Raw genomic sequence first — 60,948 nt, forward strand, 5'->3', positions numbered from 1 at the left:
TGTTTACCGTTGAAAATTTCTTCCTGATGAGGGGCACAACCTCAGGAGCAAAAACTTCAGTTTGTGAAAACATCAATTATCCCTTAATTCTGGGATAGACGGGCTGTTCAGAATACCTTGTGTGTTCTATACTACTAGTTTATCTCGGATTCCGGACTGTATGTTCTGGATCTCGAGATGGGGAGGACCTGGTAGATATGTTGTACGTAAAAATTCTCTGGACATGATCATTCCTTAACAAACATAAATGACTTGCTATTAAAGGTAAACCATCCATAAATTGGCAATTAGGTTAAATTAGAATTGGCTTTTTAAGATGTTCTGTACAGTTTCAAATGCTTAAAACTAGTTTCCAACTGTGCTTCTTTTTAATCCTGATTCTTTGAATTGTTAATGCAGAATGTTTGTGAGCACTGTGAAACGATTGCGTGTGTTAAAGAGTTCCGAGCTTTCTGCACTCTCCCGTGAGTAATTTGCTAGTCACCCTCAACGTCTATCTTTTCAGTTTCTCTGTACATCTAGCTTTTATTCAACCACTCTTGGAGTATAGTTCAGACGGGGATGCAGGACAGTTCACCCGTGCTATTTCTGGTGTTCTTGCCCTTTATATATGTCTTTTCCCGCAGTTGGCAGCAGCAAACAGAACAAAATGCCGCCGGCACGTGGAGTAAGGTGAAGAAAAGATGGAAGGCTTTCCGCTCGAGTTGGGTTCTCTGGATTTGACAATTCTGTTTTTGGGATTAACTGGGTATGTTGTGGGTGTAACAGTATGGAAGGTTTTAGTTTTCTTCTTCGTTTTTGCTCTGGGGCTTGTAGAAAATGAAACCCGCTAAAAGCCTTTGTTGGTATTTATGTCACTCCTTGGATTGTGGAAATCATATATAAATATTACAATATCCATTCTAGTTGACAAATACTAATCTTTGTGTTATATACAAAATGGGTTTAGGATTTCTGTGTTCTAATACAAAATCATCCAGGAGTCGGGAATTCGCATAAAAAATTACATTCCGGCCATCATGTTTGATTGAAAAATGGCACGATGGTCTCTTGGTTTTGACAAAGATAGGTAGGATTTCCAGATATATACAGACTTGGCGCAAATAGCTGGGTTGAGACAATCACAGAACATTGTGCGGTCTTTCAATCAATCCAAGGACAGTGGCTTCATGTAGATGGATGTTGATTTTAAGGATTTGAGTGCGCCACTAGGTAAATTGATCACAAGTCAAGCGAAACTAGATTGCTACTTGCAAGGATTTTCAAGCAAGACCGTTTGTGTTTTCTCTATCTTTAGATGTGATTCTTCGTTTCTCTGAAGAATGTTTGCTGATCCACCGAGATTTTACTGGGTGCCACCGTTAATCCAAGCTCATTATTAGCCACTTCATACCCGAGGAAGATTCTTTCTGGGTTCTGGTTTTTGCTTTCTTTCTACTAATTCGGTAGTAAATGAGATCAAAATTGGCAGTAGCAATCTGTGTTACCCAAAATTGTGGTTTTTGTTTTAATTTTAACATTCTTAAATTAAAAAGATGCTCTCGAACAAGGGTACCAATGATCTTCAGAGAAATAAAGTCGAGTGTTGTATAATTTTCATAACCAAATGATAGCATTTCAGTTTGGGAACCATCGTATCTTCTTTCCCAGTGAGAAGCCTTCACTTAGTAAAGTTCCATCGAGAACAAAATCTATTGCCATTTCGGTGCCAGTGGGCAGCAGTGGCTGTGTTGAGTACAGGTGTAAATGGGATTCTTTTTCAATTCGATCAAGCTTCCGTGGACCTTCAAGTCTTCTAAGCTTTGTTCTTTGGTCAAGCGGGTCCAGGGAGAGGAAGAAAGCAGAATAAGGTCGACTAAGTCTTTCATGGTTCCAGCCTTTTTTATGATAATTCCCCCTAAAAGCTAGTCAACTTTTGGATCATTAAAGCCAAGTCTACCGCCACTTTGCAACTAAAAAGCGAGGCAGGTCCCATTTCCTGTTCGTGAAAGCTTTTTAATATTCAAGACTAGCTTTCAATTGCCGGGATAAAGTGAAAGTTCCTACCAAAAACGTGAAGGTGCAGGAGAGAAGAGGAGGAGCCATGCTCCGGTACCGTCGAGTCTCTGTCAGCCTCACCTTTCCGATGGAAAGGTACCTAACTTTGGGCTTTTGGAGTTTCGGTTCATCACGAAACGAACTTCAACAGGTTCGCGTACCAGAGGGGGTGACCCGTGTGCCTCATTGGTCTCCATCGCCCCTAATCGTTTTCTACTGTTATGTCTTTAAATCTACCCAGAAAATGCTCTCTGCTTTTTCTCGTTAAAGGGGTCGTAAATGCTTATGGGTAGTGCGATTTCAGCCCCCCTCCTCTGGGGATGTCTCTAATGGCAGATTATCAAGCTTTCTGCATTTATTTACATAGTGTTTTTCTTTCTTTTTTTTGTTTTTGTGCAGGGTCGATGTCCAGACAGATACTAGACATACGGCCCGCAGACGACGATACCAATGAAGAAGAGCGAAATGTCGATCGGCACGTCGCTCTCTAAACGAAAAGAGATGTGCTAACTGTACAGACGAGAATCAGAAGTCAGAAGATATCTGCGGGTTAACGACGAAAGATTGCAAGAAAGAGATACAAGACAGTAGCCCTCCATTAAAGGACCTCATGATACTACTGTATTGGAAGGAGGAAGTAGGAAGCTTGTGTAAATATAGAGAATCAAAAAATGTTGTCGAGTGTGAGGACTTAAGATCTCAACTGTGCTGACTCCTTGTCAGCAACAGATTAGATTCCCTCCATTAATGCATTATTTCTCAATGGAACAGTGAGCTTTATATGTCTACTTATCTGAGTCTTTCACTCCAGACTAGCCCAGAATAATGCAGGAAGTAAGCTAATAGTTATACTAGCTTGAGGGAGCAGAATAATGCAGGAAGTGGGCTTGGCCCAATTAATATGGCTTTGGCTCTTTCTATGTAAAACCCGTGATCGATAGACGAGCTCCATGGGCCTGGATCGATAGACAAGCTCCATGGGCCTGCATCTAAACTAGATGTGTTCCTCAAACCCTAAACCCCAAAAAGTGACGGAAATTTTTTGGCTTAAATTCCAATCTTCTTCACATGTTACAGGAAACCAACAAGACTTTTGATTATTCTAATATGAATATCTCCTTAAATATAGATATAATTGATATCTCCATATAAAAAACTCAGATTGAGAATTGATTGAATATTTTAAAAAATAGACTTACTTATATTTATTTTGATATATAATTCTCCATATAATGTAATTTTTTATGGCATAAAACGACTCGAAAGTTGAAGCTTTCTGGTGCTGCACGAAACTTTTTTACTGCTTGAACTTTGCTGCTTTAGTTGTCAATTTCTCTTTCCAAAAAAAATCTTATATCAATGATTTTTTTTGAGTTGTAAACTAGACTTAAATATCTTTCTAAAGGTATATTATTTGATATATGAAACATATTTTAAGAGAGTAAAAAATCCAATGAAAAACATGAATTGAGAAGGAAGATTAAAGGAAAAAAGAAAAACTCTTCTTGTTTTTTTTTTTTTCTTCTTCCCCATCTTCTCTATCTTCGTCTCATTTTCCATCTTTGATCTTTCCCCACTCTAATACCATTGAAACTTAGGATACCATAATATATAATCACCATAGAAGAGGATTAAAGAGTGAGAAGAAGAAGAAGAGTGATCGAGAAAAGGTTTTAGGAGGAGAAGAGGAATAGTGAAGAATTTGGAGAAAATAGGAGGAAAAATAGGGTAATAGACTTAGTCCAAACCCTCCCCCTTTAAGCTCTATTTATAAATAATTAAAGTATAATATTATAATTATACCCTTCACCCTAATAAGAATAAAGAAGAGATATAAAATATAAACTAATTATATCAAAGACAATCTAATTACATCATATCTTCCAACATAGTTGTGGTTAGGTATTTACAATGACTATAATGCCTTTAATGCTACATGCTTCAAAAGAAAAAAGATATTAGAGGACATACACTAGCTTGTATAATTATAATTCTATGTCATATTTATAGAAGTTCTTCTCATTTACTAGCCATACCACCCCTACACATGTGGGTATCTTTTAACAATCCCCTTCAAGCTAGTGTTTGTAACTTCACTTTACAAATAATCTTCCTAACAAAACTTATGTGCTTGAACAAAAATTCTAATCTTGTGTGGTTTGAAAAATAACTTTTGATTGTTTACCGTTGATTCATTTGTTCTTGTTCACATCACGCTTACAGTCTTCATCTTGCTCTCATCTTATTCTCCCTTTTGCTTAAATCTTTTAGTTACATAAAATTTTATTACCACAACACGTAGAATTCTTCATAGTAGATTATACTTATTTTTCTTCTCAAAAGTGGAATTGGGAAGGAGGTGCAATCACTGCAACACTCAACTTTTAATCTGGATTCTTACATGTAAAGAAAACAAGAAGAGGACATAGATCTATTCAATAGTGGAATGAATGTGACTAGACTTGATTCAGCTTGTAGAATCCTTCATGCTAGATTTTGTTACCTACCTCATCATTCAAACTTCTCCTTCTATTCTTCCCCTCAAGCTCGGAGGTAATGATAATAGTTGTAGTAATTATCTCCTCCATCAAGTTGTTTCAAGTATAAGTACTCAATTGGACACATAATCTCAAAAATAAAAAAAAAACATGGGTGATAAAATAAGAGTCGAAACCAACCTCAAAGAATTTTGAACAAAATATTGATAATAATCACTAAACAAGGTGATGTCTATCACTCAAAGGACGATGATAAAAACCCACTTTGGGGCTACCAGTAAAAAAGTCTCACTAGACTTAAAAACACCCATATATAAAAAGAGGACCAACCAAAACAAAACACCTAGGAGTTGGCCTAAGAGGATCAACGAGAGTTAAAAAATTATGGTAGGAGAGAGGCAACCGAGTAAAAGGGTAATGGGGGATTAAAGGAAGAGAAAATAACCACCACCGTAATAATACGGAGATTATTACAATAGTATTGAAATAACAGAAACTTTCCAAACATAAACTTCTCATATAAAGCAATTACTTTTTACCACAACTCTACCAATTTGGAAAGAAAATATTCAAGGGATAAATTATGGAATAAGGGAGATTTTGGACAATAATATTTGGAATCTAGAATTAGGAAATAAAACTTTCTCATTCAAAAAATTTAGACTAAAAAGGACACTAATATAATGTAAGATCAAAGAAAAGAAACTTTAAAAGAAGGAAAAATACTCAAGTTGGTAATTTTTTTAGTAGAGTTTTAAAACAAATAGGAAACTTAATCAACATTAGTAACTCAAAAAGTGAAGGAAATAAATCGGCTTAAATTTGGATATTCACATGTGACAGGCTGCCATCTTGATGTTTGATTCTTCCAATGTGGTTATCTTTCTCATGGAAGACGAGATTGAGAAACAGTTTATTAGGAGAGAAAGTACTCTCACATTATTTTTTTATATATAATTCTAAATTTTAATTCTCAGTAATATTGGCACAAACTATTCAAAAAGTATAGGCTTTCTGCTATACACGAAACTTTTTGGTCAGTTGACCTTTTCTGCTTCAGATGTAGATTTCTATTTGTAAATTTTTTTTATTGAAACAATTATTTTTTGTATGGAAACTAGACTTAAATATCTTTCTAACAATATTTAATTTTTTATATGAAACCTATGGTAAGAGGGTAAAAAATACAATGAAAATCAGGAATTGGAAAAGAAGGCTAAACAAAAAAACAAAAAAACTCTTGTTTTTTCTTTTTCTCCTTCTTCTTTTCCCTGCCTTTCTTCTCCGTCTTCTTCTCCTTTTCCATGTCATATCTTTATTCGTTCTGATACCATGTTGATTTCTAGGGCCAACACATAAGCACAAGAGATCTCAAGGGTAGGAGAGAAAAAAGACGAAAAGATAGAGAAGTGTGAGGACAAATTTGAAAGAAGAGGAAGATGATCGAATGCTCTACCTCATGCCTTGAGGTTGTATTTATAGTTGTAGGGAGGTGTTTACAATGACTACAATGCACTTAAGGCTATATGCTTCAAAAGTAAAAAGACATAAGAGTCCACATACTCCACCGATACACATGTGGGTGTCTTTTAATACTTACCATAAATAAGTTTGACAAACATAAAGTAGCTATCTCATTTTCACGCAAAGAATTACCCACTAAATTCAAGGTTGTGTTCTCTTTCTTTTGGCTTTGTTTCTTTTTAAATGGAAGGCTAACTAGCATACTTTTAGTTTGAAGTAAGTTAGGCCTTATGCTAAGGTTCTAGGAAAGATTGCTCACTCAATCTAGCAGTGTGACACGAAGTATGCTTCCCTTGCACATAGTACTCATCAACGGGTTGAATCTTTTCAATTCTTGTAGTTATAATTCCTCTGGATATCTATATTCTAATTCTTGTGTCAAATTCATCTTTTCATTTTAGAGGGGCTGGTGAGAATGAGATAAACTTATAAAATCCAGGTCAATGTTTCAAAATCTGTTGATTGCATTAGTCAATGTTTCAAAAGCTTTCTGGTGCTGCACGAAACTTTTTTACTGCTTGAACTTTGCTGCTTTAGTTGTCGATTTCTCTTTCCAAAAATAATCTTATATCAATGATTTTTTTTGAGTTGTAAACTAGACTTAAATATCTTTCTAAAGGTATATTATTTGATATATGAAACATATTTTAAGAGAGTAAAAAATCCAATTAAAAACATGAATTGAGAAGGAAGATTAAAGGAAAAAAGAGAAACTCTTCTTGTTTTTTTTTTTTTTTTCTTCTTCCCCGTCTTCTCTATCTTCCTCTCATTTACCATCTCAGATCTTTCCCCACTCTAATACCATTAAAACTTAGGATACCATAATATATAATCACCATAGAAGAGGATTAAAGAGTGAGAAGAAGAAGAAGAGTGACCGAGAAAAGGTTTTAGGAGGAGAAGAGGAATAGTGAAGAATTTGGAGAAAATAGGAGGAAAAATAGGGTAATAGACTTAGTCCAAACCCTCCCCCTTTAAGTTGTATTTATAAATAATTAAAGTATAATATTATAATTATACCCTTCACCCTAATAAGAATAAAGAAGAGATATAAAATATAAACTAATTATATCAAAGACAATCTAATTACATCATATCTTCCAACATAGTTGTGGTTAGGTATTTACAATGACTATAATGCCCTTAATGCTACATGCTTCAAAAGAAAAAAGATATTAGAGGATATACACTAGCTTATATAATTATAATTCTATGTCATATTTATAGAAGTTCTTCTCATTTACTAGCCATACCACCCCTACACATGTGGGTATCTTTTAACAATCCCCCTCAAGCTAGTGTTTTTAACTTCACTTTACAAATAATCTTCCTAACAAAACTTATGTGCTTGAACAAAAATTCTAATCTTGTGTGGTTTGAAAAATAATTTTTGATTATTTTGCTTTGATTCATCTTGTTCTTGTTCACATCACACTTACAGTCTTCATCTTGCTCTCATCTTATTCTCCCTCTTGCTTAAATCTTTTAGTTACATAAAATTTTATTACCACAACACGTAGAATTCTTCATAGCAGATTATACTTATTTTTCTTCTCAAAAGTGGAATTGGGAAGGAGGTGCAATCACTACAACACTCAACTTTTAATTTGGATTCTTACACGTAAAGAAAACAAGAAGAGGATATAGATTTATTCAATAGTGTAATGAATGTGATTAGACTTATTCAGCTTGTAGAATCTTTCCTGCTAGATTTTGTCACCTACCTCATCATTCAAACTTCTCCTTCTATTATTCCCCTCAAGCTAGCTCGGAGGTAATGATAATAGTTGTAGTAATTATCTCCTCCATCAAGCTGTTTCAAGTATAAGTATTCAATTGGACACATAATCTCAAAAATAAAAAAAAAACACGGGTGATAAAATAAGAGTCGAAACCAACCTCAAAGAATTTTGAACAAAATATTGATAATAATCACTAAACAAGGTGATATCTATCACTCAAAGGACGATGATAAAAACCCACTTTGGGGCTACCAGTAAAAAAGTCTCACTCGACTTAAAAACACCCATATATAAAAAGAGGACCAACCAAAACAAGACACCTAGGAGTTAGCCTAAGAGGATCAACGAGAGTTAAAAAATTATGGTAGGAGAGAGGCAACCGAGTAAAAGGGTAATGGGAGATTAAAGGAAGAGAAAATAACCACCACCGTAATAATACGGAGATTATTACAATAGTATTGAAATAACTGAAACTTTTTAACCAAGTATGACCCACGTGGGAGAAAAAAAATTCTCTATGGACATGATGATTGAGGAATTTTTTTTAAAAATCTCCAAAAAAGAGAGTTTTTTTATGGAACATAATAACAGAAACTTTCCAAACATAAACTTCTCATATAAAGCAATTACTTTTTACCACAATTCTACCAATTTGGAAAGAAAATATTCAAGGGATAAATTATGGAATAAGGGAGATTTTGGACGATAATATTTGGAATCTAGAATTAGGAAATAAAACTTTCTCATTCAAAAAATTTAGACTACAAAGGACACTAATATAATGTAAGATCAAAGAAAAGAAACTTTAAAAGAAGGAAAGATACTCAAGTTGGTAATTTTTTTAGTAGAGTTTGAAAACAAATAGGAAACTTAATCAACATTAGTAACTCAAAAAGTGAAGGAAATAAATCGGCTTAAATTTGGATATTCACATGTAACAGGCTGCCATCTTGATGTTTGATTCTTCCAATGTGGTTATCTTTCTCATGGAAGACGAGATTGAGAAACAGTTTATTAGGAGAGAAAGTACTCTCACATTATTTTTTTATATATAATTCTAAATTTTAATTCTCAGTAATATTGGCACAAACTGTTCAAAAAGTATAGGCTTTCTGCTATACACAAAACTTTTTTGTCAGTTGACCTTTTCTGCTTCAGATGTAGATTTCTATTTGTAAATTTTTTTTATTGAAACAATTATTTTTGAGATGGAAACTACACTTAAATATCTTTCTAACAATATTTAATTTTTTATATGAAACCTATGGTAAGAGGGTAAAAAATACAATGAAAATCAGGAATTGGAAAAGAAGACTAAACAGAAAAAAAAAACTCTTGTTTTTTCTTTTTCTCCTTCTTCTTTTCCCTGCCTTTCTTCTCCGTCTTCTTCTCCTTTTCCATGTCATATCTTTGTTCGTTCTGATACCATGTTGATTTTTAGGGCTAACACATAAGCATAAAAAATCTCAAGGATAGGAGAGAAGAGATGAACTCTAGCTGTTAGAAGAAAAGAGAGAAAAAAGACGAAAAGATAGAGAAGTGTGAGGACAAATTTGAAAGAAGAGGAAGATGATCGAATGCTCTACCCCATGCCTTGAGGTTGTATTTATAGTTGTAGGAAGGTGTTTACAATGACTACAATGCACTTAAGGCTACATGCTTCAAAAGTAAAAAGACATAAGAGGCTACATACTCCACCCATATACATGTGGGTGTCTTTTAATACTTACCATAAATATGTTTGACAAACATAAAGTAACTATCTCATTTTCACGCAAAGAATTACCCATTAAATTCAATGTTGTGTTCTCTTTCTTTTGGCTTTGTTTCTTTTTAAATGGAAGACTAACTAGCATATTTTTAGTTTGAAGTAAGTAAGGCCTTATGCTAAGGTTCTAGGAAAGATTGCTCGCTCAATCTAGCAGTGTGACACGAAGTATGCTTCCCTAGCACATAGTACTCATCAACGGGTTGAATCTTTTCAATTCTTGTAGTTATAATTCCTCTGGAATATCTATATTCTAATTCTTGTGTCAAATTCATCTTTTGATTTTAGAGGGGCTGGTGAGAATGAGATAAACTTATAAAATCCAGGTCAATGTTTCAAAATCTGTTGATTGCATTAGTCATTGTTTTGAAACTCAATCTAGTGGTTCGTTTGGTCAAGCCACCAGGTAAGTTTAAGCATTTATCACTCAACAATGAATTCATCCTTTCAAGTATTGTTTTTAGTCATGGAATCAAATTTCCATTTTAAACAATTATGTGCCCATTAGTTTCAACCAAGCTTGGTTTCACCTAATCTTTTTAAAAAAAAATACTACATTCCCCTTCTTCTGGAAGTTCAAATTTTGATTTTGAGAAATCGAACCCGCTCTCAAAACCACCATTATCCGAACAGACAGTTCAGGATATTACGAAAAATTATCATGAATCTGACCAGAAACTAGATCGCAGAAAAGGCAATAAATTATACCAAAGCCTAGAAATATGATTTGGGGGGGTTTCTCGACACAGTAGGAGATATATCCAAAAAATGTAATTAAAGGAATATGCAATTCGCTGATACATGAATCGCGTTAACAAAAAAAAAAAAAAAACAAATTCAGTGGAAAATATAGGTGATAGCCAGAGCGATAAGCAGGAGGAAATAAGCAATTCCTTGATCTATCGTTTTACCTGCATACCAAGAAAGTCGAAGTAAATTAGTTCTCGTAGACCAATTCGAAAAACAAAGGAAAATGCAGAAAGAAGAAGAAAAAAAAAAAAGGAAATATTAAATATGATTACGCGCTGTTTAGAAGTTCATTAACAAGTTTTGCAATTTCCAACACCCCAAATCATTTGATTCTTCCTTCCCTTTACATACTAGAGACCTAAATCCATTCCGAATCCTGTTTCTTGTAATTATCCTATCTCGCTTTACAAAAAATCTTTACCTTCGTATTGACTTGAAACAAGAGAAGTCAGGGGACAAAAAATGACGCGGCAATTAAATTTGTGATTCTCGTCATTCAAGAACACTATCCGTCGATTTAACTTTAAAAGTTTGTGTAATTTTAATTTGACGAAATTCGAAGTTCGCACAAAAGAAGAAGGCGGAGAAAGAAAGGGCGCAAATTGATACATACTGTCGCTGGTCGGGGGAGGGGAAGGCGCCATCATGTCTTGACCATTTCCTAGATGAAGAATTGACAACAACAAGAAGATGAGGAGGGCTTGCACTCGCAAGGAACTCATTCTTTCGGCGATCCGCAGCAAATCGAAGAAGAGAGCCGGATGAAGATTTTAATTGTCCTGAGCAGCGAGCAGTTGAGAAGAACTTGAGACCGCGAAAAAATGAATTGGTTTCAGAAATTTATAGATACGAGCGAAAGGAGAGAGCCTCGTCTTCCTGGAAGAAGAGAGGAGAGGGAGGACGAAACACGTTCCACGGGCGGCTGCAGTGGACTTTGACTGAACAGCTTCCGCTTTGACGAGATTTTTCGGTTGTGACGGTTGCGATGGTGCCACGTGGCGGTTCAAGCTGTCTTCTCTGACAAGATTTACTGCACGTGCGCTGACGCAATCGGCGTACAGAGGAACAGCGTTTTTTCGGTCAAAAGCGTCACCGCGTATCCTCCTATTTCGTTTTTATTTTTTATAAAATAACTAAATTACAAACATCATTCGAACGAGGAACCTCTGGTCTATCCGTAAATCTCTGGTACTTCATCCTTGATTCTTCTTCTTCCTCCTCACCCGCATCCATGTTTTTTATGTCCCTCTGTTGTTTTCAGCTGCATCCACTCTTGGTCTGACCTCCTTATAATCTTTCAAACCTCTCCATTATTTCTCAAGGAATAACTACTTGCCGATTCTTCCCTAGTAGACCGAACTGTTTTGATCCGATAACGTTTATCACTCCCTTTACTGTCCCTTAAATTATATGCTGCAATCCAAGGGAAGAATGGAAAGGCTCGTCCCTTCTCGTACTTCACCACCATTTTCACAGGATTCCTGACGACACCTATGAGAAAAGCTTCTGGTTCTTACAACAGTGACGTTTTTTACGATTTTCAAATGCAACCCATTTAAGAAATTCCTGGGTTTTGAAGTACGAAATTTTTCTAAAGGATTTTTCCAAAACCATCTGAGAGAGAGCAACACAAAGCAGTCAGGCAGTCTAGAAACCCTTCGGATGAATAAGAAAAGCGTGGCATTTTTGCAGTACATGATGCACAACAAGTAAGGAAAACAGTTAAAGCTATAAAAGAAAGAAGACGGAGCTTGAATTCAAATGACTCGTCGGAAGGAAAATAAGCAAGGAAGCTCTACAGAGAAGTACTTCCCTAATGCCAAGATACTTCCAATAACGCAAGCGAAACATGTCATAGGAAGTAGGAAGTTTCGCCCTTCCGCTTTTAACGGGCCAGCGGCAGCGGACCGGTTTAATTTGAACGCTAACTCAACCGGGTCAATTTTGTCATGCATCACGAGCCTCCAACCGGTCCAATGGTCCAAGATTCCAAGTCCCTCTGTCCAAATAAAATCCTTGTAGAACCCGAAAGTAGGGTTCCTCCGACGGTGTATCTCACTCTCCGCTTCTTCATCTTTCTCTCAAGCTATTATCATTCAGTGCATGATCCTTTGAGGTGAGTCTATCTACCTCATCTATTCGAGTGACTTCTTTCTTTATCCTTTTTCGTTCTGTTGTTCGTTTTTCATCTTCCTTCTTGTATTTTGTTCCTTTCTACGACCTGTATTTTATGTTTTTGTGTTTCTCTTCTTCGTTTTCATTACAGAAATAGGTTTAATTTCATCGTTCTCAGACCAGTGTTTTTTTTTTTTTTTTGAACTATGAAATGTAATTAGGGAAAAGAAAGAGACGATTGGGGTTCTGTTATCTTTAATCTAGTTGTTTGCCCTGTGTGATTGGGAAGCTTGGTTTCTTGGATTGCGCAAAATCGATTTTTGATCTTTTGGTTTTTGGCTTTATTTTGTACTTTTTTTTTCTGAAATACCAAAATTTTAAGATTCTAAAATACGTTCCTTGACAGACGGGTGTTGCGGGCAAACTGAAGACGCCATACGTGGAGAGGATTTTGTGGTTCCACTCGGTGGAGGAGACGGTCGACACTCTCGTTAAGCTATAAAGCTTACCCCAAAGCACTTCTCTTTCCTGTTTGTTTGGCTATGGGAACTCCAGAGACTTCCCGCGAGCCCTGCCCCGATCGTATTCTTGATGACCTCGGCGGTGCTTTTGGCATGGGTGCTGTCGGTGGGTCGGCTTTTCACTTCATCAAGGGCGTGTATAATTCTCCTCGTGGAGAGCGCCTTCTTGGCGGATCCCAGGCTGTTCGTATGAACGCGCCCCGTGTTGGTGGGTCATTTGCTGTTTGGGGGGGTTTATTCTCCGTTTTCGACTGTTCCATGGTATACGTCCGTCAGAAGGAAGATCCCTGGAATTCCATTATTGCCGGGGCTGCCACTGGTGGCTTCTTGCAGATGCGGCAAGGGGTTGGCCCTGCGGCAAGGTCAGCGGCATTTGGTGGAATTCTCCTTGCCCTCATTGAGGGAGCTGGGATCATGTTGAACAAAATGCTCAGTGTGCCGCAGAATTTCCCAATGGAGGAGCCCATTCCTAACATGGCTGGTGGGCCTGGTTTCCCAATGGGACAGCCTTTTCCAGCTTCCTCTCATGTACCAGATTCTACTGGAGAATCATCTTCAAGTACCTCATGGTTTGGAGGGTTTTTTGGTGGTGATAAGAAGAAAGAAACACCTAGTGCAAGTGGGAGTAAGACTGAGATTTTGGAGAGCTTTGATACCCCAAGTACCCCAATCCCTACCTTTGAGTACAAGTAAATTTAGGAGAGGTAGGAGGATATTCTTTTTGTCTTTTATTTTATCTTTTTATATGGGTGCTTGATTATCATCAGGTTCCTTCTTTGTTTCTTGAGAAATATGGTTTACATGTCAGTTCATCTGTTATTTTTAATCAGTTGTTCTTGTCTTGCTTCTTCCTTTTCTTCAAGTATGGGTGCTTGTGTCTATGCACCTGTGATCTATATGACTTTGACAGTTGCTACCGTGTCTGCATCCAATTGACTTTTGCTGCATTGAAACCTTGAACGAGTTTCATGTGTATCTATGGTGCATTTTTGTTTTTGAATATTATGAATACCTCAACAGTTCTTTGTTTTGAATGTTTCATCTGGTTTGCCATTTACATGAAATTTGTTGTGACCGCCTGAAATCACCAGTGGATATGAAAATTCTGGCACATATAACTTTGTGTCAGTGAATTTGGCACAAATTTCTTATGTTCTTTGAGTTTGGGATATTCACCGGGAAGTAGTGGCATGGAAACATAGTAGTCAAAGATAAATTTTTACTGATTTAGAATTTGGATGAAATACTGCTGTATTTTCTGATTATTGCCAGTGCCGAGGTAAATTTATTTTTTGATTGGTTCTATTAATAAACATCTGAAAGCATATACCAGACTAAAAGTCAGGTCTTCATAATAGGAGTGTGGAGTTGGCCCTTGATTGAAGTCTTGAATCAGTTTATAATTGAGTGGATCTCATTGCTAGCATTTTCTACTCGAAGTTGAAACATGTCAAACAGGATGAGCTCGAAGTTGAAATGATTTTTAAGTAGAGTTAAAATTTGTTTAGTCTACCTGTTCTTTTTAGAAAGAAAAGCAAAAAGAAAAAAAAACAGGATGAGCCCTACCTTGCTTGTTGATCATGTTAATGACGAATTCGTCTCTTGTAACATGTCCTGGAGGATTTTTTTGAACTTAAGAAATTCCCAAACTTGAAATTTTTTTAAAAAATGATGATAAATGTAAACATATGGCTTTTGCACATAAACTGTATTTAAGTGAAACATGGATGAATTGTAATTTAATGCTTTTTTGAGAAAGAACTTTAATTTATAGATTTTGTGAGAAATTTTTTAATTTAAAGATTTTTTTGATAGATAGCTTTAATATGAAGATATTTTTGAGAAAGAATTTTAATTTAAAAATAGTGACCAGCTTTCTGTTTGAGAATAATAAAATTGTTATATATGAAGCTTGTTTCAAAATGAAAATTCAAAGCTTGTTGTGATCATCCCCATTCTTGCTTTGCAGCTTGCTGCTGGCCTTTGAGCCTTTTAATGAAATCTCTTTTTCTCAAAAAAAAAAAAAAAAAAAAAAACTGTTAGACAATCCCTTTCGGTTCCTCCACCTCTAAGTTAGTTATGACAGATTCCTTGGGACCTCCCTAGGCGACCTGCGTCTGAAGGGTAGTGGGAAGTCATTTGCTATCATGAGGGGAGTATTTTCCTAGCTTTCTCTGCCCCCCTAAGCTGTTGTAATGCAGCTGAAAGAGAAACCAGGGCTATACAAATGGAGTGAAGCTATTTCTCCTGCAGTGAAATGCTTCCTTTAGTTACGGAGGGTCCACAAATGTGAAACTCACTGCCTCTATGGATACTTGCTTATATGTGTGGAAATCTCAGACCATTGTAATCAATTGAGAATCGTATTGCTGCACATCTCTAGAGAAGATGATTGCATTTTAAACAATCTTGCATTTCATACAATCACACAATCTTATGGAGAGTTTCTGCGGCAACCATTTCATGATCCTTTGGGGAGGAAGGAAATCAAATGTTTAGGGGAAAAGTTGGATGTCCTGAGGGAATTTTCGAAAGCAGTGATCAGTTCATTCTCTTGTGGCTTGCCAGCAAAAGGAGCTCAGCCAATTCCTTAGTGTTTTCATTAGGGAGAATTGGAGCTTGTTCTCTTGGAGGAGTTCGCAAAACTGTTCCATGGACTCCATCAAATTAACTTTTGATGGTTATTCCCTTGGTAGGTCCGGTCCGCTTGGATACGGTGGAGTTTTCCATTTCTAGGCCCCTCAAGGAAAATTCTTCTCTCTTATGCAGGCCCCATACTACATGGTGGCTGAAATTTCTGGAGCACTTCTTGGCCTCAGAATTGCATCTAGAATGCTCATTTTCTCCCAATTGTAGAGCGGGGCCCCCTTGGTATTTCTGACTCTACGAATGCAGAGTTACAGGCTTTCCTCTCCGGTCTTCGTGTTTTCAAAGAAAGATGCAGTGGGCCCCTCCCAAGTTGAAGGGGATTCTAAAGTGGTGATTGGATGGTGTGAGAGAGTGTCTTCTCCTCCGTGGAGACATTGGGATACATTTAAGGAAATTTTAGATATTACCTCAATTGTTTCTTGTTGTTGGACCCATATTCCGAGATCCGCAAATTCAGCGGCGGATGTATTTGCTAGGCAGGGAGCTACCCTACAATCACTGGTTGTAAGGGAAATGCTCCCTTAAACTTTGTAATTTTCTTCTGTTTTATTAATACATCTTTTTCAAAAAAAAAAAAAAAGCTGATGCAAAAAAATGCAACCTCCCCCCCCCCCCCCCCCCCCCCTCCTCTTCCCTTGTTGGCGGCTAATAATGGATTAAATCAATTTCTTGGCTACCTCCATACACATTGTTTAGCTTCACACCACGCAGTCAAGAAACATGGCTGCTTCCTCTCTGGCTAAAAAGGGAATCCACTTCTCTGAATTCTCTCTCTTTTATAGCCTCCCTCCTTATTTAGTCTTCTTTGGCTTGAGGCTCCATACCTTGTGTCACAAAAAAATTCTCATCATTCACAAAAAAAAAGAAAAGGGTCCTGCAGGATCTGGTGGTCTTTCAGGATAGTGGAGGCAGTATCCTGCTTTCACCGACTCCTTTACAGCAGAAACCCGTGGTGGTCTCAATGGCATTTGCCTTTCAGGGACTCTTGCTCAATCATTAGCTGGTGCAGCAATGAATCTGAACCCCCTTGGTGTTTCCTCTCTCACCTTGAGGAACTTTCAGACTTAAATCAATGAGTCTCTTGACCTCTTGGATCCAGGGTCCTAGGTTTGCCAATTTGGATGCGATAAGTTAGCTAAGGAGGAGGCTGCCCTTAATGACTTAATTGTATTTGGACAAGATTAATTTTACACGGTTCCTGGTTTTGTATTGATTTGCTTTCTTCTCTCTATTTGGTTATTTTCACCTGACATGTGGGGCATCTTCGCTCCCTTTTCTCTGAGTTCTCTCCAAAGAAAAAAAAGATTCGTGCAAAGGTCTGCTCCTCTATGACATCTTCTCTTTAGCTGCTTAAAGATGACTATGTCACTTTTTACCAATTTTTTGATTAAGAAATAGAGGCCAAACTGACTTTTCAATGAAAGAAGGATTACAAAGTACAAAATGGGTGTGAGTAGGAACAGCTGTGGCCTCATTGTACAAGGATAAGAGTGCTAACAAATTTGCTGATGGGTATACCATCTTTATCTATATACCAACTAAGCATTAGCAAAACTCACTCCGGGGCCAAAGGATCACTAGGACATCACAAAGTTCAACAATCTGAGTAGGGCCTCTCAAGATATTCTAAGTATGAAGCAGCTTTATTTCTGTGATATTGCTGAAATGCTCTTTTTAAAATAAATAAGGTCTGAGGCAGCTTTGTGGGTATTAAGTTCTACAGGTGTTGGCAACATTGCTCTATGGAAACTGGATTGCAGAGGAGTGGATTGTAAGCGTGGTACTGGGGTAGTGGTGATGGTGATCTTTCTATGATTACTGGGGACACTCACAATTGTCATTGGGATCACTGGTAGTACGATTATGGCTTATAAGGGATATTGAAATCAAGGGATTGGCCAACTTTATGTATTGGTTTTTTTATATGAAAAATGATAAATCATGAATACTTCATTTAAGAATGTGAAATTAAAAAAACATGTGCAGTCATAACCATCTTGAGTGAGGATGTGCAGGATGGGATAACCAGTAAAAGGGACTTCTGGCTGTGTTGGAAAAGACACGGGCATCATGAAATGAACTGAAGGTTTGGCTGGTATTGTGGATTTTGCTTTTCGTCTTGAGAAAAATCCCCTACTGTAGTATGTGTTATGAACAAACTCCTGATGGACATCTTTAATTTTCTACCTGATGATTACCAAGATTAGATACAACGGTTTCTCTAGAGCACATTGCATATATTGATTTAGGTAGTTGAAATTATTCCAAAAACGTTTTTTTACTATGTAGTTGTTACTGAATACTCAGATTCATGACCTGAGGGGTTATTTTAGGAGATTTCTAATTTCCTGGCATCATCCTTATAATCATTTTCAGAGGCTTGAACTAGTCCCAACTATTGTTGGTTCAGGTAAGTGGATACTTCATTCGTACTTTTCAATGTGATGTGCTTTAACCTTCTTTTAAGCTAGTATATCAGTGATTTTAACAGTATGGTGCTTTATCCTGCATCCCTCAATGGCTCTAGTCCCTTGGCATAACCCGTTATGGCTTTAACCTGGCTTAGCCGTGCATCGACAATGGTCACACACTTCAAAGGGTGATCAACTGTGTCAAAACCTGTAAGCTGTGTGGATACTTCAAAAAGTTTGTAGGTCATGTCCTTCACTGTTTTTTCGCTAGGAGCTTTTGGAGTGCTTTCTTACTCTATTTGTGTCTCCAACTATGCTTCCTCATGACCCTTCCTAATCTTCTTATGCAAGCAAGTGTTGTAGCATGGGGAAAATGACAATTTCTAGCTTGTATCCTTTGTGGCTATCACATGAAATATTTACTGGAGACACTTTTGAGGTTCCAAAGTCTGTCAGGGCAGTCATCAAACTGAACATGCACTGCATCCTCTTCTGGGCTGATAAATTCCCTGAATTCCTCGAATATGTGACTTGGGCTTTTGGCTTAATGGTCACATGGGGGTGTCTAGTGTTAGGTCTTGGGTTCAAGCTTCACTGGGGATAAGGGGTGTGCCTGCTTGTGTAATCAACACAAAAAGAAAAAGAAAAAATCCTGAATTCTCTAATATTTCTGGTTCCCTAATCAGAAGAAATTGGAAGATGGTGGGTAATACTGTCCCCCATGACATCAAGTCCAGTTACTTGGCTCCACCCTGTGGTTGGTTGATTGAAACTAAACTTTCATGGTCGTTCACTGGGTAATCTGGGTCCTGCTACCAGTGGAGGTGTCATCTGGGATGACTTGGGAATTATTCTTCTTGCATAATTTGCTGCCCTTTGGTTTGTGCGAGTCCACTGTCACTCAGATGATGGCCCTCCTCTCAGGGCTGCATCTATTTGGGGGTATTTTTTTCTTGTGGTTGAGGGCACCTTAGCTGCTACTAATTGGGTTGTGTGAAGAACCTCTTATCCTGGGTGGTTTTCCAAGGCATTTTGATGAGATTGCAGATATTTTGAGCGTTCTATCCATTTTATGGCAGCATAAACCAGGTGTACCAACAGTGTTGCCTCCAGCTGGAGTGAGCTGATAACATCTTACATTCCTTTTACCTTTCCGTGGCTTTTGCCATTGTTCATTTATTGTTCTTCCTCCATGTTTTTGGTGTGTTCTATTTGTATGTCCATCGTGGTTTGCTTCCTCCATGTATTGTAAGTTGCTAAACTTCATCTTCTGTCCCTGTGGCAGCTTTTCTAATTAGAATTTTCTTTGTCACTATTGTTGAAAAAAAGGAAAAGGTTATTACATCTGTATTTATCCAGCAGATTGCATAACAGACTTTCTACATATTTCTGTGCTCGTCTCTGATGTCAAGCCTGGGAAATTAAATACATCGTTTTTCAGTGGTTGTCGATTAATACTTTGTTAAGATTTTATTTCTCATTCCTGCATTTTCGGGTAATGTGAAATAATGACTCTAGTATTTGCTTGCCTTGCCCGCTCAGGAGGTGATCTGCTCATGTGTGTGTTTTGCTTATACTGAATAATCCTGTATATTGAAAACTTCTTTTGGCTTTTTGGCTGTTCGATTTGATACTGAATTTGCTTGTGTCAATATTCTATGAATAAAAGACTCAAGTGATCTTTTTCTTACTCTTATTTAGGTTTTGAAGAGATGGAACGGGACGGTAATGCAATTTTGATCTTATATTTGGCTTGATTGTTTTAATTTTCTTCATAGAATTGTATTCAGCACCCGAAGAACTTCATGGGTAACTCAACTAATTGAGTTCTCCAGTAAGTTGAGGTACTTGAGGGCTTATGTCATGCTTGTATGCTTATGATGTTTATGTATACATAAAATGATGACAATGAAATGAAGAAAAAGAGTTACATTTTGATTTTTTGTATTTTACTTTTTTTGGCAGCTTTCCATAAAAGCTCTTGAGTTATCGATGGCTTCTGTTATTGGTAAATAACTGTGGGTTGAAGTTGGGGTTTACATTTCTAAGGTTTGTGTGACTAATTTGGTCCGTTGTAATCGCATGTGGACTTGAAGGAGAGCTGTGTAAGAGGGAATGTTTGGGTGTACTGTAACAGACTCACAGTTGCATTATTATGAAGTTCACTACAAAAATAGTGTTTGAGATCTTAGTGGATCAAGTAGGAAGAGGGAGGTTAGCTGCACGAAGGGACCCTCGTCGGACAAATTCATTGCTGTTTGGAGTTCCAATGACAAGATATTTCTGGTTCTGTTAGTTTTTGACAGTGTCTTCTCATGCAAAAGATGAATTTTGCTTAGGACTCATGCCGACGTAACCAATTGAGGTCTGTAATCCCTTTTTTTTTTTTATCTTTTTATTATAGGAGAAATTGAGGACAAAATACAAATATACCTTTCAGTTTTGTTTATATCTTTGATATGAGAATTGCAGTATCATATATGCTTCCACATGTTTAATGGGCACAATACCTTAAAACAAATTATGCAGACTGAAAAAGAAGTTTAATATAATTATGTTTGTGGAAGTGAAGATTAATGCTATAAATCCGACTAAAGATAGGTCTCACCCTTCATTTATTTTTGTGTTGCTTGAGTGAATTCAAAAGTTGAAGTCAGAGTGAACTTTAAAAATAGAAAAGACGAATCTGACTGTTCAACCTGACCGAAAACATCTCGCCAGGAGGGATGCTGAGAAAGCAAACAGAAGACAAAAAATACCAAGGTGAGGACCGATAGTGGGTGAGAGAAGCGTTTCAGGAGTGTACTAGCAGGTCATGCAAGAGGCACACGGCTGGGCTCAGATTTTCTTGTAGCAGATCCGCAACTTTCACAAGCTCTAATAGCTCTCCGTCCTTGCCTCAATCATGTCTTTTGGTTAACTCGCTAACTGAGGTTGGTCTAGCATTTTTAAACTTGATTCAGGTAATTCTAATCGAGTTTTCAGTACCTTGCTTATCTTCCCGGTAGACGGGACGGGAATGCTTCTACCCGAATATATGTCTCATTGTGAGCCAAATTGCGAAACTTAGATGGCTCGAACCACTGACGATGAGCAGCAAGCACCGGGAGGACCTCCATTACAAGAGTGAACGTGTGGGGAAGAATCTGACTGAAGCACAGAAAATCAGGACGACATTTCGGACCCTAGGTGACATCGCATTTGTGTAGTGGTATTTCAACTTTTTACAAGGTGAGTTTCCAAGAAACTGCATTTGCTCACTAGGTTTGAGCAGCATAATGCAGCTTCACTACTACTATAAAAAACCTTCTTTTTGAATAGTTATTGCTTTATCTGGTAATGATGTCTATCATTTTCATTTGAAAAATCAGCCTCGAAGAATTTTGGTTCAGACACATATTCGTACATGATATAATGAAGAGAACCTTCTTCTGAAGAAAAGGATGGGGATGTCTCATCGACTCCTTTAAAAATGAGCTCGCATAATCTTGTCGGATACTCCACACATAACATTAATCACTTTCTTCCCTGCTGGTAAAACAGTAAGAGACTGCGGCCACGAGAAAAAGAAAAAAAGAAGAAGCTCTCCACAGTAACTGAAGTCTACCATATAAACGGATTCATTAACAAAAAACCTCAATCCGTGGTCCATCAGAGTTGAATCCAAGATCTTCCCCACCTCTCTGCCCCATGTAGTCAACTGGTGCAAACGATCCTAGAGAACCCATAGGATTGGGGGAAGATAGAACCATATGAAGCATTTCCATAAGGCTGAGGAGCTGAAACGAGTGAGTTTAATAAAGGACATAAGGGGATCTCCAAGGCGGTTAAATCCTTTTTCTGTCCACACAGTATTGTCTACACCAGTCATCATCATCACATATCCAAAAGTTGGTCATAACAGGGCGCTTTCCATAAAAGGGCCCAAGCGTAGTAATTATAAGTTGGAAACTTTACAGTACAAGTCAAATGTAGCCACTCGATAGAATATGAAGCACTCATTGTAGATGCTGGAAAGAAGATTTACAGTCTGATATAAATTGAATAAATCTCTCTCAAGTAGTCCTAGTTAGAGAAAAACATTTTTTTTTTCTAAGGATGCAATCTTAATATTTTGATGTCTCTAAACTGGGTACAATTCTAGAACAATGGCTATGTAATGATTAGAGAACCAAAAGATAAACAAAGAAAAGACGATTAACACTGTTATACACATTCACCAGCCAATTCGAACAAAAGAACAAACAGATGCTTCCAACTTATTGAGCAATCACATGAACATCACAACTACATTTTGTGACAAATACCATGGAAACTGAGACATGACAGCCGATGAGAGCTTTTAGCTCTACTCTTGTCATAATGACCAGTCATAATGATCATAACACATAAGACATATAAATGGTACCAACCAGAATGGGAAGGACGTCTTTCAATTGTTTCTCCAGGTCCTTTTAGGCTTCAGTTTTACATTTTAACATGCCTTCTATAAATGTGAAAAGAATCATATACATTATTGATCATTCAACAACAACAACAAAAAAAATCACAGTATTTTGCCTTCATTTGTGTAACAAGCTGCATCTAAACTAGAATGTGGAGAAGAACAAGAATATGTCATTTAGCAGCCATATTGTTATTGACAACGAAAATAAAAGCAACAACAGTGAATTAAACTAGATCAGTTGAAAGGAGTGGGTAAATATACAAAGACTACAAAACCAGTTATTGATCAAGTTTGATATCCCAATGCTGATTACCGAGATGGATAAAACTGAGGACCATGTAGAGCGACTTAAGGTAATGTTTGCTATAGAATCTCCAAAGAAGTTTTTATGGTAAAAACATTGTACTGTAAATGAATTATCAATTTTGCATGGTCCAGGAAAATGAAAGATCATTGGTGCACAGGACACAAAACCAACAAATAACACAGACAATTACTGTTTAGTCATAACCATCCTCGCACCAGGTTGAATCAAACTGAATTAAAACAAAAGAAAAGAATTTGTAATCAGTACTAATCTTGTTTTAAAAGAAAAAAGAAAAAGAAAGAGAAGGGGTACCACAAACTGAAAGACCGAGAAATTTCAATAAGAAGTAAATGCATGGTACTGAATACACTCAAATGCCCCAGTACAAAGGTATAATCATGTTCGTTGACTTAAGAGATGCAATAGTAGAACACCATAAGTTGCGTGATGGTCCATATCTATCCAAGCAGTAAACATTCCCCATCCGTTCAGAACCGAAGCTCATATCCATCAGTAGGTATTAAATCAACAGATTCTTCTTTCCAAGCAGTAAACCCTAATGCAGTATGAAAATTATATGGCAAAACTTTCATCACTTCTATGTGACCAGTAGCAGAGGTAGATACAGCAAAAGAAAAAAAGAAAGAAAAAAGGCTACAAGTAAAAAACATAACAAGGTGAAACCAGAGTTAGCAAAGACGAGTGAGATCCCTCTGTGGGACTGAAGCACAAAAACATAATAACGCTTGAAATGTGCATAAAGATCAGTTTGAGGTTAGTGAACATGTGGCAAAAGTCATAAGCGTTGAAAGAAATTAAAATAATTTATCAATGTAAGAAGACGTTAATCATCTCTGGCTTCAAAAAAAAAAAAAAACACTACAAAACTACATTAAGAAAACACAGTCCAAGCTAAAATGTTTACATTAATAAGAAAGAAAAGTAAAAAAAATAAAGGTCTAGAGGTTATTACAAGAGCATCCATGGCTAAAATGAGAAGAACAGGATCATTATGAAATGGAATTAGTAGCATATTAGACCTGCTTCCACCGGGCTAAGAATTTGTGCATGGCTTGCAAAACACCTATTCCATGGTTTAAACGAAAAGAAAATCCATTGGTCGGGGTACAAGGTGAAGAGTTGAACATTCCCAGAAAATACAACGCAGATAAGAAGGCAGCCAAATCAACTGACCTAAACTTTCAAATACTAGAACGCCTTTAACAACCATTCAGGGAAGGAGAAAACGTTTCATCAATCAAAGGAGCTTCAACACAAATACCGACGAATGCAGGCCTACAATCGAGTTAAGATTTCCCAGCTCCATCCAAAAATACATTCATATTAATAGAGATGAAACCAAAATTGAAAATTTCTTACACCAAGTTGTTTCTCCATTCCCTCAATGACATTCTCAAATAGACATCAGAATTGAAAACAGGAAAAAATTTAAAAAGAAAAAAAGGAAGAAAAAGCGTAGGAATCCACCGTATTAGCTTCTTGTAAAGGAACAAAAAATCCTCTTAGGGCCAATAGACGACTTTGTCGCGTCTTAGGATCTCCGATTACGTATGAATATGCTGCTACTGCCTGGCTTAACCCTGTCTGCCGTATATATACAGAGTATACGAGGTAGGTAGGGGTTGTCTCCGCATAGGCTCTTCAAGCCGCTACGCTGCATGAGATTGTCTCCGCACATCGACGGAGCCACCAGAGCCGATGGCGGAACCACCAAACTTGGCCGAGGATCGGCGAAATCAAACCGTCGTCCCCCGTCGCCATTGGCATGTACCCCAGCATCCTATCCTCCAGTATTTTCTCTTTTCTCATTCGATCTTCCCGCTCGCCGTTTCCTGTTTCCGAGAGGGAGAACCAGACAGGGTGACCATTTTAAAGGGAAGAAAGAGTTAAACTGGGCCCAAATAATGGACTTAATTACGCAAACACCAGGCCCTTCAAAATTCTGCCTTTCGGTTATGTCCTTGGGTACAAACGTACTTTTTCGGGCATTAATTAGAACCGTCGATCATGTGATGTCTCGTAGAGGAGATTTATGGGGATGGGCTGATGGTGACAACTCTACCGACGTTCTTCTTCTTCCTCGTTTCTTGCTATCAAAATATCCAAGGCGCATTTTCTTCTCTCTTTACTCCTTAAAAGTCACTGTATGTACAGGAAAGGAACTACTTATTAAACATGCAAGCTCATTGAATCTTTGGTTCATTAACTGAGGCTTTCACGACTTACAATGGCGCTCTCAAGGAAGTAAATGCCGTTGCAAGTATTTAAAGAAAAAAACCAGCAAAGCAGCCGAATGGGCAAATCGATACACTATAAGATTCCTGGCCTTTGAAGACGATACGAAAGCATCTTTGGATTCGTCGAGCAGATTTCCTTTTTCACATTTCAGCTGAATTACCCATCGTAAATCTTCTGTTTGCTAATCTTCCATTGATCGTGATTACGCAAACAAAGCTATAAAAAAATATTAAAAAATTCAAAGGCAAGTTCTGCTGCAGTATAGAAAGAGGCCTTTTTCTTTTCTGATTTGATGTATCCCCAGGTTTCACGGGATATAATCTATATATAAAATTTTGTCGTCTCCGTGTATCGGGAAAGAAATATCGAACAGATTTTGTTGCTTACGCAGAATCTAAACAGGGGTTCTGATCGCAATCCGACGAACATTCCTGGGATCGCAATCAGGTAGTATAGTGATATTGGGGACGAAGGGGCGCTTTTATTCAACCACTTCGAGCCTGGAGTTGGTTGTGCGTTCACAAGTTGCCATGCAGAGTCAACTGGAAATTCATTTCCATGTGGACTTAAGAGACCTCCTTCGCTGGCCACCTGCTTTTGATAAAGAAAGTGAGAAGTGGCGGAGGTATCAGTCTGCAAGATATCATAGATATATGGTTTGCCATTCTTCCTGATGGGAACGAAGACTCACTGTCATCGTTGTTCAGTGGGAGACTCCTGTTTGAGATTTGAAGCAGGGGTATCTGGGGGGTCCTCGCCTCCACTGAGATTTCCGTGGGTTGCTTTCTACAGGACGGGCGTGCTTCTCTGATATTTGCGATCTGGTCGGTCCATCTTGAAGGTAGTGTTGAAAAACAATAGTGAATCATAATTCAGAATTTACAACATACCAAAAAATTAGGATTGAATACATACCTGAAATTTCATCTTTCTGTTGCGGTATCTATTTGACGAATGATAATAACAGATGATTGGTATTGTGGTCTTCCTCAACTAAATCTCCTTATTCCTCAATAGGACCTTCGTCTCTCTTCCGGATGGGGAGAAAGAAATATGTATGATTTAGTATATTAGGGACCATAACTATTTTGTGTCTCCTTATATAGGGTTCCCATAATTCCCTATGGTATCTACTCAAATGGCCCATATCCATGGCCAATTTCTTAATGGGCTTAACAAAATTAGATAACTTAATTTCAGCTCATTCTATTAAAAATAAAAATATAATTACATAATAAATATGTTACCCAAATTTAAGTAGGAAATGTGAATTTTCTAACAATATCCCATTTGGGTTACATATCATTCCTGAATCAATTATATCACAAATTCTTGAGGCACGCATCTGTATATATTATTAATAATGGAACCATCGTATATATTAATAATGGAACCACCGTAACTTTCATCACATTACATTCGTGACTAAACCACGATGATCACTACCTTATCGATATAGCTCTTTTGTGACAACCTAAGGATACCTTTGAGAACGATCTTTAAGTATCTGTATACCTAATACAAAAGAGGCATCACCAAGATATTTCATCTCAAATTTCTTCGTCAGAAATTTCTTGGTTTTGTGCAGTAAGCCTATATCTCTACTAGTGAGCAGAATATCATCGACATATAATATCAAGAAGATGTATTTACTCCCACTGAACTTATGATATACACAGTCATCAATAACATTCGCCTCAAAACCGTATAAGGTTATGACTTGATGGAACTTGTGATACCATTGACGGCAAGCTTGTTTGAGACCATAGATGAATTTCTTCAATTTACAAACCATAGACTTTGGATCACCAGATATAAAGTTTTTTGGTTGTACCATATAAATCGTCTCATCAATGTCTCCATTGAGAAACGTTGTTTTGACATCCATCTGATGTAGCATTAGATCTAAATGAGCCACTAGTGTCATTATTGTTCTAAAAGAGTCTTTTGAAGATACCGGAGAGAAAGTCTCTTTATAGTCTATGCTTTCCCTTTGAGTAAAGCCTTTAGCGACTAGACGGGCCTTATATCTCTCGACATTGCCCTTTGAATCCCTATTGGTTTTAAATATCCATTTACAACCAATTGACTTTTTCACACCTTTAGGTAGCTCGATGAGATCCCAAACGCCATTATCTTTTCAAAAACCTGCTTCTTGAACCAGTATAGAAGTTAAGAAGGTTGACACTTGACAGTTTGCTTTCGAACATGGTTAATGGATAGTACCTGGTTAAGTTATTGCTTGCTCAGACATGGTTCACAGATGGTTCCTAAGAAATAGAAGACGCAGAAGGGGCCTCAGACATGGTTCACAGATGGTTCCTAAGAAATAGAAGACACATGAGGGGCCTCAGACATGGTTCACTTATGGTTCCTAAGAAAAAAAAGACACATAAGGGGCCTAGACATGGTTCACAAATGGTTCTTAAGAAATAGAAGACACATAAGGGACCTAAGAGGATAAGTATTACATTATTCTGATGACTACCTGTTGGAACTCAAAAAAATATTCAATAAGATATCCAACTTGGCTTTTATGGAACCGAAACCTAGAGATCCGGATTTGATAAATTGCAGAATTCAAAACCTCTTCAAATTCGATGATATTATATAATACTTTTAATGTTTTGATATTTTTATATTAATGGATAAAGAAGAACTTTTGTGAGAGTATTACTCTTAATTATAGTTGTGTATATATATATATATATATATATATATATATATATATATATATTTATATAAAATTAGTCTTACTATAATTTTATTTATCATTTTTATTTTTTATTTACTCTTGATTCACATTTTTGGATTTATCCACCTTAATTGCATCCAAATATCTATTTTAAATATTTATTTAATTTCCATATTTTGGAGATATTGCTATATTTGATTTTTATTCATTACAATCCGAGTTCATTTATGCCAAAAAAATTAACAATTTCAATGTACGTTTCTAGTACAACCCTAATAATGTATTAAATTAAATATTATTTTTATAAAATTGAATAAAATTTTACCTTTTTTCTTACAATACACAATTCTAAGCACTAACTGGAGCTTAATACTAAGAGTAACTTAAGAATTTGCATTAAGAGTTGATATGACTTTATAATTATGCAAGTTTGTCTATGTCTTTTTATGTCTTTTCTCTCTCAAGAAGTGTAGCTCTAGGGCATAATTGATATTGTAAATATCTCTCTACAACTATAAATATAGCAAAATAAGCAAGGGTCGAGTATCAAACTCTAGCTTTTTTTCTTTTTTTTGCCTTTAATCTACTTCTATCTCAATACTTATTTTCCATTGGTTTTTGCACTCTCTTACGATAATTTTTATATTGTAACCTATCTAGGTTGAATCATAACCTTGAATCTCTTCTTGCAGCAATTTTTATGGGTCACGTTGTTTTAACGGTCTTATATGATCATCTTTTTCTACTTCTTCAGTCTTTCAACCATTTTAAATTTGACCATTTCGAAGGCTTGGTTGAATGGGTCTTTGCTGTGGATATTCTCTCTTGTCGATTTGATTGATATTTGTGTGCTTCAACGGTCTTCTTGTGAGGGCCTTGCTTTTCTTCTTGCCCCTTCTAGGTTGGCCTCCATTGTTTTTTTTTTTCTTTCATCCCACAGACCCAAGTTGATGACCACAACAAAATCCCCTACAACAATTAGGGAGACAGAAAACCTTCCCATAGAGTCTTAACTCCCTCGAATAGAGCTCTCAACTCTGCCACAATAACATTCCCAAAGCCAGAAAGATCAAGGTAAACATGAAGGATATTAACTCTACCCGCTTTAGATTGCCCCTCTAACTCCCATCAAAGTTAAGCTTTTTTCAAACTCAGATGCAAATGGTTCTTTTTTAATGTTCTTGGTTGTCTAAAGGTACTATCCCTACCCTCTTACTTGGGTCTTCCCCTCCTCATTGGAAGACTCTTGAGCTCACTTTAAAAGCTTTTTGTGTGAGGGGTGGATAACTAGTAGGGGAATATTCTCCCTCTGGCTGGTTGAGTGATTTGAGACATGTCCTCCTTATCCTCCCCCTATGGCAATGGCTAATAGGTTGGAGTTCCACGCTCAAACTCACATCTCCCTAGTTATCTCATTAGATGCAATTTGCAAGCAAGTGATGAACTCCAAGGATTGTTGACATAAAAGAGTAGAGAGATACATGTTTACGTTTCTTGGAATTAGATAGGTGAAAGAGTAATCTCTGAAGCGAAGACTTTAGGATTTGGCTTGTGAGATCTGAGAAACCACACGCTGAGGTCAAAGAACGCCAGCGAGCGCACCTGGAAATCACGAAATCCAGGAGGCGGCAGGAAGACTCGTCCTGGTCAAAAGTTTGAAAATCGAGACTATTTGACTTGATCAACGGGGAAATCAGAGTCAAAGTAACTTGTCCCGAATGGAAGTGAAAGCTTTGACCTCTGAATTTTGATTTTGGTTTCTAGTGTTTACTGCATCTGAAAAGAAGCCTAAAACAGTCACGAGTTCGTTTCTATATTGGAGGCTGCTCGTTTCACACTACACAGCAGGAAGTACGTGAAACGTGCGCCTCGTTATCGTATCCGATACCTCCAGACTCGAATCGCCCAGTGGGTGCCGCATGTGGGTGTGGCAAATTGGCAACTGAAATGCAAGAAAGCCCGCCAAACAGTTCATGTTGAATTCAGCTTCGTCTTCTTCGATTCCTCCATGTCTCAAATCTCTTGCTTCCACTCGGCCACGGCCACCGCCACCTCTCGCTTCCTCTTCCTTTGTGTCCTCATCTCTTCTCTCGCCTTACATGGAAACTCGCAACCACTTCTCCGAGAGGAGGAAAGCATCTTGCTCAGAATCAAGAGAGATTGGAGCTCTATTCCTGCTCTTGATTCCTGGAACACCTCGACGGGGCCGCACTGCAACTGGACGGGAATCACCTGCATCGACGACTCCGTCGTCGCAATCTCCCTCGTGAACCTGAATATCAAGACGGAAGTTCCCTCTGGTTTCTGCCAACTCAGAAACCTTACGAACCTCGATCTCTCCTACAACTTCATCCCTGGAACATTCCCCATATCTCTCCTCAACTGCACCAACCTCCAATACCTTAACCTCTCTCAGAATTGCTTCGTTGGTCATATCCCGTCTGATATTGACCGACTCTTCGGTCTCCGCCACCTCAACGTATCGGGCAACAACTTCACCGGCGACATCCCCCTTGCAATAACGCGGTTGTCGAACCTTGTGGAACTTCATCTCTATCAGAATCTATTTGACGGCACTTTTCCAGCAGAGATTGGTGATCTTTCCGACCTCCAAGTTCTACGCCTAGATGACACGCCCTTCTTGCCGGCGAGAATCCCTTCGGAGTTCGGCCGCTTGAAGAATCTGCAGTATTTGTCGATGATGCGGTCGAATTTGATCGGAGAAATTCCGGATACCTTTTCGAATCTCACGTTTTTGGTGAAGCTCGAGCTCAGCGACAACCAGCTCAGCGGAAAGATTCCAGAAGGCCTGTTTCAGCTGAAGAATTTGGAGATCCTCTCTCTCCAATTTAACAGTTTATCCGGAGAGATTCCCAAGTCAATTGCTGCTTTCAGTTTAACTGAAATTGATATTTCTGGGAACCAGCTGACTGGTTTGATTCCGGAAGATTTTGGGAAACTGAATCACCTACAAGTTCTGTGGCTATATCGCAATCGTTTGTCCGGAGAAATTCCCCTCAGTCTTGCAAGACTTCCGCGTCTCTATGATATATCGCTGTTTAACAATAGCTTGACTGGAATCTTGCCTGCAGATTTAGGCGCTTACTCTCCTCTGGAATATTTGGATGTCTCCACGAACAGATTGTCTGGAACTTTGCCCGAAAACCTATGCGTGAAAAACGTCCTTCAAGGTCTGGTGGTCTTCTCGAACAATATGAAGGGGACCGTACCAGCATCTCTGGCTCGTTGTGAAAGCTTGGAAAGCTTGCTACTTTACGAAAACCAATTCTCAGGCCAAATTCCGGCACGCCTCTGGTCCTTGAAGCAACTCGGCAGAATAATGATAAGCGATAATTTATTTACGGGCGACCTTCCGAACAGATTAGGAACAGCGTTAGGTCGCCTTGAAATTGGAAACAATCAATTCTCTGGAGAGCTTCCGTCGCAAATTTCTGCGTCAGTCAACTTGACGGTAATCGAGGCTAGCAACAACTACTTCTCTGGTGAAATTCCGGCTAGTTTGACCGCGCTTCCTCTGCTTGAGTCGCTGAACCTCGACGGAAATCAACTTTCTGGTGGGTTACCATCCAGAATCATCTCGTGGGAATCGCTCACTCTTCTTAATCTTCACAATAACAGGCTCTCCGGACAAATTCCCGCGTCGATCGCTTCGTTGCGCGACCTCAACTCTATTGACCTGTCGGACAACCAACTTTCAGGCCAAATTCCGGCAGAGCTTGCCCGCCTGCCATTGAGCTATCTCAACCTCTCTTCTAACCTCCTGAGTGGTACGATCCCTGCCGGATTTCAAAACCTGGCGTACGACGAGAGCTTCCTCAATAACAGCGGCCTTTGTGCCGATCGCACGTTATTAAACGTCCGCCGCTGCTTCTCCCGGAGCAGGGATTCGAGCAAAATATCTCCTCCCCTGCTGATATTGATAATAGTTCTCGCGGGTCTGATTTCCATTGTCGCCGTCGGGTTTGCTTTGTGCCTGTGGATGGATCACCGGAAGAGAAAGCACGGTCAGGATCTGGGCCCATGGAAGATGACCTCCTTCCGGCGGGTCGATTTCAATGTGTCGAGCATACGCGAGGGATTGACCGAGAACAATCTGATCGGTCAGGGTGCAACCGGGAAAGTGTACCGAATCGCGATCGGACGGCATCGGACAGAGAACGTGGCGGTTAAGAAGATCTGGAACGACAGGCATGTCCAGGACGAGAAACTAGAGAAGGAATTCCTTGCTGAGATTGAGATTCTGGGGAGAATTCGACACGCGAACATAGTGAAACTGCTGTGCTGCATCTCCAGCAACAACTCAAAGCTACTGGTGTACGAGTATATGGGTAATGGTAGTTTGTACAGGTGGCTCCACGAGAAGAGGAACGGCGAGCGGGCGGTGTTGGACTGGCCGACGAGGTACGGTATTGCGGTGGGCGCTGCACAGGGTCTGTGCTATATGCATCACTCCTGCTCTCCTCCTATCATCCATCGCGACGTTAAATCCAGTAATATACTATTGGATTCTGAATTCAAGGCGAGGTTAGCAGATTTCGGTTTAGCCCGGATGCTGGCTAAGCCCGGTCTCCCTGATACTGTCTCTACTGTTGCTGGCTCTTTCGGCTACATTGCACCAGGTATGAGATCACTGTACAGCTAAACGACGAACATGTATATGCCTCCATTTATTTACTGAATTACATTTCTTGAACTCTTTATACATTAAAAAAAAAGGGGAGATTAGTGCCACTGCACCCACCAAACTAATGGATTTGGGTTCCTGGATTTATTTACTAACCATCGGAGTCTGGACTGGAAACAGAATACGCACACACAACAAGAGTGAGCGAGAAATGCGATGTTTACAGTTTTGGAGTGGTGCTTCTGGAGCTGGCTACCGGAAGGGGACCTCGCGACGGCGGAGAGGACACGTCCTTGGCAGAATGGGCATGGTGGTATTTTCAAGAAGAAAACCTGATAGAGGACGTGCTGGACAAGGAGATAGCGGAACCCGATTACAGAGATACAATGCGGACGGTATTCAAATTGGGCGTCATATGCACGAGTACATTACCTTCGGCAAGGCCTTGCATGAAAGACGTGCTACAAATCCTTCTGCGCTGTGAGCCTCCGCCTGCAAGCGGGGGGAAGAAGGCGAGCAGCGCAAATGACGTGGTGCCACTCCTCTACAGTCCCGTCTAGCCTCTACTTACGTTAAGACATTAAGTGCTTCTCCGGTATATGCAATCCAACGCAAGTGACTGGCTCTCCTCCTATGCTTCTGGTAACAAATGCAACCTGATTTCGACCAGTGCCCCATATAAAAGATTTTCTAGATAATTTCAAATTTTCCATCTCTGCGTTTTGCTTGAACTAGAGAGTGATCCACTAGTGTGAATTCTTTCTTTTCTTGTCTTATGTAGGATTGCATTGCGGGGGTAAATATCAGAATTTTCTATTTCTACGTCAAAAAAATCGGCAGATCTCAGGCAGGAACTTTTGAGCATAAATTTCCCTCCGGCAGTCTCCCCTATCCTTTTTCTCTTTCTATGAACTGTTTTTAAATCTATATGAGCATTTTTATCTCTACTTCCTTGCTTTGTCAATATACATGATAACCGCTTGTCAAAGAAAGAAAGTGCTTCAGGCCTTAATTGGTTAAGATGTTTAGTAGTTTCAGTATAATTTTTGGCTAACATCTTCTAACTCTGTTACTTTTAACTCTCTTAGATTCGAATTGCAATGTCATATGTGGAATTATGACATCTAATTGGGCCATGTTTGGAATTAAATTCAGTAACTGAGATGACTGATTTGAAATTACCCACATATTTAATACTTTGCTTTGCATATAGGTCTATGAGTTTTACTTACCCAATTATTTTAATAACTTATTTAATAATCCTAAAAGAATAATAAAAACAAATAAATAAGCGAAAACTCTTCATATAATGCTTATAACTTTATCAAAACTATGGAAAATTCTAAGACAAATTTGTCAAGTTGAAACGCATATAATGCTAGGCTAGAATGAGTATTATTCTTTATCTTGCACTCCCGAGATTACCGTCCCATAAAGTAGGTCTAATTAAGAGTCGAGTCAGAAATTATCTTCTTTCAAGCGCTCGCCCTATTAGATAAAAGATTTTAAATTTCCCCTTTGCGGCCCAGCCCTTTACAGTACTAAACTAAATAGGGGCACTAGAAGTATGCTTTCACTTGATCTCTCCTTTGCAGCTCTGAAAGCAATTGGAAGCACAAGCACAAAGCTCTTAAATGCTAAACTTATCGCAAGCAACGGTAGAAAAGCAATGAGACTCTATAGGCTTAATTGAAGCTGCCCGGATTAATAATATAAGCTCCTAGTTCAGTGAATTTAGACCTATCTTGGTTGTTGAGGAACACCGTTCTCTCTTTCTTATTCTTTCCCATACAGTTATTCGTATGGAGATCAAACAAAAAATTAGAGAAAGATAATGAAGGGGAAATAGTGGAAGTATACCCTGCACTTTAGTTTGGGACCCATCTACAATAGAAACAAACAAGGCCATAGTATGGGGTAACTAAGAAGATAAGTTCCCAATTTTACTAGCAAGATGTTAAGAGGCTCCAAAATCCAACAAAGAAGATAAGTTCCCAATTTTACTAGCAAGATGTTTAGAGGCTCCAAAATCAATAATCAAGGCTGAAGGACTAGAACATGAAACAAATGAGAATGTATGGTAGCAACTATGGTTGTAGGTGCACTACAGGAGGAGGTCATCAATCTCTAAGTTTTTGCAAAAAATCAAAATCTTCTTCAGTAAGTACTATCTTACCTTTAGAGAGATCTGAAGGACCCTCCTTGTTAACTTCTAACGCAGTATTAGAGGCTTGATTAGCTTTGAAGAAATATGGTTTGCCATGCAGTTTCCAACATCTCTCTACTACATGATTATTTACACCACAATAACTGCATGTCCTATAAGTATTAACTCCAAAAACACCACCACTTCTGCCTCTACCACAGCCACTTTTCTTTCCTCCCTCTCTACCTCTGTCTAAGTTGCCGCTCCCCCTCCTTTGGGAGAACATGACAAAGTTCTCTAACAGATCATATTGTGAATCTACATTCTTGGTTGAAATTCGCAACATAGCTGCACAAATATCATCAAAAGAGGTTTAGCAGAGGAGCCAAGTACCTGTGATTTGGCAACCTCAAAGTAGGGCTTCAAATTTGCAAAAATAGCTGAAACAAGTGTTTCTCTCTGTTTTTCTAGAGTGGCAATATCTATAGACTATGACTGAGCAAGCTTCCATTGTAGTAAAAGTCCTCTAAACCTAGCAAAGTACTCATAGAGATTGTCGCCTTGCTTGGTTGTGTACATCTCTTGAAAGATATCATAAAACTTTTGTAAGCTAAAAAGAGTAAAATATAATTTGGACAAGTATTCCAAATCTCTGTAGTTGTATCAACCAATTCATGGCCAGGGTGCCCTCCTTTAACCACTTTTGATAAGAGGGGTCATCTTCGCCCACTTGTGGTTGAGTCAAGTGTCCAGCAAGGTCTCTTGTAATCAGAAACCGTTTTATAAATTGAGACCCTGAAGAGTAATTAGATAACCCTTAAGTGGTATGATGGTTATCCTTAAAATTCATGTTTGCTGAATTCAGAGGAATTGAAGGATTTATTCAAATTTTCTGCCATATTTGACCAGAAAACAAAACAAAAAACAAGATCCAAGGAGGACTTAGATTACTGAAACCATATTTTATAATGTGACACTATAAAGGCTGCAACAAGTATAGGACTCATGGCAGTTTTTGGAAATTAGCAACTAATGGGCAGCAGCTTTGCATGAGGTTGATGAGCATGAAACTAAAAGAAATAATGCATGGCTGAGAATGAAATAGCCATTAGATGCATAAAAAAAATCACACGAAAATCAAAGCTGAAAACTGGAATAAAAACAGCTATCAAATAGAGATTCTCATGCAAAGAATAATACCAAACCCTAGTTTAGAGTTCAAGCTATAAAAGTCAGAATTTTAGATTTCTTTCAGCAAAGACTCAAGCCTGAAATAAAGAGGAGCATTCGAATTCTTAAGTAGTATTTTTAGAGATCAACAAAACAAATTTTGAAGAAGCACAAGATGTGCTTACAAACTCTAGCTGTCAGCCTTAAAAAAAAAAAAAAAAAAGAGAACTTCAACAACCAGATTTTAATACCCAATGAGGAAGCAAAACAATTGTGAAATTTTCAAGAGAAAAGCAAGATGAATAAATGATGACTGGATGGGCTTATATGACAAGGCCTAGCTGAATTTTTTTTCTCAGCCATCTTCCTTGAATGGCAGCTTTTGGACACCTCCCCTTGTGAAGTAACTTGATTGATTTTATAGCAGCTTGTATGAAACCCTAGAACCCCTGCTCTGATACCATGTTACATTCTAGGGTTTCATGCTTGGAGAAGGCTGGTTGAAGTGAAGAAGGTGGAAGAAGAAGAAGAAGAGAGAGAGAAAGAGAGAGGAGAGCTTTCTAGTGTGGAGAAGTTAGACATGTAAAAGAGAAAATATTAGGGCAACAAGAAGAGTGAATGCTCCCTTGCATAAGTCGAGCTCTCTCCTCCCTCCTTTATCTATAATATAATGAATATTACATGAGTGACTAGAATACCCTCATACACAATGTGTAATCAAGGGCTGAAAGAAAGCAAAAACTTACAAGTTACACTATTACATAAGAATAATCATTTCTTTCAACAATCCCCAAGTCAATGCACTCCATCTAGTGCTCAATCCCAAGACCGATTCTCTTCAATTTATAAAACAATCCTAGTCAATCAGCTTGTGTAACGTAGCCAATAAGATAAAGAAATTATCACCAATCACCTTGACTCCACACCAAGGGTCTCACGCAAAAATTAATCACAAGACACCAGTCTACATTTGTTTTGTTCCAGTTTGATTATCTTAGACAAGCCTTTGATTAATCACAAAATATTGTCTAATTTTTGTATGTCTTAGGCTAAGAAAGGAGGTTTGTGCTTAAATTGATGTTGAAAAGGGTCTTTTTTGGCGCTTGTTTGCCTCCTCAATTATGGCTTCTCCTCACATCGAGTACAATTGGGTATGGCGTGTGTTACTTCAGCTAATTTCTCAATTTTCATTAATGGTTCTCAAACAGCTTCATTTAGGCTAACCCATCACATCCATCAAGGGGATCCTTGCTTTTGAGTTGGGAACAACTGATTTTGCTGTCAACATAGTAACCATTCTAAGACAACCGAATCAACCCAAGCTGAAGATGGATCTAGTCGATGGCCAATCCGGATCAGTGATCCCTAAAGGAAAGAGAGTGGTCATAAAAAGCCGTGCAAGTACTTAGATCAAGCATAGGCAAAGGTTCCAACGTCCCATGCAATCAAATCCAGGGTTGCCCCAATTGGACCCAAGGTTCCCCTGTCACCTGACAAGACTAAATCGTAGGACACATTGGAAAAATTCTGACATGAGATGACTACATGTGAAGACAAACAAGATCGGGTGGAGAACAATATGGTTAGACCCAACACAAACATTGCCTTCCGCAAAAATAACAAAGACATCCAAAGTCAAGCAGATCTGAGTCCCTAAAAGGTATTTTACCTTCTATGAACAAGGAGTCAATAAGTCCAGATAGGTTGACCTAAGAAAAGTTGATACCATCCAAAGATAAAAACAAAAAAGGGAAACTTGTAGTTACTGAAGTGTCACCCTAAAAGATGTCTCCCGACTCAGAAACCACATTCCAAGATTGGATAAGAAAAATTATTGGCAATTTGGCGGCAGAGAAGGTCAATCATGTTGGCTGCCCTAAGAGAACTTTTTGCATGGCTTATGTAGTGCCAGATTATTTTCGAGCTAAGTCGAATGGGGCTCAAAGGGCAACAGATAAGCAAGGCTTGAAGGTGACACAACCTTCGGTTTAGAAGCCACTAGCTTCTACATAGAAACCTTCAAAGCCCTTGGCCAAGCTTGCAACGAATTCCATGGTGAAGCCCAAAGAAGTATCACCAATCAAACCCATAACTCTGGCTAAAGCAAAGATAGTAGGGGCTAAGTCCACACCAAAGTATACAAGCAAATATGTTGCTATAAGATTTTAAAAAAACTCTATGAAGGTGAAGAACTGATAAAAATCAAGAAGCCACCAAAGAGCATCAAGCACATGAAATAGTCATATATGGATTTTTTTTTTTTAATGTATCATTCAAGAAAGTATTAATGGCAATGGTGCGAGCATCCATGCCACTTCGGACAACAAAAATATTGGGGAACCAAGGCTGATTTAGAGCCCACGGATGTGATGATTTCAGGGTTTAATGATTGAAAATCTAGAGCAATCAACAAAATCCTTCTAGAACCAAAAATCAGTGATCATCTTAGTCTTGTGAATTTCTTTGTTTTTGATGCACAAGAAAAGTGCAATGCCCACTTAGGCCAAGTACTTTTTATCCATGCCAATATGTGCATGTCACCTAGTCAACATCAGTTTCTCATGATCTGGCAAGATGAATGGGTGATGGTAATTGAAGCTAACCCAGAACCATTTAAGTTTGATAACTATGAAGATGAGGCAGACACATATTATTATGCCAACCCAGATACATCGAGTAGAAAGGCATCCCAAATGCTTACTTTGAGATCATTTGAGACATGTATGAAAGGCATCTCCAAACTTCATACCATTTGGAGTCAATTTCTTAAGGTCTTTTGCAGCAACAAAGCATTAGTAAGAAAACATATCTACACAGAGTTGGCAACAACAAAGTAGTTTTTTTATGAGAGCTTCAATGATTTCTTTCAAAGGTGAAGAATTCAAGCACTAAATGCAAAAAGAAGCTGATGAAGAAGGAGATGATTGAGCAATGCATAGATTGACTTCTGTGCAAACTAAGAGAAAATTTTGACTTGGCCAAGCCAAAGACTGTTAAAGGGTTGTGGGTAAGAGATATGCATGTGACTAACTTGTATGTTAAATGAGACATCACCTAGATGAGAGTTGTTGATGGACTGTTTTTTTCACTCATGGTGCTGCTGAGTTGGGCTCGCCCTTGCAAACATTCTAGTTGACTTGTTTGTCGAAACCACACGTTGATTCCACTGGTTGGTACTGTTTAGCAGAAAAAAGGCGATTGGTTCGGATGTGGATGTTCTTGTTGAGGACACTGAATGATCGTATTGATTGGTTCAACAAAGAGTAGTAGTGGCATATTTTGAGTTGTCATTTTCTAATAGATAATAGTGTAGTAGCATTGTCGCCTGATATAGTTCAATGTTGTAGTTGACCTTATTTACTACAACTTTCTACCCTTTTTGAGTTCATAGAAACTAACTTACCTTATTACTAATGACGAAGATGTCATGCATGCTTATCTATGTCATGGAACACTATCTTAGAGCTAAATGACCCTGGTTGGCCATCATATCATATGGATGTCAAAAATGCCTTTCTAAATAGCGATCTTCAAGAAGATCAAGCACAAATGTATACATTACCAACTCTATACATTTTTCTAAAGACATTTGACCTAGACTAAAAACCTTTTCTATAAAGCAATCAAAAGCAATACGAAAGAGCAATGTTTTATCCCACAACGAAGAAGGGTTCGGTAAGCTAATTGTGTACTCTGGATCCAATCCAGCACCTTAGAATCCCCATCCATTATTTCGAGTTCAAGAAAAAAGATTGGGTTTTTTAAAATAAGATGATCAAAGTCCAGCAGATAGATGGTTGTCCTTTGCAGGAAGGATCAGGCTAAAAAAAATCGACTCTAACATTCCAGTCTACAAAGCTTCCAAGCAAGCAATTCCCGAAGATCATAAGAAAGAAATAAGATGATCAGGAAATGACGATGGGAAGTCAAGGCCACAGAGGAAATTCTCCATCGTGAAATGGGAAGAAATCATTCAACCGAGAGATGCAAGAGGTTTGCATATCAGAAATGGTTTGAGGGCACGTCAAGCACTTGCGGCCAAGCAATACTAGAGACAAATTACAGGACAGAAGGGTCTTTGGAAGGAATTCGAGTCCACAAACAAATAAGGAACTTCAGTGAATCATAAAGACATTGGAAATGGAGTTGGTCTCCAATTTGGAAGAATAGAGCAAGAAGTACAAATTTCAAGGTAGAGATGACTTTGTTAAATTGGAAACTGCCTCGGAAGAAAACAGCATGAACTGCAGAGCTTATAACAAAAGTGGATGAGAAGAATATCTTAACACTAGCAGAGTCCACAACAAATAAAGCAAAACAAGAAGCATATGAGAAGACTGACAGCTCCTGAATCATCTTAGAACCAGAAGTGACAGAGATCCAGAGCACCTACCCATAGAACAAGATAAATAGCCATAGCAGCAATATGAAGGTCAGTTCCTTTCCTACAGCACCCAAACCCACACAAATCTGAATTGAGGCAGGATTTAGATCAAATAAGAACCTGACTGTGGAACAAGAGGTGAGAACAAGCTTCAAAAGGAGGAGGGTTAGTAGTAGAGTGCCATAGGCACTCTTAAGTGCTTTTCTTGTGTGTGTGTTATGTTTTCAGTGCTCCTGCTCACAAAAGCAGGAAAAGAAACATCTACCAGAACAGAAAGAATTTTTTTCTTTCTGATTCAGTAGACCATAAATTACCTACGCCCGAAACTGATCAAACTCCCAAAGTAGTAGACACAGGGCAAGGGTAAACCCAAAACAAGCATCCATGTAAATAAAGCAAAAGAAGAACAAAGTTCATCACTGTTTGCAATGCAAGAGGCATGATAACGAAAGGCAATAAAGCAGTGAAGGGTTAGCAAGAACAAGCCTAAATAAGCAAATCGTTTAGCCTAAAAAGTACCTGTGTCTAAGATAGTGACCCTACTTATCTGCCCACGGGTATTGGAACTTTTTAGTACCTATACACTCCCAATATCTTGCAGGTCAAACTTCTCTTCAGATTGATATTTGCATTCCTTACTCCAACAGCTAATTGAATAATAAGAGGAAAAACATAACCAAATCACACCAAAAAAAAAAAATTACTACACTTATCTCATCTTGCAGTAGTTCTAGTGTTGGCCACCGTGATTACGCACTGTACATGCAAACATAGGAAACCACCTCCACTAACTTCTCACAAGCAATTCCCGTTGTTGTGATAATAAAAGATATACATGATCAAGTTCTTGACAAGCATAGAGTTTACTGGTTTAAGTCCGCCTTTGTTGGAATGACAGGCAATAGATGGTTACCAAAGTGAGAATTAAAACTTCTGAAGTTCCCAGTGCGTCCATCTTGTTGTGCCTGTGCTACTGCAAATCTCTTGGCCTGTTGCACTTTTGAATCAGACGTACCAACTGCAGGTACCAGAACCTGCATTAACAAACTCTTGATAAGCACAAATCCCTGTTAGTTTTCACAAATACTAGAGACAAAAACATAAAAAGCTAACATAAGTACATACTGCTGAAACGCTTGATGAAGTTGGCACCTTTCCTACTTTTGCAGCTGGAGAGGGAGTAATCCTGCACAAGAAATTAGGTTTATGAAAAAATGCACATGGATAAAATGTAAGCAGGCAGTGTTTCTCTGACACCAACTAGACTGAAGTGGCCACCATCTATTGTTTCTACTTCATGATGAAACGATTGCTTGGTTATTTGAGATACTTATCCTCTTCTTCAACAGATTGTTTCTGTCAATTTTGGATTTTGTCCAAGCAGCATAATAAAAATCATAAAAAATTAATAAAAGTAAAAAGCAGAGGAAAGATAATTAAATATCTAAAGCAACTCATCAGACTTTAGTAGAAAATAGTAAAGAAGCTTTTAAAATCATAGATTGGACTTTGATGTAATAATGTTTTTTTGAAAATTATTTTTGGTCTTACAATAGAACAAAAATATCATATGATACATGCAAAGTAACAGTCCACACTGTTTTTCTTTTCTCTTTTTTTTTTTTGAACTCACGAAGGATGAATTTTATTATAAAAGAATATGTAAACGCATCACAAGAAGAGAGGTGAAACCTCATAGGATACTAAAGGGGACAAGATTCCCCATCAATTACAGATTGTCTTGAAATGCTTGCATTGGCTAGATCATCTGCAATACGATTGGCTGACCTGAGGGAATGATGAGATTCATAAAAAAACCTGAAAATGAAAGCTCATGCTTTGGATTTCGCCACAGTAATGACAGATTCATAAAAGGAGGGGAGGAGGGAAAGAGTTTTTTTACATCCATCCTGTTAAGGAATAGTCCCACATGGATTAGTGAGTACAAGGATCTTGAGTTTATTAATTGGGAAAGAGGTTTCCTAAGTTGACTAGTCATTTTGGGATAGGGCCTTGGACCCAATTTAACATGGTATCAGAGCAAGTACTCGTATATGGACCTGCACCTAAAAAACTATCTACTTGTAGAACCACAAAAGAAGGTCTATACCTAAACTATCTACTTGTAGAGCCACAAAAGAGGGCATGCACCTAAATTGCCTACTCCTAAATTATCCAATTGTAAAGCTACAAAAGAGGGCCTACACCTAAAACTATCCACTTGTAGAGCCACAAAAGAGGGCCTATACCTAAATTGCCTACTCCTAAATTATCCACTTGTAGAACCACAAAAGATGGCCTATACGTGAGGGGGAGTGTTAAGGAATAGTCCCACATGGATTAGTGAGTACAAAGATCTTGAGTTTATTAGTTGGGAAAGAGGTTTCCTAAGTTGACTAATCATTTTGGGATAAGGCCTTGGACCTAATTTAACACATCCAATAACTAAGGCTGATTCAACTTCAATAATCAATGGAAGGAGGCCTAATGCTTCAACTTGAACGGCATTAGTGACCATCTGGGCCAAAGAATGCCAGCCTGATGCTCCATTTTGTTCATAAATAGCACCCTCCCAAACCATAAGGCCAAGGATTCCCAATCAAGCTTCCATGAAAATATAGTTTTAGCTAGATTTGAGGTGGGGGGTCAAGAGACAATTGAGAGTGTTTTCCCCGTGTTATGCAAAAGACCACCAATTCTTGTAATTTGCACAGGTTCCACCATAAATTTCTCAATCCTCACTTCAAAGAAAGAGCAAATACAATAACTCTCAACTGACCCTCTACTGTGCCAACCAATTTTAATGTATTTTACTCAGTACCAGACTAGGTAAAGCAAGAATTGTAGTTTATAGTCACAATACCTCTCTTTCACATATATTCAGTATAATGCTCTAAATTCTGCACCAGCAATACTCAAGCAATGCTAGTTACCTGCTTCTCCATAAGAGTATCCAATTCTCAAAAAGAGCAGATAACATCTTATGCTTCATGTGGTTAAGAAAATACATGTATACCAAGTCAAAAGTTTTCAAGTTCTTAATACACGCTTTGTCAACATACATATTATCTTTTTAATTTTGATTCTGGCTCATAAATGCAATCCATGTCTCTTCCTTAATCTCTGACCGTCTTCACTCAATCAAAGCACCAATTGACTCTAATAGATATTACTAACCAATCAGCAAAGAGGAAAAATGAATTGGAGCCCTGAAGCTCCCACTCATGACTATCAATCGGTTAAGACTGCATTAGGATTTGGATTTCTTAACCCAGGCTTGTCTAATATGCTCCATGAGAGTGATTATTCGCTACGACTTTCTTCAGTTTTAACTAACAAATAAAATCTAAGTGGCTCTGACTAGATTATTCACTATGACTTCTTCTGCATTAACTAATAAATTAACTCTATGTGGTTCTCATTAGTAAATGACTTCAATAAATTTGTAAAGTTGTTGAAAAGAGTCTTTCCATTGGCATGTGTCATCTTTTCATTTTTTAAAATCAAAAAGATGTCTTGCCCACACTAATAGTCAAATGAAAAAGTAAAAATCGAGAACAGAATCCCAGGAGAACTGCTTCATGAATGACTCACTCTAGGAAGCATCGGAAGAAGTGATGATTCTCTTAGCTTTCTGGCTCACCATGAGGAGAATCATGCTCTTATAGATCCATTTTAAGTTGTGCTACACTTTGTTGATACTAGCATTGCACCAGAAATATATGAAACATACCAATCCCTAAATATATTCAATTCCTCCAGCTGATAGTACATTCAATTCCTCCAGCTGATAGTACTTTTCAACACGTCTTTCTATTCCTTAAAATTATGTCAAACTATTGTCTCACACATACAAGAAGTAACCAAATAAAAGTAATCTGTACCAGTACATCAGTTGATTTGAAATCACCTCACAGTCACTCAAGGCAAAAAGTAAATCGTATGCAAATGTCAGAGCAGACTGGGTCAGTTGAAAACTTAATTCAAAACAACTATTTCATTTGCATTTGGTTGTTCTTCTCGATTTTATGAAAATGTAACTCCAATCAATTACTTTGTCAACATAGGAGAGTTTAAACTAGGAGGTACATCTGGTTTTCTTCTCAGTGTTTATGCTCCTATAGTTTTGCAGTTAACTTTTCTATAGGTTTTCTTCAGTTTAATATTGTATCCACAGTTACAAGATAATAAAATTAGTTCTTTTATCCCTTGGATCAATGGCCACCTCCAGTTCTCACTCGACATGATAATTTGGTTTCAAGGTCACCTTCACTTCTCTCTTGATACAATGATTTGGTTTCAAGTCTCATGAGTGTCTACTATAACCAAACCATAAAAGAAGAATAAGAGCAAGTAACTATAGTTCAAGCGGAGTTTTATTTTGAAATTGAAAACCTCAATTAAACAAAAAAGAAGTGGACATTTTCAATTGCACAGTTAGTTGGGCCTTTGGCTCAATTGTCACATAGGAGGGTTTCTAAAGGGTCTTGGATTCAAGTTTCACTAGGGATAAGGGGGCTGAGTGAGTGTGTGTGTAATCAATATTTTAAAAGAAAAGTTCTTCACTTGCACATCATGTCAACATCTCATGGGATGTTATTTTCTCTTCTATATTTGACCCAATACATATTGCTTGCGAAAAAAATTTCACTCGTTTATGGGAGCAGAAGCAACATGCCGTTTTTTTCCTTCACTCTTAATTTTCTTTCTCGATACATGTTAAAACTTCCTCCAAAGATGAAATAACACACAATTTAGCAACTATAACATTTGTATGGTTCTGAAAACTATAACATTCAGCACGGGATAATATCAGTCGTCAGAAACCATGAATTTTTGCAGCTACTGAAGAGCTCTGGATGCAAAGAGAGCACCTCGTTGAAGAAGACGAAGGTACAGGTGACAAGGCAATTTAGTTAAAAGTACGAAGAGAGAATATTAATGAAATATGTAAGTGTGTGTGGTACAACCTTGAAGTTTCCATGTTTTAAACCGGAAGTAGTCACTCTCACTTGATAGATATCTATAGCAATTTATTCATCAAACAATAGCGTAGAACAAAGTGACAAAATTGTTTCGTATTATGGAGAAAAACCGAAGCACATCGTACTTGCGAAATTTCTCATCATATATGATCAACAACTAATTTTGTGAAAAAATTCCTTCTTAGATGATTTTCAAACCCTACTCAACGATAACGTTGATAAAAGTACCAGATCTGTGTTTTCTTCTTTATTTCCGTAGTCTATGGTTTCAGAGTCCTAGGTAACAGTTGAAATCCCAAATGTCACACAAAAACAGGAGCAAAGTTTAAATACTGGAGTCGCGCATAGTGTAAGTAGAAAAGCGGGAAACAGAAGGAGAGATAAGAGGTGAGTACCCTGGCTGCCCTGTGGATTCTCCCGTCTTTCCTAGTTGACGGAATGATTCTATTTTCCTTCTCTTAGTTGCAGACGCCATTACACTTTTATGTCTTCGAGGGTTCCTGCCTGCTGATTTACCAGAGTCGCGTACGAATGGAGGTTGATTGGCAATTCAATGTCCTAAACTGAAGAGTCGAGCTCGCAGTAGCTTTGAGCTGCCAGTCGTGCCCAGATTCTAGGCCGCGCCTTGAGAAGAGTGAGAGTCTCAAATTTTCGACTGTAATACGACATTCGATTACAACTACGAGTCTTTGATCCCATTAAAGATTCAGATGTCCCAGATTTTTGAAAAAAGGAATTTTAGTAAAATATGTAAAAATGCTTTTGTTAGTTTTAAGAAATATTGAGAAAAATTAATGGGTAGAAACGGAGTTATGAAGGGGAGGCAGACCTTCTTCCATTGTTCCGGAAGAAAAACAATCATTCAGATTCCTCTGGATGGAACAAAAAGAAAAAGAGTAGAAGAGAGTTGGGAGGCATGGGCAAGAGAAATTCCAAAAGACGCGTTTATCGACTCTCACAACTCACAACAATGTCAGTGTTGTTAGTTTCTCCAACAATTCCAAAAGCTCCGGTGTCCTTTTCGGCTTTCATCTTACCCGCCCTTAAAAAATCAATCGACTCTCTGTCGCCATTTCCTCTGCCAAACTGGAGTTGATAAAGCTTAAAAAGGGCGGAAAGTGGAAAGTGATCGCAACTGGAGTCCTTTGCTGCTTCAATTTTAATTTTTACTATTCAGAGCCTGGAGCCTCGAGGAGCAGTTCTGACTTGTGATAGGCACCATTCAGGGGACCCACCCACATGGTCCTTTCAAATAAATAAATAAATAAAACAGATAAGTTAATTGAGATTGGAGACAGAATCGATGGCCTCAAATATGAGGCTCATGACTTATATATATACTTGTCCCTCCCCAACTCCCACGTGCACTAGAGAACACAAATGTCACATAGAAGGGCCCAAGTGTCAACCTCTAAGCAGATTGAATATGATGGCCCAGCTACATAAGTCGCAAATTGAAATATACTTGCCATGCGGCAAGCATGTGTAGAGGAGATCGGCCCCTCCCTAGGGGGACATGTCACGGCTCACACTACCCCCACATACGTGGAAAAAAAAAAATTTAAGTCATCAAATCATGCAAGTAGGCCTCTCCTCCCTACTCCCCCTCCTCCATCCAACGAGTCACATGGCCACAATAATATCCTTAAGATGTCAAAAGAGTGTTCGGGTGCTGCCTCTACGATCGACAAGGGCAGGGCTCTGCCCTATTTTGCCCCGCATTTCCCACCTTCTACTCTTCTCGGAGACATCATTAATGGGGATGATGATGATGTTGATGGATATGGAGATGGCATGGGATGGAGAGAAACCTAAAATATTTTGTTTCTAAACATTAGGAAATCAAATTGATCATAAAAAGAAGGAGATAAGTTGAAAATGAGGACCGGCTATGTGTTAGGGGGGGGGGGGGGGGGGGGGGCCATAAACGAAGGGCATTGTTAAGAAGGAGAGGCATGTGAGAGGGCATCATGGGTGCGAAATGATGTTGTCTTCTCCTTCTAGCCCGCATTATGCCTCCTACTTTCACTTAACTGATCACGAGGCTACGCTCGCTGGTTTCATCAATGGCTAGTCTTTTGAATTTTTAATATTCCTCTTGGCGTAGATGTGTTCATGAACCTAACCGAAGTGATAGAATTTCGTACTTTAATTGCCTTCCTCAGCTACTTACAAGTGCATGAATCAATTTAGGCGATTTTCTCTCATCGTTTTTTTACTTTCTACTTCCGTGCATTGGCTGAGTCGTAGACGCTTGCTCCTCCAAGGGGATGAATCAGACCCATCCCCGTTCAATGTATTCATTTTACGTTGATTCAGCGATTGATGCCATTGAAAACGCTAGCAACACGTTTAAAGACATGTTTTGTAAGAACCATAGGTGTGGCACGTTCAGAAGGTCCGGGTAGGAGAGCCACTCTAGAGTACACGCTCAATCTGGAGGACTCGTCGAAACAGATAAGCGGTGGACCCACATTTGAGTCAGCTGAACGGCGGAAAGTCGAATTGACCACGAGGGAGTACAGATGATAAGAGGAGAGAGTACAGGTTAGCATCAGTGGGGCCGAGTGCTGGGCCATTTTTTGAGCGGAGCAGTTGGGGAGGCCGTGCGTCAGTGGTGGCATCCTCCAAATGCTATCGTTTTGTTCAGGTAACTAGGTAGTACCGAGTAAGTTGTGTTGATTGCGAGTAGTCGAGGGCCAAGTGCAGTCAAGCCGGCACGTACTGAGCGGGAGGGTTAAGTACGCACCCTCATGATCAAAAGTCGTGCCCCCCCGACCGCGAACCCCGAGCGACTCTGTCGTAGATGCAAACAGCAACATTTCTGACTCGTCCCTGTACAGTGTCCCGCTCTCGGATGACATCTCACCTATCTGCAGCCTTTGCTGCGTGCCCCGCCTACCTCTCATCTCCTTCTCCTTTCACCGTTCATTTTTAAACAGAACCACCGTCACGACGCCCCTCTCATCTCCTCCTCCTCCTCCTTTATATTTTGGTCTTTTTTTGACGGTTTAATCAGCGACGACAAGGCTGAAGAGTTTGGGAGTTTCACTGGCTGATATTTTGTACGTGTATAAATAATCTGCAAAAGGGCAATGCCAGAGTCGTCCAGAGCATGTGTTGACAGCCTGAATTCACGAGAAGTTGCACGTGCAATTTGGCATCTGGGTGGGTCCGAAATCCGAAACGGATAGAGGGCTCTTTGATCATGATTTCTGCACGTGGTCCGATTTTGTGATTAGGCTTATATTTTGTATTTATTAAGATTTTAAGGCAACTAAGATGCTTGGTCATTCCACAAAGATACTGGTCCGAAGACTTGGAGCCTCCGGAGTCCCGTGTTTACATGAGCGTGTCTGTTTGTTGCTCGAAACTCGAACCTTCGAGGCAGAGCACCCGATATGGAAACGGGAACTGGGAAACGCCAGCATATAATTATGCGCACCGTCGAGAGGAGAGAAACCAGATAGGAAAGAAATGTAATCGATTTAACTTTTTCAGCATTATTGTAGCTATCTTCCCTGTTCCCGTAGCAAAATTTCATTCAAATCAATCAATCAATCAATCAGATATCAATCTCCTCCGTTGGACGAAATTACACAAACAAACCAGGCGAGTGGTCTCAAAAGTGCCGTTAATTAACTCCGTGAGGGGTTACGGCTGCATTGTTTTCAATTTTCAATTTTCATCACTGTAAACTTGTAAACAGTAAACTGGAAAGAAAGGTGGGGATGCATGGCTGCTCTGCTTTTGGTTGGAGATTTGGGAAGTCTCAGTTTGCGGGGAAGAAGAAGACAAAAAGCCCAGTTGATTCCCTTCTTCGTGCGCCTCCAAGGGAAGGATAATAAAAAGAATAAATTAAAGCTTCCGATGGTTTCCCCTTGGCAGCGAAGACCAACTAAAAGTCCTCTTCTCTGCTGCTAATATATGGAGGGTCAAAAATTAAAGGATCCGTAAAGTGTATATGAGAAGAGGTTTTGAAAGGGTGATGGGTGTGGTCGGAAACGACACAACACAGTGGAAACGCCAAAGTCAGAAAAAGTCCGTGCTATTCTAGTAGCCGGAACAACATATCATAGTCATAGAGATACATAATAACCGTATCGTCTGCGTTGTTTAGCGGAGAGATATTTAAAAAATTCAGCCAAAGACCATGTGTGTTGGGACCCACTGGACGAAGGGGTTCTCAGCCATGCATAGCATACGCTTATCATCTTCTTCCTTTTGAGGACCACTTCTGTAATTAATCTCTGAAGTGTAGACAGTTGCTTCAAAAAACGTTTTTAATTTCAATTTCCCTGTTTTATTTACATTCACTAGAGTCAACAACAACTTAACATGTTTGTTTCTTTTTGTTTTGCATCCATCCATGCCCCATACGTAACGACACATCTAAAAGCTCACTCCTTGTGGGACAAAACTTTTGAAGTAAAAACGCATTCGGCTACTAGAGTAATTGAAGACGCACTGAAGAAGGTAATTTATATTTCTACAGTAATTAGAAGTAAAACTAAAAAATTAATCAACAACAAGTTACAACTTAAAAAAGTTACAGGAACAAAATTTCTCCATTTCTTTCTCCCCCCACTAAAAAAAAAAAATTTAAAAATAATAATAATAATAATGATTCACAAGCCAACGTCATAAAAAAATTAATTAAAAAATTACATTTAAACTGTTAATCTCTTTGGTGGAGCATCCATCTTTTTACTCGTTTTTTACTCGTTTCTTGTTTCTATTGAGATCCCACCTTGATCTCGATCAACGGCTCGCCCTCCTCTGCTTGATGCCCGTGCTTTTCCAACACTCCGCTACCACTTCCGGCAGAGGTCAGAAACCGGGCCCGATCTGCCTGAATGTTCCAATCGGTGGTCCCTACAACGTATAACATTAGCCCAGCACAGCAAACCTGGGCCGCCAGCAACCCAAGCCAAAGCCCGCAGAAACCGACCCCGAGCCAGAAAGCGAGCCCCACTGCGCATGGCATCCCCACCAGATAAAACGCGCCGAGATTCACGTTCGCGGCCGCGCTCGGCCTCGCGCTTCCTCGGAGGACCCCACAGCTGACCGTCTGCGGACAGTTGCCAAGCTCGCAGAGCCCCACGATCGGGAGCGCCGCGGACGTTAGCCGTAGGATCTCGGCATCGCCAGTGAAGAGGCGGCCCCACCTGTCCTGCATCCCTGTGGCAAACCCAGTTGCGAGGATCCCCATAATGGCCGCGGTCGAAACAGCGACGCCGGCCGAAACCCGGGCTTTATCCGGCCGGTCAGCCCCTAGCTCGTTTCCGACACGTGTGGAGACGGCGAAGCCGAAAGACGAGGGAAAGACGTAAACGAGCGCAGTGGTCTGGATGAGGATGCCCATGGAGGCGACTGAAGCTTGTGGGTCCGGCAGGAGGCCGCAGAGGATTATGATGATCTCGTACCACCACCACTCCAGGCAAACAGATACGCAGCTCGGCGCCGCTAGCTTCACGAGCGGGCCCCAGCCTTGTAGGCACTCCACGGTGGGAGGGGTCCACGTTGGCACATGAATGCCCGTCGCGTACACGTAAGCCATCAGGGACATCACGACGGCGAAATTGGACACGGCGGAGGCAGCGGCTACCCCCGCCACCCCGAGGCGGAAGTGGCTGACGAGGAGAAGGTTGACAGGCACGTTGAGAAGTGCACCGGCGCCAGACGCCAGCGTCAGGGGGTGAGTGATGCCCTGCGCGCGGAGGTAAATGCGCATCGGGTGAATGAAGGAGCACGACACAAGGTCCGGGAGGCAAAAAAGGAGATACTTTTGGGCGAGAAAGGTGATTTTAGGGTCTTGCCGTAGAAATATGAGGATTTTCGACATGTGGACCCAGAGAAGGAAGATGGGTACCGATGAGGAGAGGAGGAAAAGCACAGCTCGGTGGAGGGTCAGGGCTAGCAGCTTTGGGCGGCGAGCGCCGAAGGCCTGCGAGCAAAGGGGCTCCATTCCTAAAGCCAAGCCGGAGAGTACCGAGTAGCCGGTGATGTTGGCGAAGGCGATGGCTAGCGACCCGGCCGCGAGCTCCAACTCGCCAAGCGAGCCAAGGAAAAGCATTGAGACTAGAGAGCGAGAGTAGAGCAGAAGCGTTGTCATCGCTATAGGAAACGAAAGGTGGAAAAGAGATTTGGACTCCGCGACTATTTCCGAGATACTGGGACATTGGAATTGGGTCTCTTTTGGCGATGTGGCCGGTTTTACGTCACCGGCTTCGGAGAGGGAGACTACGGAGAGGTAAAGATGCGGTGGTGGAGGAGCACTCTTCTCCGACGTGTTTGTATTGGGATTACACATACTTGCAGAGGAGAAAAATGTTTCTATTCTCTGCTCTCCGAATCGGTAGTTGATTGATGAAATGAGTCTTGAGGGGCAGTGTTAATATAGAGAGGCGCGGGAGAAGGGGTGGAAGCCATGGGTTCCCAAGAGTAATGAATTATTGAGATTTCTTTTTAATTGTTTAAGCTTTTTGGTGGATTTTAGCATGTCGCTCTTTCCTTTTTACTTGCTTCGCTTGTAGAAAATTCAGTATGTCAGAGTTTCAATTTCCAACGAATTTACTGAAACCTACAGAATACGGCATCCTGAGAGATTTTCTTTCCCGTTCTCCTCTGCCATGCTAAATAGAATAATCGATGAACAAAATGGAAAAATCCGGAAACGAAGCGCTCCAGCGTAATCTCTGTCTAAAGACACCACAAAAAAGTGTCTCACCCGGGGGCTCAGGGAGGGTCCCCCCTGGTGCCCGCTATCCCCAGCGACGGACGTCTATCAAAGGCCAATGCATAGTGATTACTGGAAAGGGGCCATAAAATGGAATCTTGAACGTTACTGGTAGAAATATTTGCAGAGTCAAACATTTTGTAGACGTGGTTCTTTCGCTATAACTACTAACTGGCGTCCAACTGGGATTTGAACGAAAATGTTCCGGAAATTCCCAACAGTGGAGCAGGAGACTTCCCTTATTGCCCTTGAGTAATTAAGGCAATTTCCAAACCGGTTTTTCCTCTTCAACGGGATATCCGGACGTTATTTTAGCGCCCGTGGTTATTCATTTATCCCTACCAAATTTAATACGAGAGGATTAGTACTCCGCACGCGCGCATAAAAAAAAGTTCCTGTTTTGATATTTTCAGGATTGTTAATACGTAATTGCAACTTACTTCGGTCCCCACTAAGCGCAACAGTTTGATGATTTAACTAGTGCCCGCTTTTTTTAAATTTTTTAAACTGCAAAAGTGGCTAAGCTAAATAAGCTTTTGCGCTTTGATTTCGTGGGAGAAAAAGAAATAAGGTAATGCGTGTCGAAAAGCTCAACACTAGTGCTAAAAATGATCGGCTTACTATAATGGGAAAAAGGGTCGAGTCTGCTCGTCGAATCTAGACGTGGACATTCGCTGGATCCGTCACACGCACAAGGCGCTCGTGTGTCCAAGACCCTCGACGAGACCAGGCTGGCGGCACCCTCCTCTTTGATTCGTGACTTGGGGTAGTGCCCCGCCTCGATAGTGCCAGCGCTAGGCCCCACGTCAGCAAAAGCGTCGAGAAACTTAAAATGGGACCAGGCCTAAAATTTACTGCCTGGAAATTCTGCGATACTGCAGGTGACAAGGTTTTACACGATCAGGTCCACCGAAAATACTAAGCTCTGCGAGCCTCGAGCCCTCGAATCAGGGTTGCCGTATCGCCGATATTTTAAAGAGCATGTTTCGGCTAGCATGTCATATAGGAAATCGAACTATGGTAATGGGCCGTCGAGTACCCAATCGTCCCGGACGACGGTACGGTAAGACATATAGAACTCGTCTTCTGAAGAAGACATGAAGGTCACTATCCAAGCTAAGAAAAAATAAGAGATTTGAGGTCTTCAAAATGTCTGGCCTAAACCAGCTATTAACGAGTTGTAATTGAGCAGGAAAGGAACATTGATGTTGCCATGAGCAACTCGACGGAGGCCGAATTGAGAGTAGAATTTGTTAAAACCGAATTTCCACAAAGAAAACAATATTTGTGAAGAAGACGTTGAATGAAGTGGGAAAGCCAACGGCTATGATTCCGTCACTGTTGATCGTATTATAAAGTATTTAAGTATTGCGGGTAGTGGAAAAAAATATAATCTATTTCGTAGTTAGGCATTAGTGGGAGAAGAAATCAGAATGTCGACGGAGAAAGGAGAGCGTCAAGTTGGAGTGAAAAACTATAAAAAGAGAGAAAAAATTGACGGAATTGACGGGGGATGAATCTGAAGACGACGACTGAGGTCTGATAGACAGATCAAAAAGAGGGGACCACGTTGCCAGGCAGCCTGGATTTAGCCGGCAGACGGGAGGAAGGAGACAGCTGACCCCTCTCTCCAGTCCACTCTTCCCCTACCCTTTCCCTTAATCTGCGCCTTCCTCTTCCGCTTAACGTGCGCACCCCATTGTCTTCTCCTCTCTCTTTAAAACATTTAAACCAAACTGAACTCCAAAGTTCAGTGCTCTGTGCTCTGTGCAGTGTGCACACACCACCGAAACTGAAACTGCTGGTTTCAGGTTCAGAGGCAGGCAGGTAGGCCCCTCCTTGTTGCAGTCTTTTGTACTTATCTTCCCCGCCACCTTCAAACATACGCTCCTCATCCATGGCCCCCCACCTTCCACGTCTCGACCTTCCTATACTCAAATCTTGTAGCTAATAATCGACTGACCCGCTCGTGGCACGGGCCAGAGTTCCCGAGTCACCGTCGCCGTCCTCGCCGCGGGTTCTCAACCCCCTCGACTCGACCAACCTCTTATCCTGCATTCTGGTTCAGGTACGTCTTTTCTTTCCCGTGCATGAGGTTCTAGACAAGTTTGTAGCTTATAAAGAGCGAAAAAGTAATGAACAGGGCCAGGACTAGTAATTGCGGCTTGATTTTTTGAAGAAAATGTAACATGTGCACAAGCAACCGGTGTCATGCTTTTGGGAGCTTAACAACCTTTCAGTTACGTGCACCACCCTCTCTTACGAGATTAACCATCTTTCTAATCGATCCCTACTGGGTGGCGAGACTTGTTAAGTACTGTAGCGCACTGGTTATCGTAACGGCCCGTTCTTGTTTCTGGCTCACACACATTATGAAGCCGCTGTCGATATATATATAAAGGGAGATGTTTTCCATACTGTACGGCCTCTGCAGCTCCCGGGTTTTCATCCGGAGAGAGAAAAAGGTTCATGATTTGTGTAGACTTACGGGGATGCCGTTTTTTCTCTATTGCTTTCGTCATAAAAATAATACAAGTTGCAACCCTTTTTTCGCGGTTCTCTTCCGGTCCCGCACTTGCCGTCATTTCCCATTTATTTAAAAATCTAACTAGATTATTTCAATGGAAGCTTATCTGTTTTGGAAACCCGAAACGACGGTAATCGTGGACAACGAATCGGAAACCGAAATATAACCATCGCGTTTTACATTTTCCTTATAAATATTCTTCTAAAAAATGCTTGATTCTAAATTAAGCCACTTTTCTGCCAAAAAAAAAAAAATATAAAAATTTATGGATCTGCCTATGTAAGTTAAACAAAAACTAGTCTTATTAATATGGAATCCCCTGTGTAAAATTGGGTCGAAGGCCTTATCCCAAAATGACTAGTCACTTAAGAAACCTTTTTATAGCTAATAAACTCAAGATCCATACTTTCACTAATTCATGTAGGATTATTTCTTAACACTCCTTCTCACGTGTAGGTTCGGTCTCTTTTGTGAATCTACAAGTAGATAATTTAGGTGGAGGCTCGTATACTGAATGGCTTGCTTTGATACCGTATTAAAACTAGTCATTTTGGGATGTAACTTTCGACTCAATTTAAGATGGTATCAGAGTAAGGTTCTCATATGTAAACATCCACCAAATTATCCATGTACAATCATATCCACATGATTATATATATGAATGAGAGTGTTAAAGATAATCCCATATATATTGATGAATATAAATATCTTGTATTTATTAATTGAATAAAAACGTTTATTAAATAATTAATTATTTTGGGACAGAACCTTCTACTTAATTCAACACTGTAGATAAATTTTTTTTATTTTCGTGGGATTTTCTAGAAGACATATTCATCATGAGTTTGGTAAAGAAAGTTGTTTCCCTGGGAGAGGAAACGGTTGTTACAGCAATCATATTATCCGGTTTTTTAATGCGAAAAAAATATGTGATTGGGCCACGTGGAAGCACCCCCCGGAGAAAACATCACCGCCGCCCCACTCTCTTGGCGTCTTTTGCTGCAATCTCTATACACCCTTTTTCATGGTAGCCGCATTTTATTGTTTTATTTTCAGGAAAATAAAAAAAGGTGCTACTTGAAAGAAATATGAATTAGAAAATGATAAAAGATAATAATAAGAAAGAAAAAGAGAATGGAGCACACAAGGTAGCACGTGCAGGAGGGGCAGTACGGTGGGCAAGTCCCGGCAGCCACAGCTCAGCTCCACGCTCAAAGTACCACATAAGTATGTCATTGTACCCTCTTCTATTTAAATAAAATTCTCCAAAGTGCAGTTGAGTTTATAACTGGTATTATTCTTTTTGAAAAAAAAAAAAGAAATCATCCTCGCCGTGATTCTGGTGGGCCCACATCAGAAAGAAGTGGCAATGGCATGCCATCTCCTTTTGGCTTTTTGTAGTTTCCAGATTCTCCCGGTGTGCCCGGTGCATGGGGCTTTCCTTCTTGGGCTTGAAAAAGACATAAAAGCCCAAAATCCATCGAATTGACTGTCTCTCCTCTGCCTTTTACGTTCCTCCCTCCCACTTCTGCGTAAACAAATCAGTTTTTAAGTTACACAAGCGTTAGAAACAGCTTGAAATAGCTGAAAGTATATGAATCCTACACGCATGGAATTAACGCGAGGGATCAACTTTCGGCCAGCCGTTGGTCGAGATAAGAGCAGGCGACATGGCATGCAATCACCTTTCTCCACGCGGCATCAGCCATGTGGGGAAGCCAAAATTTGGAAAATACAGAGAAAGCTCATGGGGTGTCCCAAAGGGCAAAAACCCTGCCTGCGCTTTCTTCTACGCAAAGACAGACGGAGGAATCGACTTTATCTCTTTCTGTCCTCATAAGCAGCCCCTCCTCGTTAGTGGCGACTCGCGACGGGCGATATAGCTCACCTTCTTTCTAGAAATAGATGGTCGGGAGGAAAGAAAAGGTCAAATTTGGAAAAGGTCGACGACATCTTCATCAACTCTGCAACTAAACAAAGATATCCCATGTTGACTACCACACACCACACCAGGGTCCGTGGGCGAGGGGGCGAAGAGAAAGAGAGAGAGAGAAAGTATTAATCAAACTCAGTGGGCAGGTGACGACCCCTTTCAAGTTGTGGAATGATAGTACGACGTGGTTAGTGCTCCCGTTAAAACAATTTAATAGATTCCAGCCTGAGGATAAAGAAAGCTTACAGTTGGATTCACGAATCAACCTGGTGACTCTGTGAGGTCTACTTCACCCCACTCCGTAGACAACTCGCCTTCATCTCTTTCTTCATTTCCAAATGCTAATATTTATGTGATCATAAGACAACAGTTACATGACGAGATACGATGATGCAGAAGGAATCGTGCTTTAATCCTGCCCACGGAAAAGAGTAATATATCCGGAGTTCTTTGGATTTGCTGGCTTACTTGATCTGTTCCATTGATTCCTCGGCTTGTCTGATTGGTTTCCGGAATGAGATGTAGTGCGCATAATGGGTGTAAAGTTCAGAACATAAAAGGCACGATTGTTATTATTTCTTTCTACAGAATCATTTACATACGATCAAACGGACCCTTTTCTTTGAGAAAGTGATGATCAGGATCAAAAGTTATTACAAGCCAGGAACCTTTTACTTTGGAGGCTCTACAGTTGGAGATTCCTCCGATTTGAAATGGAGATAGATGTACTAAAAGTGAGTGCTGGGCAAGAGTAATAAATGGAGAATCCTTTCTCATATCTAAAATGGAAGAAACGGAAAAAAGAGCATATCATGTCTGTTTGATCTCCTTAATCTTCTGTGCTTCCCACTCTTTTTGACTTGTTATGTTTCGTTAAGCTCGAAAAAGAGATTTGTGCGATACCCCAAAGTCAAAAAGTACAGAAATGGGAGTCATGTTAAGGATCGAAGCTCCTCGTCAGAGATAGTGGCTGTAAGTTCCCTTCTCACGAAACAAGATTTAGTCATAATCGCGTTCATCATGACAGTATCGAGAAAGATTTCGAAACAGTGAGGGAGACGCATCAAATCGTGCAGTGATTAGTGTCTTGATGACTTCGAAACCCAAATGTCACGCCTTTGATTTCGAATTGGAGATTTGCTTGCTCTATTCAATACTAATCATAGTGTTTTGGATTCTGGAAAGGATAACAACTGATCTCATTGTCAAAGAAAGATAGAATCTTTGTTGTCTTCCCCTTCTGCTTTCACTGGCTTCAGCCAACCCAGAAAACCAAAAAAATCTAGAGAAACCCAGAAAATTCGAAGAAACACTAAACGGATATGACTAATTTTTAAACGCTTCCCACAGATCCCCCAACATGTGAATCTGAAAAAGGGTTGAGATTGACAACTTGATAAATGAATCCAAAAGGGAACACATCTGAGGGTCAATTGTTTCTCTCTCAGACGTAGTTGTTAAACAGCTGTTGGTGGCCACTCGGCCCATCAAACGACAGGCGGCCCAATCGAGTTATATGGTCGCATTTATTGATTAATGGACATGTGTCACCTTCATCCACCAGACTTGACCGATGATATACCAGTTGATGCTCTCCCACAGCGTTGTCTGATCCAATCTCTCAATCTCAATCTCACTCTCAGGAATCTCCCTTTTTTACTGTAAATTGAATGACGAGTCAGATGCTCCGGCTTCGGTGTGGGATAGTTTATAACAGCTAACACTTCACCCTTGTATAATTTGTTCCGACTTGGGCCGACAATTCAATTTCCGAGATGGGATCTGTGAAGGCTACGTAATCGGTGACGACGAGATGTGATAATTCAGATTCATAGTCCTTGGCATAATGAAAGGGAAAAAAACATGCAAGAGGACGGCATGTCACCAATGTGCCTTGATTGATTGGGGATTTAGGCAGCCCAAGGGGTCACGATTCACCATACTTCACTCCAAAATTAGTCAGGCGTATCCGTTTTATCAAGGAAGAAGACAAAGCCGGTAGCAATTTGAGTAACTCTTGAGATTTATAAGATATTTTATAAATGGTTAAAAGTACTAAATATTGGGGCACGGCTATTCCGACCCACTTCAATGGGTAGTAAGAATGTGCACATGTTGTGTGTAAGTTGGGTTAAAGGCTAATCTCCCAAAATGACTAACCAATTTATGAGGTCTATTTTCTAATTAATAAAATTTAAGATTTTTATATTTACTAATCCATATAAGATTATTATTTAACGCTTCCCCTCTTATGTAGACTCTCTTTTTGTGATTGTATAGAGACCCACATATAAGTACCTGTTTTGATACGATGTGAAGTTGGGTCATAGGCTTATCCCAAATAACTAGCCAACTTATGAAACTTTTTTACCAATTAATAAACTCAAGATTTTCATACTCACTAATCCATGTGAGATTATTCTTTAATTCTTCCTCTCACGTGTAAGTCATCTTTGTGGCTCTACAAGTGGATAATTTGGGTAGAGGCTTATATATGAGTACCGGCTCTGATACTATGATCCAGAATCCCACAGAGATTGTGCAACAATCACTTGACAACATCCCAGTGATCAGTAGTAGGATAACTTATTTACCACATAAGCAATGTTGAGGCGAGTAAGAAACAAGTATTGCAAACTCCCAACAACAGTTTGATAATCATATCCATCAGAAAGTGTCATGTTAGACTGAAGTGTGAGTGTAAATAATGTGACAAAGGGTGTAGCTATAGGTTTTGCATTTGTCATGCGTGTACGAATAAGGAGATCAAAGATATATTGGTGTTGAGACAATAGTCATTAAGAATGAGGAACAAATTCAATTGCGAGAAAGTAAGTGAGTCAAGGTCTTTGAGTGAAAATTTCTGAACAAAAAGGTAGATGAACGTTGTCATAACTTGATTATTGTCTATTATAATAATGATGTAATTCACATATACCAGAATATACAACACAATTGTACCTATGTAAGAAATAAATAGAGAAAATCTACATTAGAGTTGGTAAAATTAAAAGTGAAGAGAAACTGGCGCCACTCATCCTACTAGACACAAGGATTTAGTAAATGAATTATTTTTCCTCAGCGTTGCTTAGTGAGAAGGGCACCAAAACAAACCAGATCCCATGAAGCTTGTTGAATGGGTTGGGCCTACATGGGGCCTCTTTTAAGTTGTTATTCACACACAAGACGACATTCTTGCTGACATAAGTCCATGACAGTGTTTTTGCTCGCCTTTCCTTGGTTAAAAGGTACATAGCTCGAAACATACCAGGTGAGATCTTGAGCGAGAATACTATTCCAGTGATCACTGAAACAGTCGGAAACCTCGTTGAACTATGCGACAAAGAAGATCAGTCCGGCAATTCCTTATAGTAGAGAGTCTATTACTAAATGTAAAATTTGAAGAAGCTACCGGGTGTCATCCAGCCGAGTTTTATTTAAATATTTCGAGCCGAGTTTGATTTAAACCCAAACCCAAAATTTTTAACCGAGTTCGAGCTGAGGTCGAACTTCAACATGTATTTAAAACTTTTAAAAATATATATATCAAATAAATTATATATAAAATTATACATACATTTTATATAAAATTGGACATGACCTCTACATAAAATTGGGCATAACCTATATATATAATACATGTATAAGATTGGGCATAACCTCTATTTAAAATTGAATATAATCTATGTATATAATACCTTTATAAAATTCGGCATAACCTCTACTTAAAAATAAGTATAATTTATATACATAATACCTCTATAAACACTCCATAAAATTATTTATATATTCCATAAATACTTCATAAAATTATTTATACACTCCATATACTGTATAACATTATGAATAAACTCCATACAATAATTAAAAAAATAAAATTAAATAAAATATCATTATCAATTTACAATCACCCAAATAAAAACTATAAATCCATTATAAATTTACAAACTATAATGGTTTCACTTCATGCTAGAAAATAATATACGTCCCTACATGAGCAAAATCTCCACCTATGACAAAAACAAAAAAATAAAATTAGTTATTTTCAGATAAAAAAAATACTCTTCCACTACTAGTTACTTAATGTCGTTAAAAATATTAAAATTACCATGATGAAAAAAACATGAAAAATCATGTAGCTAATAGCATTATCTCTACACTCTTATTATCAGGTTGTAATTATAAAACAAAATTTTAATAAATAAAACTAAAAAAATACAAAAAAAATCATAATAAATAATTAATCAAATAAATTCACCTTTTGATTTTTCTTTACACCGTGAAGAGCCCGAACCCAATCACTGCCACAAATCAAAGTTTGAACTGTATTTGGTGCCAAGGAAGAATGATATGAGTCTATTACTAAATGTAAAATTTGAAGCTAATACGGATATGAGAATTATAAGGAGGGGTTAGTCAACAAACTTAAAATTTGAAGTTCATCTTCATCTCCTGATTCAAATTCATTTCATTTATCTACATAAAATTCAATTTCAAACTTGGTATTAGTGTGGACGAGTTCATGTACACGGAAAACAATTTTCAGTGTTAGTGTTCCAAAATGAGAAATATAAAAAACAAGAAAATGAGGAACTTATATTAGTATACTTAATTAAAACATAATACTTAAACCCAAAATTAGGTAAAACAAACATACAACATGAATAAGTAATTTAATGTATAATTAAAAAATATA

The 60,948-nt window shown here is 39.1% G+C and overlaps 5 protein-coding genes across 8 annotated transcripts in view; 3 read left to right on the forward strand and 2 right to left on the reverse strand.

Annotated features, from left to right (window-relative positions):
* Positions 1-905, forward strand: part of LOC137936399 (auxin-responsive protein IAA26-like) — a 3,422-nt gene extending 2,517 nt beyond the window's left edge. Inside the window, exons 4-5 of the mRNA XM_068781043.1 lie at positions 400-464; positions 627-905. Coding sequence (XP_068637144.1) covers positions 400-464; positions 627-676 — 115 coding nt within the window. The 3' untranslated portion in view covers positions 677-905. The remainder of the gene's footprint in view (positions 1-399; positions 465-626) is intronic.
* An 11,420-nt stretch (positions 906-12,325) lies between these two features.
* Positions 12,326-20,506, forward strand: LOC137936433 (mitochondrial import inner membrane translocase subunit TIM17-2-like). 4 transcript variants are annotated; one of them, XR_011109536.1, is made up of 4 exons: positions 12,326-12,435; positions 12,841-13,659; positions 19,717-19,859; positions 19,981-20,506. XR_011109536.1 is itself a non-coding variant. In XM_068781098.1 (4 exons), exon 2 carries the CDS (start codon positions 12,977-12,979, stop codon positions 13,646-13,648), a length of 672 nt encoding a protein of 223 aa, XP_068637199.1. In that variant the 5' UTR covers positions 12,326-12,435; positions 12,841-12,976; the 3' UTR covers positions 13,649-13,659; positions 19,717-19,740; positions 19,981-20,506. The 4 variants fall into 4 exon arrangements, 3 of the variants coding, with proteins under 3 accessions (XP_068637199.1, XP_068637198.1, XP_068637200.1); XM_068781098.1 differs by having other exon boundaries at positions 19,717-19,740; XM_068781097.1 differs by lacking the exon at positions 19,717-19,859.
* A 9,225-nt stretch (positions 20,507-29,731) lies between these two features.
* On the forward strand, positions 29,732-32,928 carry LOC137937428 (receptor-like protein kinase HSL1). The gene is made up of 2 exons (XM_068782489.1): positions 29,732-32,363; positions 32,549-32,928. Exons 1-2 carry the CDS (start codon positions 29,732-29,734, stop codon positions 32,926-32,928), a joined length of 3,012 nt encoding a protein of 1,003 aa, XP_068638590.1.
* Positions 32,929-40,669: 7,741 nt separating this feature from the next.
* On the reverse strand, positions 40,670-46,144 carry LOC137937700 (uncharacterized). Its single transcript, XM_068782821.1, has 4 exons — positions 45,883-46,144; positions 45,449-45,708; positions 41,194-41,254; positions 40,670-41,102 (listed from the first exon to the last, which is right to left on the reverse strand). The coding sequence occupies exons 2-4, from the start codon at positions 45,526-45,528 to the stop codon at positions 40,932-40,934; spliced, it is 312 nt and encodes a 103-aa protein (XP_068638922.1). The 5' UTR covers positions 45,529-45,708; positions 45,883-46,144; the 3' UTR covers positions 40,670-40,931.
* Positions 46,145-49,694: 3,550 nt separating this feature from the next.
* LOC137937740 (protein DETOXIFICATION 51-like) lies at positions 49,695-51,366 on the reverse strand. The gene has a single exon (XM_068782893.1). The coding sequence runs from the start codon at positions 51,364-51,366 to the stop codon at positions 49,789-49,791; it is 1,578 nt and encodes a 525-aa protein (XP_068638994.1). The 3' UTR covers positions 49,695-49,788.
* Positions 51,367-60,948: the final 9,582 nt, after the last annotated feature.

The sequence above is a fragment of the Aristolochia californica genome, unplaced genomic scaffold (genome assembly GCF_029961685.1).
Source record: "Aristolochia californica isolate CCGP_79_NKW_82.1479 unplaced genomic scaffold, dmAriCali1.0.hap1 SCAF_7, whole genome shotgun sequence".
In the NCBI taxonomy this organism is placed as follows: Eukaryota; Viridiplantae; Streptophyta; class Magnoliopsida; order Piperales; family Aristolochiaceae; genus Aristolochia; species Aristolochia californica.

Coding starts and splice junctions, on each gene's coding strand:
- LOC137936433 (XM_068781098.1), top strand. CDS start 12,977: ATGGGAACTCCAGAGACTTCCCGCGAGCCCTGCCCCGATCGTATTCTT.
- LOC137937428 (XM_068782489.1), top strand. CDS start 29,732: ATGTCTCAAATCTCTTGCTTCCACTCGGCCACGGCCACCGCCACCTCT. Junction 32,364..32,548: donor TTTCGGCTACATTGCACCAG/GTATGAGATCAC, acceptor GACTGGAAACAG/AATACGCACACACAACAAGA.
- LOC137937700 (XM_068782821.1), bottom strand. CDS start 45,528: ATGGCGTCTGCAACTAAGAGAAGGAAAATAGAATCATTCCGTCAACTA. Junction 41,255..45,448: donor GAATCCACAGGGCAGCCAGG/GTACTCACCTCT, acceptor TTTCTTGTGCAG/GATTACTCCCTCTCCAGCTG. Junction 41,103..41,193: donor CTTCATCAAGCGTTTCAGCA/GTATGTACTTAT, acceptor TTGTTAATGCAG/GTTCTGGTACCTGCAGTTGG.
- LOC137937740 (XM_068782893.1), bottom strand. CDS start 51,366: ATGTGTAATCCCAATACAAACACGTCGGAGAAGAGTGCTCCTCCACCA.